Raw genomic sequence first — 72,089 nt, 5'->3', positions numbered from 1 at the left:
CAGACCGCACAAGGTTAGTGGTGGAAACGTTCTTCCTCGTAAAAGATATTAGAATTAATTCTTGTCTCTAAACAATTTATTTTCCTCTAAATTCATTCGTTTTACAATTACTCAAAATGACATTACAGAAAAGAGCTGTCCACATTGCCTTGTTTGAAACACATCAGGGAAGAGGTGAGGAAATTAAGACTCTTCATTTACGTATAAATTACTCTTTCACATATTTTTACTATCAGAAAAACTGCATCGTGTATGTGACATAATAACTCTGTCTAGTGCAAATCTGGGATTGATGATTCGACCTGGTGGCCATTAAGGTCTCTGTCAATTACAATGCCAACAAAAGACAATGTTAATTTTTAGAAAAAGATTGTAATACCAACAAAAATATAAAAAAGTCTTAGTATGGTCTTATCAGATTTTACACATCGTATAACGTCGCGATATTGTAAAGGAATGCGACAGAGATGCTGTTATGTGTCCATTCAAATGTACTCACCATCGCTCGATAAAAAAAAAAACAAGAAAATGGATAGCGAGGTTATAATGTAATGAACCACAAGAAAAAATAAAAACACTCAGCAATATGAAAGTATAGGAAAACGACACAATTTTGATAAACTGCATGATAAGATCTGATTACAGTTTTTATATCAAACTGGTTCGCTACATAGCCCTGCCTTGCTGGTGAGACACATCTGAATATGTTTGATGTTGCAATGTACGTGAATTATAACACTGCCTCTGAAACAGCAAGTTATATAATTATATGGTTGCCCAGCTTTAACATTAATACATAATTATATCGAAGGAGCATGTGTGCTACATGGAATTTAATTCTTTTGACCTCAGAATCAAAATAGGTTATGCCATATCGCCGTGATTTATGCTGTATGTAGTGGGCATAGTGATAAGGTTCATTTGTGGACGTCACCAGTTCGATTCCGACCACAAGAAAATATTTGTTGTTTAGTGTTATCGTTTCTGGAACGTTCTTAAATATCTTATGGTCGTATATTCTGGAATATTCGATGTTTGTATAAACAGATGCACTCTCCGGTCAGGAATTTACTTATTTTCTGGCTGTACGTTGATGTTCGAAATACAATTGTTGTTAAGTGCTGCGTTTCGTATTGATTTCATTCACTTAACACGTGTAAAGTGTGACGTTTAGGATAAGAAGCTTCATATGCATGAGAGTCGACACAGAATAAACAAGGAGATGTTAGTTACATTGATTTCATTTGGCGACAGAGAGGATCAAGGAGGTGTTAGTTGCATTGATTTCATTCACTTAACACGTATAAAGTGTGACATGTAGTATAAGATGTTTCACATGATTGAGACAGGTACAGGATACCATACTTTACGTTCCTAGCATGGAATAAAGCAAAGCCCTAAGGAAACAGGTGCACTTCGTCTACACTAAAATAAGCAAACACTTTGAACATAGCAGGAAACCTGAGGAGAAATGAAAATACCATACTGAAACGATATTCCAACAATTTCCCCTTTTTATACTTCTCCCTATATAATCTCTACAGCTCTTAACAGTGAGGTGACAAAAGTCATGGGATGGCCATATGTGCATATGCAGACGGTGGTAGTATCACATACTGTGTATAAGGTATAAGAGGGCAGTGCATTGGCGGAACTGTCGTTTGTCCGCAGCTCGTGGTCGTGCGGTAGCGTTCTCGCTTCCCACGCCCGGGTTCCCGGGTTCGATTCCCGACGGGGTCAGGGATTTTCTCTGCCTCGTGATGTCTGGGTGCTGTGTGCTGTCCTTAGGTTAGTTAGGTTTAAGTAGTTCTAAATTCTAGGGGACTGATGACCATAGATGTTAAGTCCCATAGTGCTCAGATCCATTTGAACCATTTTGAACTGTCGTTTGTACTCGTGTGATTCATGTGAAAGGGTCTGCGAGGTGATTATTACCGCGTAACGGGAATCAACACACCCTGAACGCGGAATAGTAGTTGGAGCTCTACACATGGGACATTCCGTTTTGCAAATCGTTACGGAATTCAATATTCCGCAAGCCACAGTGTTGAGCGTGTGCCGAGAGTACCAAATTTCAGAAATTACCTCTCACTATGTACTACGCAGTGGCTGACGGCCTTCACTGTACGACCGAGAGCCGGCCGGGGTGGCCGAGCGGTTCTAGGCGCTACAGGCTGGAACCGCGCGACCGCTACGGTCGCAGGTTCGAGTCCTGCCTTGAGCATGGGTGTGTGTGATATCCTTAGGTTAGTTAGGTTTAAGTAGTTCTAAGTTCTAGGGGACTGATGACCTCAGAAGTTAAGTCCCATAGTGCTCAGAGCCATTTGAACCATTTTTTACGACCGAGAGCACCGGCGTTTTCGTAAAGTTGTCAGTGCTAAGAGACAAGCAACGCTGCGTGAGATAACCGCAGAAATCAATGTCGAACATATCCGTTAGGACAGTCCGGCGAAATCTGTCTGTAATGTGCTGTCACAGCACACGACCGACACGAGTGTCTTTGCTAACAGCATGACTTCTACTGCAGTGCCTCTCCTCAGGCATTATTAATCCCTGAAAATCAAGGCTTAGATTGAACCTATATTCGTAAACCTAAACATATATATTCAATGGTACAGCTTCCGTTACACTGCCTTAAGATATAGGGAAATTTAGAACTAAGAGAAGAATCAGGCATTTAGTTTCTATATCACTAAAATAACATCCATCGAAAAGGTCTCTAGACTCCTAAAATTAAACAAAGAAGAGGATGAATGTTAACGGAACATATCCGAAACACATACCTTTTGCTGAATATTTTGTACTATCTGATATTAGTGCTAACTACTCAATTCGAACGTCGCTTAATGCTAACGATGCACGAGTCAATAAGAAACGTTTCAAAAACGATGAATTGTTAAGTGATACCGCTACCGTCGTCTACGAAGTCTGAAGATCTCACAGACGATTCTGGGAGCCGTAAAAATACGTTCGAAACCACAGAAACTCATCGCAACTGGCGTGACGTAATATTACGTCCGCCGCACATTCTCATTTCCCGCAAGCGCCGTAATATTACGTCACACGCACCCTAAGTGTTAATAGGAGTGTCGGGACAACAAACAAATTGTCAGGGAGCCAACCGGAGTGAATATGACACGAAAAACGACTGCTTCAAGGCTATGTAAAAACGAACTAACAGCTCGTGTCACGGTTTCTCTCATACTACTGCGAGGACTTCGGATTCTATTGTGGTCCATTCGATTTGACGAGAACATGTGGAAACCAATATACTGTTCTACTTCCGACATCAGTGCCTCAGTTGGCTGATAGAAACACTATATTCAGTTTTCCAATATTATACTGAAATCCTTAAGATTGATACAACATTACAGGTATGGTTATGTGATATAGTTCTACAAGCCATGCAGCAATAGAAAAGGCGTTATCGCATGTCATCTTCTTAATCACACAGGGCATGGATTAGTAAGTCTTTTTTATGTATTACCGCCTACAAATGGAAAGCATGTTTGTCCTGTACAATTCGAATCTACAAGACACAGTTCAAATCACAATGAAAGATTGACGTACAGGTTTTATAGTCAGAGTTAATTCAAAATCCTTCTGAATTTAGAATAATCAGTTCCGTTTGCGAAATGCCTGCCACATCCGACATAATATTGCTCCAGTCACAACACTTCCCCAAGGGTTAAGGTTTAATATCTTTGGGGTAGATTTCGAGGCAAATCGTGTTCAGAAAATTTCATGTACATCTCGGGTTGAATTTACAAGCCGAAGTAGGCTTTCAGACTTTAACAAAAATCCAATGGTAATTGGTAAGTCACATAGCCGAGAAAATGGATAGTACAACTGAAATGGTTGATATATTAATCTACAGCCTCAATAATCCTGGGGTACTGCTGTCGTACTCTTGAATACCACTGTCACTGTCTAAAACACACGTAATGGTACTACTATAAACAGCCGGCCGCAGTGGCCGAGCGGTTCTAGGCGCTTCAGTCCGGAACCGCGCCGCTGCTACGGTCGCAGTTTCGAATCCTTCCTCGTGCATGTGATGTCCTTGGGTTAGTTAGGTTTAAGTAGTTCTAAGGGACTGATGATCTCAGATGTTAAGTCCCATAGTGCTCAGAGCCATTTGAACCATTTGAACCGTACTACAAACACACGTAATGGTACTACTAGACCAGACCAGTTACAGTTTAGCAAAATAATTCATCGCTAAACAAATGCTTTCCCCAAACTTACATGTTACTAGACTCACGTCCGGTCTTGGCTATATAACAGGTGTCCTTGTTTCAAGCACGAAAACTCACATTTACATGAAATTTGGCTCAAAGGTGCTTACAACCATCCTCTATAATGATACGAAAGCGTGGCGCCATTTTCGGCGATGCTTCAAACCCCAAGGTGTCGGCACATTCGAAAAAAAAGCCACATCCCAGAATTTCAAGTGAGGTGGGTTAATTATGTCACACAGGCACTATATTTCACCACAATTCTACATCTACATCTACATGGACACTCTGCAAATCACATTTAAGTGCCTGGCAGAGGATCAACGAACCACCTTCACAATTCTCTATTATTCCAATCTCGTATAGCGCGCTGAAAGAATGAACACCTATATCTTTCCGTACGAGCTCTGATTTCCGTTATTAGCTCTGATAAACGCCGCCCGAACGTGCCACACGATGGGAAGGACGTAGCATCTGTCATATCCACATCTTACCCCTTCTCTTGACGCCTCGTCGTTCGTGATCATGACCCGCAATGCCCAGCGGTTTTCTTATGGGTGACCAAGGAAAACATTTGAGAAACATCGCCGCTCAGAATCGATAGGAAAACTCCTCAGTATATGGTATAAAAGGCGTCAGTGAAACAACTTCTTCCTTTGAGGCGTTCATTTCGCGGTCGACAGTTTGCAGTGCTATGTGCAACCTTTGACACTGCCTACAACCCACAGACAATTCACCCTTTCTCTGAGGACTTTGTGGAGTGCAACCCTACTGCACGAGATCTTACCCCGTTGGTCCGGTACACAGAGACCCTAAGGACTGTTCAAAACCATTCCACGATATGTGAACGTGTTCTGAAGCAGCAAAGGTTGTTTATCCTTTTGCATCCCACTTGTTTCGCGCTCCTGTGACGTGAGCACCTGGGACGGGAGGTGAGACATTGACACATTCGTGAATAAAGCAGCAAAGGACCCCCTGTCAGAGGACGAGGTCCTCAGTACCATCCACGTACATTTTCTTGGTACTTTAAAATGTACATGTACAGCAACAATCCTTGACCGATTCCTAGGCAGAGGTAACATCTCAGACCACATGCGGGCAAGCAGGCACTACAGCAGCAGTGTGGTACCACTCAGCTGAAATGTGCTGAAGGGTTATCTGCCCACAGGCGTCTACGAATCGGTCCAGGGTTGTCTCTGTAGAGGTACATCTTTAAAATGCTCAACAAAGGTGTGCAGATGGCATCGAGGGTGTCGCCTAGCTGGAGGGGAGGAAGCAGGTACTTATAATTACCATTTGCTATTTTATTCATCTGTCAATTTATGAAACGTCACCTTAGCAAAATTTATGAATGACTGTGCTGGAAAACCTATTACATTATTTGCTTTTCAAACAGCTGAACAGAACTGAACGTAAAAAATGGTTCAAATGGCTCTGAGCACTATGGGACTTTACATCTGTGGTCATCAGTCCCCTAGAACTTAGAACTACTTAAACCTAACTAACCTAAGGACATCACACACATCCATGCCCGAGGCAGGATTCGAACCTACGACCGTATCGGTCACGCGGTTCCAGACTGAAGCTCCTAGAACCGCACGGCCACACCGGCCGGCAACTGAATGTACTCAGACATTTCGCTCTTCACGTATTCTGATCAACACTAAACTGACGCACAATATTTTAGCGCAACGCAATCTGTATTTCAATAATCCCTACAAAAGAACAAAAGAATGGCCCTGACTAACAATAACCTATACTTTTCATGAATCACTTACCTCACAAAAATCTTCGTTAATCGAACTACTACAATACAGCGAGAGCCACTTTCTTTTTTTTTTTTTTTTTTTTTTTTTTTTTTTTTTGTCATCAGTCTACTGACTGGTTTGATGCGGCCCGCCACGAATTCCTTTCTTGTGCTAACCTCTTCATCTCAGAGTAGCACTTCCAGCCTACGTCCTCAATTATTTGCTTGACGTATTCCAATCTCTGTCTTCCTCTACAGTTTTTGCCCTCTACAGATCCCTCTAGCACCATGGAAGTCATTCCCTCATTTCTTAGCAGATGTCCTATCATCCTGTCCCTTCTCCTTATCAGCGTTTTCCACATATTCCTTTCCTCTCCGATTCTGCGTAGAACCTCCTCATTCCTTACCTTATCAGTCCACTTAATTTTCAACATTCACTACCATACAATGCTGTACTCCAGACGTACATCCTCAGAAATTTCTTCCTCAAATTAAGGCCGATATTTGATATTAGTAGACTTTTTTTGGCCAGAAATGCCTTTTTGCCATAGCGAGTCTGCTTTTGATGTCCTCCTTGCTCCGTCCGTCATTGGTTATTTTACTGCCTAGGTAGCAGAACTCCATAACTTCATTGACTTCGTGACCATCAATCCTGATGTTAAGTTTCTCGCTGTTCTCATTTCTACTACTTCTCATTACCTTCGTCTTTCTCCGACTTACTCTCAAACCATACTGTGTACTCAGAGCCACTACTGCCAGCTAAATAAAAGATTCTAACTACTGAAGGCACTAACTACTGATAGGCATAGTCAGCAAATGAAAGATTTTGATAGAGAATAAATATACACTCCTGGAATTTGAAATAAGAACACCGTGAATTCATTGTCCCAGGAAGGGGAAACTTTATTGACACATTCCTGGGGTCAGATACATCACATGATCACACTGACAGAACCACAGGCACATAGACACAGGCAACAGAGCATGCACAATGTCGGCACTAGTACAGTGTATATCCACCTTTCGCAGCAATGCAGGCTGCTATTCTCCCATGGAGACGATCGTAGAGATGCTGGATGTAGTCCTGTGGAACGGCTTGCCATGCCATTTCCACCTGGCGCCTCAGTTGGACCAGCGTTCGTGCTGGACGTGCAGACCGCGTGAGAAGACGCTTCATCCAGTCCCAAACATGCTCAATGGGGGACAGATCCGGAGATCTTGCTGGCCAGGGTAGTTGACTTACACCTTCTAGACCACGTTGGGTGGCACGGGATACATGCGGACGTGTGTTGTCCTGTTGGAACAGCAAGTTCTCTTGCCGGTCTAGGAATGGTAGAACGATGGGTTCGATGACGATTTGGATGTACCGTGCACTATTCAGTGTCCCCTCGACGATCACCAGTGGTGTACGGCCAGTGTAGGAGATCGCTCCCCACACCATGATGCCGGGTGTTGGCCCTGTGTGCCTCGGTCGTATGCAGTCCTGATTGTGGCGCTCACCTGCACGGCGCCAAACACGCATACGACCATCATTGGTACCAAGGCAGAAGCGACTCTCATCGCTGAAGACGACACGTCTCCATTCGTCCCTCCATTCACGCCTGTCGCGACACCACTGGAGGCGGGCTGCACGATGTTGGGGCGTGAGCGGAAGACGGCCTAACGGTGTGCGGGACCGTAGCCCAGCTTCATGGAGACGGTTGCGAATGGTCCTCGCCGATACCCCAGGAGCAACAGTGTCCCTAATTTGCTGGGAAGTGGCGGTGCGGTCCCCTATGGCACTGCGTAGGATCCTACGGTCTTGGCGTGCATCCGTGCGTCGCTGCGGTCCGCTCCCTGGACGACAGGCACGTGCACCTTCCGCCGACCACTGGCGACAACATCGATGTACTGTGGAGACCTCACGCCCCACGTGTTGAGCAATTCGGCGGTACGTCCACCCGGCCTCCCGCATGCCCACTATACGCCCTCGCTCAAAGTCCGTCAACTGCACATACGGTTCACGTCCACGCTGTCGCGGCATGCTACCAGTGTTAAAGACTGCGATGGAGCTCCGTATGCCACGGCAAACTGGCTGACACTGACGGCGGCGGTGCACAAATGCTGCGCAGCTAGCGCCATTCGACGGCCAACACCGCGGTTCCTGGTGTGTCCGCTGTGCCGTGCGTGTGATCATTGCTTGTACAGCCCTCTCGCAGTGTCCGGAGCAAGTATGGTGGGTCTGACACACCGGTGTCAATGTGTTCTGTTTTCCATTTCCAGGAGTGTAGTATTTACTTTAATAGTGTTCAATAGTCATAATATATATATATATATATATATATATATATATATATATATATATATATTATACATAAAAAACTAGACAGCCTACTTACAAATATTGTACTTCAACTCCTCCCCACTTTCTATCATGCCAGAGTAGGGGGCGAAGCAGGAGGGTTGAGAAAGTATAAACATCCTTTGTTGTTTCAGAACACGTTCAAAGATCGTCAAATGGTCCTGAAAGAAAGTATAAACATGGCTTGTTACTTCAGAACACGTTCAAAGATCGTCAAATGGTCCTGAAAAATCCTTCTGGGTTCCACCCTGTATACCAAAGCAAAAATTGCGCTGCAGACCAAAGGGGTAAGATCTCATTCAATGTTCTTAGAGAAAGAGTGCATCGTCAGAGGGATATCCGCAGTGTCAAACGTTGTGAAGATCGTCGTTCTGTTGAACACGGCACTTCACACTGTCGAGCGCGAAATTTGTGTAAATAAACGCCCCGAAGGAAGAAGTTGTTTCATTCACGCCCTTCATACAACCTGCTGAGAAGTTTTCGTGTCGATTGTTAGCGACGCGAGTGAAGTGTATTCATCTGTCACCGCCCATAAGAAGACCCCAAGATTTCAAATTTGGAAGTCGCGATTCTGACCTCCACGGCAAAGGCATCAAGAGAAAGAGTGAGATGTGGTTGAGGAAGGGGTGACGATCTCTCCATCGTGTGACGCGGCCAAGGTGGCGTCAGGCAGAATTTTGGTGAAATATGGAGCCAGTGAGACATCAGTAACCCACCTTGCACCTCACATGAACTTGCTTTTCTTTGTATGTGTGGACACCTTGCTGTTTGCAGTGTCGCCAGGCCGAGGGTGACGTCTTTGAACACCATGCTTTTGCACCATTATAGAGAGGGGTTATACGCACCTTTCAGCCAAAATTCATACTTACTGGATGTTTTAAAGAAGTGGACCTTTAGTTCTGCTTCTCAGCGTATTTCAGTCGATAAATTTCTCCTTATTTTGACTGAATGGTGGAGCATCACTGTAACTTGAGCGAATTTTCTTGTGTATATTTACGGATGTATAAACACTTACGAATTGTTGAATACACTGAACACAAATATGAACTTGGAGTGAAAATGGTAATATGAGGTGTCTGTACTGCAGTATGTGCTGTAGTGTAGGTCACGTACAGTTTTATCAATACACACTGAAGCTCCAAAGAAACTGGTATAGGCATTAGTATTCAAATATATAAAAAGGCAGAATACGGTGCTGCGGTCGGCAATGCCCTTATAGGACAACAAATGGTGCAGTTGTTAGATCGGTTACTGCTCCTACAATGGCAGGTTATCAAACATTAAGTGAGTTTGAACACGTTGTTATAGTCGGCGCACGAGCGATGGGACACAGCATCTCCGAGGTAGCGATGAAGTGGGGATTTTACCGTTCGACCATTTCACGAGTGTACCGTGAATGCCATGAATGCGGTATAGCATCAAATCGTCGACACTGCTGCGGTCGGAAAAAAATCCGGCAAGAAGGGCACGAACGAGGACTGAAGAGAATCGTTCAACATTACAGAAGTGCAACCCTTCCACAAATTACTGTAGCTATCAGTGCTGGGCCATCAATTAGTGTCAGCGTGCGTACCATTCAAAGGAACATCATCGATGTGGGCTTTCGGAACCGAAGGCCCACCCGTGTACCTTTGATGACTGCTCGACACAAAGCTTACGCCTCACCTGGGCCCGTCAACACCGACATTGGACTGTTGATGACTGGAAACGTGTTGCCTGCTCGGACGAGTCTCGCTTGAAATTGTATCGAACGGATGGACGCGTACTGGTACGAAGACAACCTCATGAACCCATGGACCCTGCATGTCAGCAGGGGACTGTTCAAGCTGGTGGAGGCTCTGTAATGGTGTAGGGCGTGTGGAGTTGGAGCGATATGGGACGCCTGATACGTCTAGATACGACTCTGACAGGCGACACGTACGTAAACATCCCGACTGATCACCTGCGTCCATTCACGTCCATTGTGGTTGCAAACCATTGTTCATGAAAATCATGAGACCTTGTGGGCTAAAATTGACTCAGTTGCATCTACCAATTCGGTTACGCAACTTTCAAAAACTCAGGAAAACTTAAAGGACACAGTAGATTCGATTTCAACACAAATGGACACTCTGAAACTTGGTTCAGAAAAACACACTGAGGAAATGTGTTCACTATCAGAGAAAGTAGCCGAACTTTCGGATCAGGTCACTAACTTATCTACAAAGGTAGATGATGATCTGAATGACACAAAACCGGTAGTCTTTAATGACACAGAAGAGTGCGAACAAATTAGGAAACTGAAACAAAATCTGAATCAAATTAATACGCAACACCAAAGAGAAACCCGGGAAGTACAAGGTCAGCTGATTCAGGTAATACAAGAATTACGTATTTCTGAGGACACTCGAGGTCCAATACGGGAAGAGGGACATAGAAATACGGAACAGCCATAAAATAATAACACAAGGCACTTCGGAAATTATGAAAGAAATTGGCAAGGTACGCCGAATTTTGAGATGGAACCGCCGAAACGACGTAACAATGACTGACATGCGACTCGCCGACATGATGATTGTTCATTACTACACGTAAATTCAAAACGTTTAAGAATTCTGCCAACGACATTCATCCACAAGTGTGGCTCCATCAATTCTCTCATTGTTTTCCTCCCAACTGGTCATTAGAACACAGATTAGAATTTATGGGTGGCTACTTAGAGAATGAACCAGCGATCGGCCATTCACGATTGTCACAGTGAAGGAGAATTTTACCATGCCTTCCTCTCAGCATATTGGTCTCAAGCTACACAAGACCTAGTAAAACATGGCATCATAATGATGAAACATTTCGAACAATCTGAATTTTCCAGTCTTGTGAAATATTTTGAAGACATGTTGCACAAGAATCAGTACCTGTCAAACCCATACAGCCCCTCAGAACTCATCCGCATTTGCTTAATCAAATTACCTGAACATTTACGACATATTATTTTAGCAGGTCGTTGCAAAGACGACATTGAAGCTTTTCAGGGACTGTTACAAGAATTAGAAATTGACACTGACAATCGCGTAACGCGAAAACAGGAACACAACAATTACAGGTCACATCCGTCGCAATTCCGCGATGAAAGAAATAATAACTGGACACGACAAGACTATTCTCACAATACAAATCGTGACCAAAACAGACACCACCCGTATGACAACCGTTGGCAGAGCAGTAATAATTACAGGGAAAGATCACCTCTCCGCGGTAGTGAATATGACAGAGATTACCATAGAAACAGACAATATGGGAACAAAAACAATTATTATCAAGGGAGACAGAATAACTTCAGACACAACAGTTCAGCGCGCAGTTACGATTCCGGGAGAAATTCTCCACCACATGACCGACAAACAAGAAACAATGTCAACTACCGACGTAACGACAGACCTGAATTTCATCAGAACTGGCGAGCTTCAAACAGAGCAGCGCCCTCTCGGCAAGGCGAATTTGTAGACGCTAGGTCTCCTAATCCCAGTAACGACGCGCGCCAACAAAGAAACAGACAATGACTCGCACCGTAGGCAGCCACGTGCGCCTGCTGGATCAGGGAAAAATAACATTGACGCTAACCTTGAGAAAAATTCCAGTATTCTTTACCGATGTATACCACATGATAATTGCGTTAAAGTTGAAACTCTGCGTACTAGGAAGAGCAAAGGGCTACACCACATTTCACATGTAAAACCATTTATTGGGAGATAATCTGCTTTTTAACTTAGTCTTTGCTGTAAAATTTTTCACTTCACATTACTAGTACTCTTTTTCAATCTCAGAAACTGTTAACATGCAACTATGTTTTAAAGTTAACTATCCAGTCAAGAACCAAGAGAACTTATTTAAACAGAAATTACGAATGCATTGTTATTGCGAACAGACGACACAGTGTTATTGTGTGTGTACATTCTTGCTTGTTAGTTGCACGATTACATAACGACTATAAGGCTCACATACTTAGAACATTTACCAGTACTGCTAATGAGATTTTAATGCAACATTTTGGTTTACTTGAAAATATATTCTGGATTTAAAGTACTTTCTGTGAAATACCAGATGACACAGTGGTTAGTTTATGTGACAGCTACACGATTTTATCATGACGCTACTAATGAGTGACAATTTACAATGTTGCTTTTGCGGTGTATCTGTTTCGTATCTGCACAGTTTTTTCTGAATTCTTCTGTAAAGTGAGACATGTTTTAGTGGTGACCTTTGTGCTATGGCTACAAGGAGACAGCCTTTCCCATAGGACAACAATACATTACAGCATAGTACTTTCCTCATCACGGCAATAAGCGTAATAACTAAGATATCTATACGCAAAGCATTTCACTTTTGTTTATCATGAGGTAAGTACATTGGCTTCTGAAGAACTTAGCTTTCGGAGGACGATAACAATGACACTTCCACAGAGATTATCTTACAACAAGACGCACAGTTTAGCCCTACAGTACACGTATTTGAGTAATTAATTTTGTACTTAAAACATTTATTTTTAAAGATATTTGAAGTACAAAGATACAAAGGTTTTCCGTGATACATTTCATTCCATTGCTGTAACCTGTAACACCTGAGGGTATAATTACATTAATCCTCAGGGGGGTACACGCTTACTTTGTGTACCATGTGTTTGGCAAGCACAAGGAGCCCTAGCTAATATGGTATTTGCTTATACAACTTTACACATCGGTACCATATTTCTTTAACACATAATTACACAGCTATGTGATCATTTAACTGAGAGAGACAAACTTTTTTACTACGGCAGTGACAGATGTTTACGCAATTACACCATTGGATAACTTCACACTTACGAAATTGTATTTTGTCTGTACTTTGTGAACTGTTCATATTTTTTCAGACCCATTGTGATATTATGAGAGCTTTGAAAGATATATTTGGTATGGGATCACGATTTTTAAAGTACGTTTGAGGCAGATGACACTTTTGACATGAGCAGAAGAATTTTTTTTTCATTATTGGAGGAAGCTACGACGATTTTGAGAATTGACTGAGATGTTATGATATTATTACGATGACGATGTGTATTATGCTGTTGAGGTATGTTTATGATCAATAAGCCGATGTTATATGAGGAATTTGATTATGCTACATATTTATTATGATGAAATATTGAAGAAGTGGCGATGAATATGTATATGTGTAATAAGGTAAGGAATAATGAGTAGTGGTTAGGGACTCTGACTTGTGATAAAGGATGTTGGAAACCAAGAATCGTACTTTAAGAGTTATGAAATGTGTGTTTATATGTGTGAATGTATCACAATGCCGGCGAAAATTTTTTGGACACTGTTATATTCATAAGATTTTGTTTCTACACATTTGCAACGCAAATTCTCGACCCGTGAAATTTTGTATATGAGACTGTCACTGTAGCGGAAACTGCTGTCGTAAATATTTCCGTAAGAAAGTTAAGTGACCACCTGCACCTAATGCGTCGTGGGCATCCAGCTGCGTCAGACGCCTGGAGAAAAAGCCATTAGTGTGTGTGTTTTCAGAGGCACAGGTAGAAAAAAAAAGGGGAGGCCATTATCCTCGCTATTGACATTTCCTTGTTGAAAGCATACTGTGGAACTCGTAATTTATGATATTTACTAAAATGCCTAATGAAATGATGAGAAACATTTTACATCTGTTGTCTTTGTAGTTGAGAGATTGCTCATTTTGTTTAATATCTGGTTTCCAGCTGTGTTGCAGCATTGGTTTTATAAAATAAACTTAAATGCATTTGCTAATGTGAACACTTTCTGTCAACAGATCTATTAAATAATTATTTTATGATCCACATTCTTTAAAAAAAGGAGCACTTGGAAAGGAAAGAACAATAAGAAGGAACTAGTAACAGTAACACATAATTTTCTTTTCAAGTACATGGTAATATTTTTTTACAATAAGTTGTTATGGTGCACCACTTTAATTACATAGACATTAAGATGTGAATATGCATTTCCCTTGTCTGCATTATTGTCTTTAGTGTAATGTTTTTTTCTGCTTGAGCTATGTCATGTTTAGATATAAGTTATTTCTGCTGCTGTTTGCCAGGCATAGTGCTACTAAATTTCACTTTGTATTACTCTCTTAAGCTAGTTTTAGTATTGATTTATTTTTATTGTTGCTGCACATTGGCTCATATTATTTGTAATATTGCATTGCTTGGTAATTTAGATTTACTGTAGCTTGCTTTGCGATTTTCCATTTTTTTGTCATTTCTGTTTGTGTTAATTGTTTTATGTGATGCTGCATTGCCTCGTCCCTTGGTATATATATCTAAGCTCAGTAGATTTAAGTTAGCTTAAGAGGGGTAGACTATATAAGAAACTAACTATGATGACTTGGAAGAAATGTATTGTGAAGCTATATGAAAATGGTTTGGGCAAAAAAAAAGAAAAGGGATACTGTACAGTGGAGAAAAACTATTTTTGACAGAGGATGTGAATAGAATACAGAAGGCAGGCTTAGATAGGACTTTTGGGAATAATGATGAATGAAGGGAGATCCCCAAGAAGCAAAGAAAGTTTTGTTTGCAAAATACTGCAGTAAAACAAACCCTGTCCTTTCCTTTTGTGTCATCCCTCTATATGTTTGTGTACCCTTGTCTATTTGTGTTTTTCCTGTCTTTATGTGTTTATCTGATAAGACTTATGTTGTAGAATTTTTCTAATAATCTGTTATTTACTTTGTAAAGATGCTTAGACATTATTTATTCTGTTTTGTTTTAATGCTCATGTGTGAAGTTGATGTTTTGCAAGTTATTCTGACCTTTTATGTATTTACTTATGTCATAATTCTTGTAACACTGATGTATATGTTTATTTCTATTGTTTTGTAGAGCCTATATTACTACAAATATTATCTGTATTGTTATGTTTTTAATGATGTATTTTGTACCTTTGTAATTGTATTCTTACGTCATAAAATTGTAATTGACACCAGTTCATCAAATTAAGTAACTTGTAAGTTACATTTCACTGCACACTTTTCTGTTGGTCATACTATATGGACAATATGTGAGAAGTAGGGACTGTTAGTGTTTGCACGTGTGTTACTAATTCAGCAAGGGACTGGATAACAGCATTACTGGTTCTAAGGACAATTCCAAAAACTTTGTGAGTGCACAAGTGGTGGTTATGGACTTGCTATATTAACTGCAAGACTCTTCAATGGTGATTGTGCACCCGCACAGTCACAACAGATGGCTGCTGACCATCTATACAAGGACTACAGTGGGTCTGCACCTCTGGTGGCCCACCAATACCACTATCTCTACCAGGACTACAGTGGGCCTGTCCACAATTTCTACAAGGACTGCAATGGGTTTGCACCTCTGGTGGCCCACCAATACCATACTCTCTACAAGGACTACAGTGGGTCTACTCTGTGATGACCTACCTACCAATCTTCTTCAAAACGTCGAATGACTCTGCTGTGGGTTTGCTCTGTTGTGGCCCATTACCTGTCTGCATGTCAAGACTCAGCACTGTCTTTCAGTTGGAAGGACAATACTACTTCTTCAAGACTGCATGGAAATCCACTACTTCCGTGTGCATTGTCTTTTACTGCCCAGATTTTGAAAAAAAAAAAAAAACACTGAAATTTTACTGTGATGAACAATCTGGACTGTCTTTATGGACTGTGAGAAAATTTTAGCTTTTGATCAACATTGTATAAATAAGTATGTGCATTTGATTTCTTTGTTATTGTAATTATGAAAAATTTTATCAAATCATTATTGGCCACTGGCCAAAAAAATTTGTAATATTTTTTGTGGGGAGCATAGGGGCTGTGTAAGTAGGCTGTTTATGTTTTCTTTATGTAAGTTTGCTGTTTATGTTTTCTTATTGGCAACGTTACGTAGCGCTCTGTATGAAAATCACTGGCTGTGCTGTGTGCAGTCTGTGGCTAGTTTGCATTGTTGTCTGCCATTGTTGTCATCAACTGCTATAGCTGGATGTGAACAGCGCGTAGCGTTGCGCAGTTGGAGGTGAGCCGCCAGCAGTGGTGGATGTGGGGAGAGAGATGGCGGAGCTTTGATAATTTGTAATACTGGATGTCAATTATGAATATTAAGGTAAATACATTGTTTGTTCTCTATTAATATCTTTCATTTGCTAACTATCCCTATCAGTAGTTAGCGCCTTCAGTAGTTTGAATCTTTTATTTAGCTGGCAGTAGTGGCGCTCGCTGTATTGCAGTAGTTCGAGTAACCAAGATTTTTGTGAGGTAAGCGATTTGTGAAACGTATAGTTTAATGTTACTCAGGGCCATTCTTTTGCAGGGATCTTTGATAGTCAGATTGCGTTGCGCTAAATAATATTGTGTGTCAGGTTAAGCGTAGTCTTGTATAAATTGTTCTAAGGGGACGTTTCAAAGCCAAAGATTAGACTGTGCGATAATTCTGCATTTGAATGTAAAATCTTATACATTCGTATTTATAGTTCATGTTCCCAATTTAATTATTCAGTTTAAATGTTCTTAACTGTCCTAAATATTTCCGTGAAATCTACCACATAACGTTTTGTTTCGAGTTAAATAGTCACTGATAAGATGAAACAACGGCTGTCACCAGAGAAATATATTTGCTTACTCATCTCAGATATATCTTCTGCGACAGGAGCCGTAGTACTTCAGATGTTTTGCTGTATACACTGAGAGTGGCAGTGAGCTATCTTGTAAATGAACAAAATAATTTAGGAAACTACTGTTTAGTCCATTGTCACTCTGATGTGCCATCTTGCTTTTACAATTCTTCATTTTCGATAGTGTGAAACACATCTCTTCCTCTGAACTCGTGCCTGTGCCTCATAAGATATGCATTTTAGAACTGATGTTTTTTCTTGTTTCGTTCCGTATTACCACCTCTTGAAAATTTCCTGCCCTGCAATGTAAGCAACAACAGTACCGGTACATTTGTTCCACTGTCAGAGGTATCACAACGATTTTCGCTTACCACTTTCTTCTGTGTAGTATCCGGACAAACGTCCCTTACCTCAAAGTGATACGTTTCATTTTCTCTATCATCCCTGAAAGCTTGTTACATCGTCATATAATCACGTTATATCTTCAGAAAATATGGCGCTTCTTTGTCACGTAACGGAAACAATATTGCAAAAACTCATCATCCAGATTATAGAGTACATTGTGTGTTTTTTACGATATAAAAATTTTAATAGGCTTTATGTAGCGTACAGTGCTTGTCTTCAGTTGTTGCTAAGAATTTGTTATACCTGAGACAGGCAGTAGTGAGAAAAAACGATCTGTGCTATTCATCACAAATTTAACGGTCTTCACCGCAATGTAACGTAATTACAACTAGATGATAACCGGTTTCTGTTGACCAGCAATACTGTAATTAGTAGCTAAGCACAGCACATAACAAACATCGTTACTAAGCGTAACTTGTCAATATTAAGAGGCTGGTCAGAGCACGAATCTTGACGTATAAAACCAGAATGAGACAAATAGGAATCGCATCGTCTAATGTCGTTCAAAGTTCCGAGTCTTTCCTTTATGAATGAAGATTTTGTAATAGAATAAAGCTACTCCTGAAGTATAACCATAAATCTCTTTCTTATGACATTGCATATACTCGAATATAGGCTCATTTCCACGCCTCACGATGCACTTTAGCACAAACTCCCACGATCCTGTAAAATAAAATTAACAAATAAACGCTGAAGTATTATTGATTTTGCTTACACCATACTATGGAACAATACACTTTGCGTGCCACGCAGCTCGTAAATCGCGGTTTCGCCTGGTGCCTTCTCTGGAAACACCTGCTGCCATATTCCGCAGTCAGGTTTCCGACATCGAATCAATATCCTGCTGCTGCAGCGTGTGCCCGTAGCTGATGCCACGCTCGTCTCTCGCAAGCAGATTAAGCCTTGTAACGTAACCTGTTGTGTTTCTCAGAAGGAAGCCAAATTAAGACATTACTCGAAGAAACTACTTTTGAAGGCTCTCCTTTTTTTGAACAGAAATATATTCAGAATTTTTATAATTCCACTTAATGAAGCACTAATCATTTCCTTTCTTTGAAACATTTTCACTTTCTTCTTCTTCTTCACTTCGTGGAGTGGACTTACAGCCCTCTCCGTTTGCATTAAAGCCAGCAGGCTGTCTATCGTCCTACATGTCTCTTTCGTACTGGTTTATAACTGATCAAATGTCTGCTTATCTGTACTCCTCCATTACAATCGTATGTTGTTTTCATTTTATACGTCCTTGCTCAATCTTTTCATTTAAGCAACATTTGTTATGTTCCTTCGTTATAATAGGAAAACATTGTTTTCTACTTTATACCTGATTCTTAAATTGCATTTCAGCTGATTATATTATTCTTTTGTCTTCCTTAGTTAATGTCCAAGATTCGCTTCCATGTGCGTACTATTGTATTCTAAAATTTTGGCTTTGTACCCTTCTTTCACATAGTGTTTTGTCCATTAAAAATTCATGTCAGACACAGAGAATATGATACGTTCCACAAATCTGCACTTTTCTATTCATCACCTTCTTCATTTTAAGCATTTAGAAAGGGCCCTTGTTCCATCTTTGTGGGTTAGCCAAATTGATGGAATCTTATCTTTTTCTTTATTTTATCTAAATTGAACGTCCTCCCACAGCTGTTAGGAATCTCATTTCAGACGCCTGAGTCAAATTTTTCTCGTGTTTAATAAGCGACGAGGACCCACAACACTATGATAAAAGACATACTTTAATAAAATTTAAAAATGTCTACCCCTCACTTGCTTTTCAAGTTTCGTTTAAGTTCCACATGTAGAGGAATTTTGCAAGATTTTCATATAAATGATGATTTATGGATAATTTACTTGATTTCCGATATAGTTACGACTATTTATTTCTTCTGTTGTCTTGTTAGAAATGATATAATTTGATTTTAAATATCCGACTCCTCTAAATTCACAACTTTTGTCATATGAGTAAAGATCTTCATATAGCGTAGTTGGCATAGTAAATTTAGCTTGTGGACAGTGAATTGCAATTTATCTTCAACCTCATATGTAATTAACTAGTCGTCATCAAATAAATAAGTGTTTGTTTGTCTTCATGCGATGTTTTTAAGGAAAGGTAAACTAAAAAATTCCACTTTATCAGGAATATATACAGAGTGAGGTAGCTACTTCATAACTCCTCTTGTATCTCCCCAACCGTAATAGATACAAAGATGCCGTTTGGAGAGCATTGCAGGGACAGGGGCTACTTGAATACATCACATTTCATGTTTGTGCCATCTTTGGTTTTTTTAAATGGAACTATATGTTAAATTTTAGCTTAATATGATGGGCCTGAAAAGACGGTTTTAAATATCTGTATATCATAATATTTTGGCGAATAGTTTCTGAAACAAAGATATGTTCTCGTATCGTGTTCGTCCTTCGAAGCGGCGTTGTCCAATGCGACCTCTCCCGTTGCGTAGAGTACATGGTAAACGTCGAGAGTCCGTCCTTACACAAACACGCCCATTTACCCGACAATAGTAATACATACTGCGATATTTTGCGCAAAAATTAACTGATGATATCGCGCAAATATTATTCAGTTATTTGGCAACTGTGATACTAAAATAGTAGACAACATACAGTATTAAAATACTACAAGATGTTAGTACATTTTAAGTAACAGAAATACAAATGTAAATGAGGAGACCCTTATTGAACACAATTATTTCGTACGTATTTGTTTTTTATTTGAAAATATTTACTATTCATCACAATTCGAAGCAAATACACACAAAGATGCAAAATACATACTGTACATGATACAAAACTTTACTGAAACATGTACTCAAAATGCTTCTTCACTGCAGCAATGCACATTTGTAGTCACCGTTCGAATGATTTGTGAACGGCCGCGAGGGTGTCACGTGTGATATCAGCGCACGCTTAGATGATACATTGCTTCATATCGTCTGGCGTAGTTGATATTTGAGCATACACTTTATGTTTGAATGCTTCCCACAGAAAAAAATCAAGAGGGGTCAAACCAGGAGACCGGGCTGGCCACTTGACTTCAGCACGTCGTCCTATCCAACAACCGGGGAACTTTTCATTTAACAGCTCTGTAGCCACACGGGAAGAGTGAGCAGGACAGCCGTCATGTTGGAGCCACATGCACTGACGCGTTGTTCGTGGTACCTCTTCCAGTAAAATGGGCAGAACGTTTCGCAGGAACTGTGCATAGTTATTGCCATTTAGTATACCCGGAATGACGTACGGCCCCACAATGGCATTTGCGACGATGACGCACCACACGTTAACTTGTCGAAGCCAGTGAGGGTTCTCTATTGACCAGCTCGCGTATTATGCAAATTCACACTACCATGGTTTGTGAAAGTCGCTTCATCAATAAAAATCACCCGTTGAAAAAACATTGGGTTATGTTGTAGGCGCTGCAGAGCAAATCGGCAAAATTCCTGGCGCCCTTCGAAATCCACATCGGAGAGTGCTTGATGTAATGAGAGGCAAAACGGGTAAAATCTATGCCGGTGCAATATGCGTAGAACACTTCTCTGACTTGTCGCGACGAAACAGTAGGGTCGTTATGCGCCAACGCTAGAACGCCCTCTTCATGTACCTCGCCGGTTGCAGTTTTCTGCCTTGTCCTCTGTGTGGCGTTCCATGATCCCGACTCAAGTAGTTTCTTGCAAATACGTGCAAGAGGCTGGCGCGTAGGACGCTCACGATCAGGATACAGCTCTCCATATCGCTTTATTGCTCTAACAGCGTTACTTCTGTTTTCACCATTCTTCGTTTGTGTATATTTCTGCTCCAAGAAGCTGTGACGGAAATGCTATGTCTCATTACCCCAGCAGCACATTTATACCCTTCTCTCCAGATACGTCGTGCGTCACCTTATGGCGTCATCGAGAAGCAGGAAAACAACCTGTTAAGTTCCCCAGTGGTCAACAGGAAAGGTCGCATTGGACAACGCCGCTTCGAAGGACGAACACAATACGAGAACATATCTGTATCTCAAAAACTATTCGCCTAAATATCATTATATATATATATATATATATATATATATATATATATATATATACTCCTGGAAATGGAAAAAAAAACATTGACACCGGTGTGTCAGACCCACCATACTTGCTCCGGACACTGCGAGAGGGCTGTACAAGCAATGATCACACGCACGGCACAGCGGACACACCAGGAACCGCGGTGTTGGCCGTCGAATGGCGCTAGCTGCGCAGCATTTGTGCACCGCCGCCGTCAGTGTCAGCCAGAGTTGGGCAACACGATTCTTTTTCCCGATTCGATTCCTACGATTCAATCTCACATTGCGAATCGATTCCTACGATTCGTTCACGATTCATTCTAGTCTGCGGTGGCACGATTCTTACGGAATGCAAAAAGTTCTACATCTTACTCACAGATGGCAGGACATGTCTGAAATTGTCAGTGGGATTAGAATCGAACTGTGTCATGATAATATATGCCATAAATAATTTATTTATGAGTAAACATGCAAATGACGTTACAAATGTGATTCTCGATTTATACGTCACGTTTGATTTGATTGCATGTATTGTTTTATTTCAGTATGCCAGGAAAGAGGAGTCGATTTGTGCGAAAGGTGGTGCAAAATTACGTGGTATGCCAGTTTGGTTGTGTGGCTTGAACGTATCTAACTACGGACGTCTGTTTTATAGTAACAAAATCTAGCAGTGAGGCAGACGTGATTTGGCTCATATCATCCTATGTTTTTCTGTGCTAAGATGTCTTTCCAAGTCCACATCACTCTTGCAATTCATAACGCAGCTGACAGCCCTTCCACAAGGCAAATTTAGCTTAACTTTCATTTCGTCTAAATACGAAGCATAGGTATTTAGCTTTTAATTTGTCTGAGAACTTGCCACTGGCACAACTATTTACATGAGAAGACGACACTGCCAAGTGTCAGCTTGGTTTTCACGTGTAATATTGCGGCCCACGAACTTCGTTTGTTCGTTTCGAGCATCCTTTGTTGACATGCGTCCTCCACTTGACTGCCATCTGGCGGCCGTAATCATTCGGCAAGACTCGGCATGATTCGGAAGTTGCCTTCGAAGCATAGCGCACTAAGAATCGATGAATCGTTGGAACTTGGAATCGTCACGACTCGGAAACACACAATCGTTCTTACGATTCTTTTGAACGACGATTCATCAGTATCACGATTCGATTCTTACGATTCTTTATTTAGAGTCGCTCAAATGAACGACTCATTCACGAAACGCCACAACTCTAGTGTCAGCCAGTTTGCCGTGGCATACAGAGCTCCATCGCAGTCTTTAACACTGGTAGCATGCCGCGACAGCGTGGACGTGAACCGTGTGTGCAGTTGACGGACTTTGAGCGAGGGCGTATAGTGGGCATGCGGGAGGCCGGGTGGACGTACCGCCGAATTGCTCAACACGTGGGGCGTGAGGTCTCCACAGTACATCGATGTTGTCGCCAGTGGTCGGCGGAAGGTGCACGTGCCCATCGACCTGGGACCGTACCGCAGCGACGCACGGATGCACGCCAAGACTGTAGGATCCTACGCAGTGCCGTAGGGGACCGCACCGCCACTTCCCACCAAATTAGGGACACTGTTGCTCCTGCGGTATCGACGAGGACCATTCGCAACCGTCTCCATGAAGCTGGGCTACGGTCCCGCACACCGTTAGGCCGTCTTCCGCTCACGCCCCAACATCGTGCAGCCCGCCTCCAGTGGTGTCGCGACAGGCGTGAATGGAGGGACGAATGGAGACGTGTCGTCTTCAGCGATGAGAGTCGCTTCTGCCTTGGTGCCAATGATGGTCGTATGCGTGTTTGGCGCCGTGCAGGTGAGCGCCACAATCAGGACTGCATACGACCGAGGCACACAGGGCCAACACCCGGCATCATGGTGTGGGGAGCGATCTCCTACACTGGCCGTACACCACTCGTGATCGTCGAGGGGACACTGAATAGTGCACGGTACATCCAAACCGTCATCGAACCCATCGTTCTACCATTCCTAGACCGGCAAGGGAACTTGCTGTTCCAACAGGACAATGCACGTCCGCATGTATCCCGTGCCACCCAACGTGCTCTAGAAGGTGTAAGTCAACTACCCTGGCCAGCAAGATCTCCGGATCTGTCCCCCATTGAGCATGTTTGGGACTGGATGAAGCGTCGTCTCACGCGGTCTGCACTAGAGTGCTGCAACGCTCCATGTTTGACCGGTCACTGCTCGCCTGTTGACAGGGGGACCGAGCCGCTCGTGTCCGGCCCCACACGACTCGGCTCGGTCACGTACTCGCCCCATGTCTGATGTCCGGATTCCGGACACGCGGATAACCGAGCATGACCGGTCACCGCTGACGTCTCACGTCGCCTCGCCACGGCTCGCTGCTCTGTACTGTACTGTGCAAATCCAACGCCTCTCTCTCTTTCTCTCTCTCTCTCTCTCTATCTATCTTTATTACTGTCTCTCTCTCTCTTTCTTTTAATACAAAAGTAACGTTGCCAACAACGGGTACGTTACACAGCTAAATTCATAGAGCACTTTCTTTTATAATATTTACTCCCGTCTTCCTAACGTCCGGGAATTTTGTTGTAAATAAAACATTGATCAGAAGAGACGAATCTGTGTTAATGTAATGAGATGTAAGCGTCAAATAGTGCACCTGATTATGCGAATCAGTCCACATATCAACTATCGCAGCACATGTTTTATTAATAACTTCCGCAATAACAGAAGGCAATATACTGTTTCGTATTGCATCAGCTTGTTCTTTGACATGTCTGCTTATAGTAGAGGGATGTGGCATGACATCTGCCACGTTAACTTTTCCATACTGCGCACCTAGATGTATTAATTCTTGGCCTAGTTCTCTGAAACCTTCACCGCAAACAGCATTAAAAGGTCTCATATCTTTAGCACACATTGCAACACACTTTGCTGTAATACTATTTTTTATTACTGCCGGTATTCCTGAAGGAGCTGTATCTTTGTGAGGTTTCTTGCAACTGTGTTTCTTTAAAAGAGTGGTTCCCGATTGGAAACACAATAATGTGGAGCAGTTTATGCACGATACGTATCCAGTAGACGCACTCTTTTCGTCTACAACCACCAAAAATATGCTCCGTACTTGGCTTTTTAGACCTTCCCGTGTCTTGAATGTGTAAACATTGATTTCAATCTTACGTCTTACTGCACTGGTTTCCTCGCACTGCATGATTGCAGAGAGAGAGAGACACACACCACAAATGAGAATCCCGTACTGGCTGCAGTCTCACACGGATAATGACACGTGCAATGTGTTTGAAGTTGCGTGCTACGTATTCGGTCACGGCTTCTATGCTCGGACACAAGAACTAGTGCGGGCAGCCTATCCAGTTAGGATGTGCTCGCCCCATCTCGTATTTTGTGCTCGCTTACTCGGTCATGCAGGACTCTAGTCTGCACGTCCAGCACGAACGCTGGTCCAACTGAGGCGCCAGGTGGAAATGGCATGGCAAGCCGTTCCACATGACTACATCCAGCATCTCTACGATCGTCTCCATGGGAGAATAGCAGCCTGCATTGCTGCGAAAGGTGAATATACACTGTACTAGTGCCGACATTGTGCATGCTCTGTTGCCTGTGTCTATGTGCCTGTGGTTCTGTCAGTGTGATCATGTGATGTATCTGACCCCAGGAATGTGTCAATAAAGTTTCCCCTTCCTGGGACAATGAATTCACGGTGTTCTTATTTCAATTTCCAGGAGTGTATATATATTGATATATATTGATATATAAATATCATGATATATATTTGAAACCGTCTTTTTAAGCCCATCATGTTACGCTACAATTTAACACAGGGTTCCATTTAAAAAAAAATGGCCTCATATCTCTGTAATAAAAAATAGCACAAACATAAAATGTGACGTATTCAGGTAGCCCCTGTCCCTGCAATTCACTCTCCAAACGGCATCTTTGTATCTATTACGGTTGGGGAGATACAAGGGGTGTTACGACTTAGATGTCTCACCCTGTATATATAGGGTGTCACACCTAAAGCCGGCCGGGGTGCCCGAGCGGTTCTAGGCACTACAGCCTAGTACCGCGCGACCGCTACGGTCGCAGGTTCGAATCCTGCCTCGGGCATCGATATGTGTGATGTCCTTAGGTTAGTTAGGTTTACGTAGTTCTAAGTTCTAGGAGACTTAAGACGTCAGAAGTCCCATAGTGCTCAGAGCCATTTGTATCATTTGCATTTGTCTCATCTAACTCTGCCACCTTAAATATCTCTGGAACAACAACAGATATTCAAAAACTGTTTTCACTAGCATGAATGTACGGCAGGGGCTTAGAGAAACAAATACTATGCGAAATTTTAAAATGTAAATAAGTACTATTTTTAACACAAACTTGTGTATTTTTAAATGGACACCCCCGGTTATTTCGTATGCAATCAATAGCATGAAAAATTACAAAAATAATGGTGTTAATTGAATCACAATACGTCAATTACATCCGGAGAAATTGCGAAGCGCAGTTGACGCTTGAAATAAATGACGTGCACAGCTAGCGCACGTCCTGAGACTCAAGCGTGCACCTCACGCTGCCGGTAATCGTGATGTCGTTGACGTACTACGTCAGTGGAGTGTTAATGTACGGTGTGGTGTTATACAATAACACGTCATTGGCCCACATTTCATTGACGGCACTCCTAAAGGGGAATAGTTTACCCCCTTCTCCAGCTGTACCTTACTTGAACTTGTCCATCTCTCGTAATGTGTCAAATAATGCGGAATCAGAATGATGGATGTCCTGCGCATAATGTTTATCGTTGCCAAATGACAACTAGAGGTACAGTTATCGGTAACACACTTGGTTTCACGTTTGTAAACCTCATAAGTTCTGAAATACGTGGATTGTAAAGGATAGCAACGACATCACAGTTTATGACCTAATGCATCGCATGTAGTAGTGTGCTCAGAGCAGGGGTTGCCTACACTGGCGCCTGCCGTAAAGACACCAATATCACCACGATACGCTCTACCTTCGGAGTACAAGCGTATCCTACTCTGGTCTGCTGAACCTGGCAACGGAATCGAAATTGCTGTTCTGGCTGCTGTAGCGCACAATTCTCAGGTGGGTGTACGAGAAATTGCACGAGGTGTAGGAATAAGCCACAGTAGCGTGTGCAGAATCTTGCATCGGCATCGGTTTCATCCGTTCCATATCTCACTGCACCAAGAACTGTACGGGAATGACTTTGAATCCCGCATTGCATTCTGCCGTTTTCACTTCAGCAGTTGAAAGGTAATCCAGTATTCCTAAGCAATATGTTGTTTGCTGACGAGGTTTTATTTACAAATAATGCTAATGTGAATCTACAGAACATGCACTACTGATCCGTGCAAAATCCCCACTGGATTAGCAAAGTGGCTCATCAACGACAGTGGAGCGTCAATGTTTGGTGCGGTGTCGTTGCTAACTGTATTGTAGGTCCCTATCTTTACCGTGGAACATTGAATGGACAGCGATATGCATCATTTCTTCAACACACACTAGCGCTCCTCATGGAGAATCTAAGACTGGAAACTCGTCTATCAATGTGGTTCCAGCATGATGGATGTCCCGCACACAGTGCAAAAGTTTCCAGAGACGTTTTAGGTGCGACATTTCCAAATAAGTGGATGGGGTGGGGAGGTACTGTGCGATGGCCAGCACGGTCCCCCGACTTGACGCCATTAGACTTCTTTCTCTGGGGCGCAGAGAGAGAGTATATCAAGAACCCCCAACAACAGTAGAAGATATGCAACATCGTTTTATTGCCGTGTGTGCTGCAATATCTGTAGAAACTCTACAATCTTTGCAACACACTGTCGTTACCCGTCTGCAAACGTGTGTTGATGGAAACGGAGGGCACTTCGAACATATGTTGACGTGACACAGTTTCATTTGTCAAGATGTGGGTACATTTTCTATGTTGGATGTAATGCACAACAATACAGTTTCTGTGGTTGACATGGCACTAGTAAATGTGTTTAGCAAAGTGAATTCAAGTATGTTATCTCTAATTGTAGCTCTAGTTGTCATTTCGCTAGAATAAACATTATTTACAATTTGAAAAACGTAACTTTGCGTTGGACGTGTTACTTGTTTAATTTTGTGAATTGTGCATATCTTCCCATTGTGTGAGTCCCTGACACAGGCAGCGTGAGGTGCACGCTTGAGTCTCAGGACGTGAGCTAGCTGTGCGCTTCATTTATTTCAAGCGTCAACTTCGCTTCGCAATTTCTCGGGATGTAACTGACGTATTCCGATGCAACTAACGCCATTATTTCGTGTAAAAAATAGTATTTGTCTACTTTTAAAATTTGGTTTCCTAAGCCCCTGCCGTACGTCCATGCTGGTGAAAACCGTTTTTGCATATCTATTGTTATTCCAGAGATATATGAGGTGGCAGAGTTATACGTGAGTGTGTGTGTGTGTGTGTGTGTGTGTGTGTGTTTGTGTGTGCGTGCGTGCGTGCGGCCGATAGACTGCAGCCTTGTCTAACATCGTGGTATAAGCTAATAAGTTAAAGTACTGTCTTTTTTTTTTCACCAGTTTACTGAACAATCTAGTAAAGGAAGCTCGAAAAATGTATGATTTCAAGTAAGTGTTCATCGAGTTGCGATGCCGCACGGGCCATCATTTCCAATACACTAATATTTAGTGAAACACTATTATATTCAGGGCAACCTTTACTTTGATCCAGTCTTTATTTTGAGGCAATTTCTCTAAACCATCAGGCTTCTGTAGGCACTATCAGTCACTAATGTTAATGAACTACTGGAACTTTATTTATCCGTTGACTAGAACTGTGTTTTACACTGATTTTTTCCAAATTAAGCAGTCCAGATGTCTATTCAGTCTGGATAACATTCAATTTGTGGTCACTATAAGCATTTGGTAATGGTCGGATATCTTCACTTGGGACTATTTACTTCTAAGGAGGAATTCTGTTACACACGTTCACATTATTCTCATTTTCAAATCTGTCGCCTTTTCGCTGTTCACTCTCATTCTATGGGAACAAACTGACGTGAACACAGCTTGTTGTCTGCATGAAGATTAGTGCGTGCTGTTTAATGCGGTGCTCTTATGGTTATATAGCATTCGGAGAGAAGAGAAAGAATACTCAAAAGAGACTGAGCTCTGATGTTTAGAGCTCCCTGCCATGCCACTCGGTACTATCAGTCACCATCTTTTGTTTCATCACTCCTTAGCTGTTATAAAACATAGAGTAGAAATATCTACTGCACATGACACCAACACTACTCCATTCTTGTATTATACTTTTTGTTGACGTTATGAGGTACAACAGAAACTTTAGAGTTACATATAATGTTCCCCTGCTTTACACTATCATTCATTAGTAAGAGCAGTGGGGTATAATTTTTGCTGCATCGAATGCAAACTGAAATACGTCAAATGAGGAAATGTCTGCTTCGAATTTAGGGGGAAATTGGAAGCGAAGTGCTCAGAAGCTGCTGTAGGTGAAACTGAATATGGTAATGAGTTGGGTATGTGAATAGTTGTCAGAAAGGAAGCACAACGGACCGAGAGTGATATGTTTGCTACGTTAAAAGTCTTTTACTTGACTTAGCACAAGTGAGTAGAAAATTGTCAATTGATGCCTTAGTGCAAATATAGTACGTGCTGTGATTCCTGGTAGAATTACAGGAATAATTAGAAAATTATGGCTTGTGGGAACAACAGTTTCATAACCTGCCATATCAAAAGTTAACAGTGCTGTTAATGGATTACGTTAATTCAGCAAGAATGGTGCAGTTTAATCTCAATGAATTCGGGGATTATTTGTGTAATGAACTGAAACCCCCACGGCCACTGCAGGAATTAGTCCAAAAGCGCTATTGGGCGGTACAACAAATCGAAGAGCCATTAGCAGACTATGTATGGAATATCAGGTGCACAGTAAAGGCGTGATGTTTACTGCACAGTGAAGCAGAGGTTATAAACAGTACTGTCGAAGGGATAAGTCCAGAGGGCAGATTTAGACTGCTGTATGTGTCGAGGCCGCAGTCATTCGAAAATTTACAAAGTGTATTACCGTAAATCGGCTACAATTTGACCATATTCAGATTCAAATGTGATTATCATGCCTGTTTTTTAACTTCTGCGATATGAATGTTAGCGAACATTGAGGATGGTATGAAAGAATTACATACTGATTAGTACAATACATTTTATGAAACACAAAGAAAGTAATGGAAAAATGTAGGTAGTCATTCTAGCATGGGTTTGCGGATATATTGATCGGCCGACGCATGCACCACAGTTGTCTGTTACTTCACTTGTGGTCAGTATTTCAAAACCACAGTGAAACACTCACCACCCAGAAATAAATGCATTGATCTAAAGTTTTCTTAAGTGCTTTATTAAGCCTCATGAAAGAAGGAACCAAGTACGGTGCATAAATCAGTGTGATCCATCATCAAAATTATAAATAGAATTAAAGGTACTAAGATGGAGTACCACACTCATAGCTCCGTATTTAGCTGAGCATAATACTTTTAATCTCATCCAGCTTATACCTAAATCCTCTTTTCACAACATCCACTGTTGTTAGAATTAATGTTATCCGACCATTTACCGAGACAGTATCTGGCCCTTAAATGGCCAAACAAACTTCATTCCTTGTTTCCCGAGATATTTGGGATTATACGTTGCACCTTAATCACTGCCTGAACTACAAAAGTTTGCAATGTAAGCAATATATGACTGAAATTTGTTTTTCTTAGCTGTAGACGCATTAACAATTAAAAATGCGTCTTCTTCTATGAACCAATGGTTAATGTTTGTATTCCTTAATTGCACAATGTCTTCGTCGTCAAAATTGTGCATAAATTGTGTATCTGAAATCCGGCAGTAACAATGCCAGGGATCAAAGTAACCTAGAAACCGAGAAACCATGCACAAATCGTAGTATAGTCGCAGATAGAGAAGGAGGCTCTTGCAATCTTTTATATAGTGACTAAATTTCATCAATAACTGTATGGAAGGAAATTCTGCTTACTCGCTGACCACAAACCGTTGCAGTCACTTTTCGACCCGGCCGATCCCATTCTAAACCGCACTGCACAAAAGCTGCAATGATGGCCTCTTATTATCTCGCGTTATCAGTATGAGATAATTTACAGGCCCACATCCAAGCATGCCAATGCGGATACGCTCTCCGGTCTTTCTGTGGGACCTGAAGCAGACTCTGACACATTAGAAGCATCATATTGTCACACCGATTCGCAGGGATAAGATGCTCTGGACCAATACCCCTTATATCACCGGAAGGTCCTCCAGGCAACAGCAGCAGATCTGGACTTGCACATCTTGTTGCACTACATCTGCCTCATACAGTGAAACAAATCATTATCTCGGTGATCCGGCGATACTTTGTACGTTGGCATGACATGTCGGTACTTCAAGGCGTTTTTTTTTATTTTTTTTTTTTTTTACTAGGCACTGAATCAGAGCAATCGCGTGTGATGATCCCAAAGACTCTCCAGGGACTTGTACTCAATTAGCTCCATCAGGGTCACTGTGGCGTGGTCCGCACTAAACAAGTAGCTCGCAGACACTGCAGTTGGTTCGGCGTGGACACACAAATAGAACAGATGACGACACAGCGACACAGTGCCACGCTTGTGCGGAACACCAGGTAGTTCCTCCTGAACGGTTCTTTTATCACTAACCAGAAGGGCCTTGGCAGCGATTGGTCTCATTTTTATTGTGCTATGTTTGGTTCGATTATACTGAGCACTTGTCTCTGAGAGGATGTCCATCCATTTGCATAAGCTGTGAAGATTAAAATGCATCTACAGGGTGTTACAAAAAGGCACGGCCAAACTTTCAGGAAACATTCCTCACACACAAAGAAAGAAAATATGTTATGTGGACATGTGTCCGGAAACGCTTACTGTCCATGTTAGAGCTCATTTTATTACTCCTCTTCAAATCACATTAATCATGGAATGGAAACACACAGCAACAGAATGTACCAGCGTGACTTCAAACACTTTGTTACAGGAAATGTTCAAACTGTCCTCCGTTAGCGAGGATACATGCATCCACCCCCCGTTGCATGGAATCCCTGATGCGCTGATGCAGCCATGGAGAATGGCGTATTGTATCACACCCGTCTACAATACGAGCACGAAGAGTCTCTACATTTGGTACCGAGGTTGCGTAGACAAGAGCTTTCAAATGCCCCCATAAATGAAAGTCAAGAGGGTTGAGGTCAGGAGAGCGTGGAGGCCACGGAATTGGTCCGACTCTACCAATCCATCGGTCACCGTATCTGTTGTTGAGAAGCGTACGAACACTTCGACTGAAATGTGCAGGAGCTCCATCGTGCATGAACCATATGCTGTGTCGTACTTGTAAAGGCACATGTTCTAGCAGCACAGGTAGAGTATCCCGTATGAAACCATGATAACGTGCTCCATTGAGCGTAGGTGGGCGAAACTAAAATGAGCTCTAACATGGAAATTAAGCGTCTCCGGACACATGTCCACATAACATCTTTTCTTTATTTGTGTGTGAGGAATGTTTCCTGAAAGTTTGGCCGTATCTTTTTGTAAGACCCTGTATATTTGAGCTTTTATTGTTCTGTTCAGCACAACACTCGCCTTCAGGTGGGTGAATGTTTGGTAGTGATGCGTTACATACCACTGCAACACGGTCTTGGCAGCACGTTCATTTGGACTTTTATGGACCCCACCGGAACATTCATTGGCTGATTGTCATCGACACATATAGCAAGTTTCCTTTTGTCGTGGCCATGAATTCAACATCGATACGTTGCACATTCCAGTCTTTACATTCCATATTTTGTATTGAAGGTCTTCCAGAGTTGCTAGTTACTACCAGTGGACCTCAGTTTGTGTCGACAAAATTTGAGGACTTTTGTTCAACGAATGGCATTCGTCACATCATCATTGCCCTTTCCACCCTCAATCAAACGGAAAAGCGGAGAGCTCCAAGCTCACTTTCAAGTAATAGAGGGACAACCTACGCACCCACCACACGTTGGAAATACCTTTGCTGCTCTTCCTCTCGTGTTACCGCTCCCAGCCCGCACGGCTATTCACCAGCGGAGTTGCTGCATAGGCAGCGCCGCTGCACACTTTTTGGGCTGCTGCTTTGTGGGACAACGGTGGCCAGCGATTAGTCCACCCCTCAGGCAATGTAGAAAGGTAATCAATATTTTTTTCAGATTCTGTGCATACGAAAGACCTGTAAGCGCGGCAATATGGTTAACTCATCAGATAGATCCATGTTTCTTGTACAGGGTCAAGGAGGCTTGCAGCGAAGGCTCTGGAACCTGCTTTGTCCTTGCTTGATCCTGCCGCCGAGTCTTTGTTTACAGTTTCGTTGCCTGTCCAGATGACACATCCTGCACTCCATCTGTCGACCTGGAGTTCTGCATTCTACCAGGCCCGAAACCCATGGACCTGGTCCAATGCCTCAGATATCCCTCAGTTGACGTCTTCCGGGGATGGTCCATTCCACCCTACAGCCTACCAAGTGGCCGCCGTCGCACATCACGATGCTGTTATGGGTCAACACCATGAAAATTGTGCTCCCTTGTTGGATGCAAGACTGTGCCCACCACCTCGTTTTTCGGCTGGCGTTATGGGGCAGTTTCAAGGCGAATGTCAGGGAATTATTCTCACATCGCTTGCTGCATCCACACACCTCCTCACCGCCATAGTAGCAGTAGATGATGGCGAGGAGGTTCAGGGGGTGAGGAAGAAGAAGTTTTGTGTCGTCACCAGTGGGTGCAACCGGAGTTGGCACATTGAGACAGCATCCGACTGGCACGACGGGAGGCGTTTTGAAGTTTCCCACCAAACACAAGTGTGGCCAAATCAGTAATCTCCATGCTGTTGCCAATGAGATGGGCTTCCACATAGTGATAAATGGCAATCACAGGCAGCAACGGAGCTTCGTGACTGGCGTTGGAATACGACAGTTTGTAACACCATAATTAATACTGCAAACATTTTGTACTGATTAATTCTGTTTAATGTCAAGTATGTATTTTTGGCTATGTAATGTCTTTGACCTATTCTAATGAAGTGGGAAGTTGTGTAAAACGTTTTCTCTTTACTATTTAAATTCTTTGTATTAATTGGAGGAATATGTCATATAAATATGTGGCTTCTGTGTTGACATGTTAATGTATTTAAATATTAAAATTTTTTAAAAGATGTTTGTTTACAACTGTGTACAAGCTGGTTCATACCTAGGGACTTGCATTCTATAAAATGAAAAGCAACACTACTTCCCATTTGTAACGGAAGTGAATTGGCGCGTGCCAAAAAGTGGTTGGCCTGGGCTGAAAGGTGGATGTGGCGCTCAGTCTGGGCGCCAAGTGAGAGAACATAGTCATTCGGCAGCTAGCTACTGGACAGTCTGGTCTGAGCAGCAAGTGAGTGGACAGCGCAAGTGCCGAGGGTAGCATCCAGACCTGGATTAATATGGAAAGGCCTCGGATATGTATACGGCTATAAAGTAGCGCTCTTTTACTGGAAATGGCTCTAAAGTTCGTAATTTCGTCGCTAAGAAGAAAGTAATAGAGAAAATTACATCCAGAGGAGAGAGCAGGTAGCCACCATGTACTCGCCACCAATATTGCGCCATCACCTCAGTAAAATCTAAGAGGTCAGATTTTTGTCAAAGTATGAACCAGTACATTTAAGAATTGTTTAATTTGCAATAATAAGGCAATTTATTTTAAACTGTCATCCTGCAAGATGAGTGAAATTAATGAAAGAGTACTACCTAAATATGCATCTTACAAGTTGTCCCAAAAAAGTGTGTTTAGTTTGCTTTATGGTATTAGACAGTTTACAAGTCCCCAACTTTGAGTTGCCTAAAAAGAACAAACGTGCTTGAATAATGAATATATTAATTACAGTTGCAGTTAATTTTGAATTTGATGTACTTTGTGTGATGAAAATACCTTTTAGGTCCCATCCCACATAATTACTAACATCCGAGTATCCTGTATGTGAAAAACGATTGAAAATAAGTGATTGTTGGTGTTACTTAATTCTGAATGCAACAAGATGTATAGAAATACTGTGGGTTTCATTGAAATCAAGGGAGGTAGTTAGTATCGCATTTATGAAAACTGCCATAATGTTTGATTTGTTTTAATTCAAAGTGTTTACCCTTCACAGATTAACTGCATTTAATTCTGTCAGTGAAAATTACTAGTTGTGCTAATGACAAAAGGAACCACGTTATTTTGAGGTTAGAGAAAAATGCATTTAAAGTCATACTTGAGAACCTGTATCAAAAATCACTGGCATTAACTGTTTTAAAAAGTCCTGCAAGGTGAGTGAAATTAGTGAAAGAGCAATACCTAAATATGCATCTTACAAATTGTCTCAAGAAAGTGTGTTTACTTTGCTTTATGGTATTACACAGTTTAAGGGTCTCCAATTTTGAGAGGCCTAAAAAGAATAAACCTGCTTGAATAATGAATATATTAATTGCAGTTGTAGTTAATTTTGAATTTGATGTACTTTGTGCGATGAAAACTGGAAAGGCAGCTTGAGACTCCTCACCAACAATTTTGTTTATTGAAAATAAAGTTACTGTAATTGCCCTTACCCATAAAAATAGAAACAATATTACTTCTTAATAAGTGTAAAAATCCTATTGCAAGTGACTTTTAATTATCTTTGCACTATATGAAAAGTAACTATTGAAACAGGATTATATCCATGTCCAGTTTTGATTTAGTAGTGGCCCGCATCTCGTGGTCGTGCGGTAGCGTTCTCGCTTCCCACGCCCGGGTTCCCGGGTTCGATTCCCGGCGGGGTCAGGGATTTTCTCTGCCTCGTGATGGCTGGGTGTTGTGTGCTGTCCTTAGGTTAGTTAGGTTTAAGTAGTTCTAAGTTCTAGGGGACTTATGACCACAGCAGTTGAGTCCCATAGTGCTCAGAGCCATTTTAGTAGTGTCTTTCACAACATTTGATGACGAGATAACTTGTATATGACAAGGTATTACTTTGAGAAGAGATAAAGTGTCAATTGTTCCCGTGAGAGCGTGCACATACTATTTATAACTGCTGGTATTCACTGTATCACTTACCTGATTATAGTAGAGTTTCATTGCACTTATTTGGGTAAGAATTAATAGTACCTTTCCTCTATAATAGCTCTATACAGATTACATAAAAGTAATGTTCCTATTAATATGCCTAATTAGGCTGGCGACCGTATTTTATTTCATTTAAGTAAACTTGGTTACTTAAAACACCGCGTGTCTGAAAAATTGACATTTTAGTTACCATGCCAATAGTAATAGTAGAGAACGGGAAAAACTCGATCTCAGAGAACAGCAATGGAATCAAGCGAGAATAATCGAATTGGGATCATTATTGGAGGAATAGGAAGAAAACCTGTCGACGGCTCCAGTCGCAGTATTGTGCAAAAGTTGGAAGCTACGTCACTAATGATGAAGAGAATGTCATCTGAGTTACAAAATTGTCACAAAATCAGGAGATAACGACTCAAAATCAGGATGTCATCACATCCGAAATCGAAAATTCTCAGCAAAGCAAGATGATTTAGCGCACGATTTGCTGAAAGTGGTGGAGTAACCGGTAGAGAAACTGCCGACGTAAATTAAATCAGACAGGCACCGCCTGTTTTATCCGAGACTATCCATAATTTATCCGCATGAGTAGGTAACACAGACGCAGAACGAGAAAATTCGCTGTAAGAGTAACATACAACAAATGCAGCAATTCGTAGAAGAAATTAATACTTGCATATTTGAAAAGAATATGCAAATAGATCTAGATATAGAAATACAGGTTCAAGACATTTGAGAGAGATGCTGCAGCGGAACAGGACCGTGCATGGAGTCAAAGAGAAATTGAGTTATGTGATACGACGGAAAGAACAGATCAAGATTTTTCGCAATGGCAGGATGCGCCTGTGAACAAATCAAAGATGTAAAAAGGGAAGTATCCAGAATGAGAGACATCGTGCAAGAAAATCAGTCGACAGAACGAGGATTGGAGGATGCACGCATTTCTTAATGAAAGTTACATCAGTTGTAGTTGCAGGAATACTAAATAAGTCGCTGTGCAATCCCAGAGCTGTGTTATTATTAAATACATCATGTTAGACGGAAATTTGATATTCCACAAACAATTTCAAATTTACGCATAAGCTACCGTACACATAAGAGAAAAACTTATCACAATGATGGAATCCAACTTAGAGGAATTCCTCTCAGTATGAGAGTCCATTAATCTAATTGACGAGGACGCAAAGGCAACGTCTAGCAACTGCAGATTTAATGGCAAGGAGACAATTCGAATTCAGAACAAAACCATTGAGTGAATGTGCCACAGAGTGGGTTGGAGCATCAACAGAACAGGAACATATTAATTACAACAGCCACATGTAAAAAAGCATAAAAAAGGCATTATGACAAAGGTTTAATCTGGGATAATGTAACGTCAATGGTAATAGTCACTGGCAACCACCCTCTCAAAGTAATCCAATTAGTCAGAATTGGTGTAGCATAGTTCAGATTAGCGATATGACAGATGCTGTTAGCCATCCATTTACAACGACCGCAATAAGCAGTTATGTGGTTGTCACGGGGTGGAATAGGGGCAGTGATCAATGTATCCAATATGACCATTGTAATAACATTAGGGATGAGTTGTATTCTGGTGGCAAAATGTGCAAGGAAAAGTACAAAGATATGGGCTAGGAGAGAAGGTATTGATGAGGAACTATACTAAGTCTTATCTCCAACACAAGAAAAATAAAAAGTACCTGATAATGTACATCGATCGTTTCGTGATAACCAGAATAGCGGCATTTTTAAGTTATATTGGGATAGGCAAGGTGAGAGGATTGTAATCTCACAAGGTCCTAAAAAAATGCTACTTAAACAATGAGAGAACAACGTTATACACTGATCAGGTAGGTACCTTATAGCCAGTTTGTCCACCTTTTGTTCTGAAACCTGTCCATCACCCTCCTGGGCATGTGACATGGCGCATTGTCTTGCTGAAAAATGCCACTGGCGACAGGAAACATTATCGTCATGAAGAGGTGTACGTTGTCTGCAACCAGTAAACGATAATCCTTGGTCGTCATGGTGCCTTGCACGAACTCCATTAGACCCACGTGAATGTTCCACGGAGCATAATGGAGGCGCCGCCAGTTTGTTTCCGTCCCAAAGTGCAAATGTTCCCCTCGAAGACAACGGTTTCATTCCCTCCCATGAGCATGATGGAGAAGGTATCGCGATTCCCCACACCAGCAACGCTGAGCCATTGCGCCAAACGTCCAGTGCCGTTGCTCACGTGCCCATTTCATTAATGTCGTGGTCTAAAACATTGGCAGATGCATAGGTTATCAGCTGCGAAGGTCCATCGTTAGGAGTGTTCAGTGCACCGCGTGTTCAGATGCACTTGTATTCTGCCCAGCATTAAGTCCGATGTTACTTCCGCCACAGTTCGCCACCTGTCCTATTTTACGTGTCTGCTTAGCCTACGACATCCGACATCTGTAATGAGGTGTGACCGCCCAATCCCACGACGTCTGGACGTGGTGTTGACTTGGTATCGCCATGTGTTGAAGACACTGACCACAGCACTCCTCGAACATGCAACAAGTCGTGCAGTTTCCGAAAATCGCATGCTGAACCTCCAGGCCATCACTATCTGCCCTCGTTCAAACTCACATTCATCGCGCGCCTTGCCCATTCTACAGGGTTATTACAAATGATTGAAGCGATTTCACAGCTCTACAATAACTTTATTATTTGAGATATTTTCACAATGCTTTGCACACACATACAAAAACTCAAAAGTTTTTTAGGCATTCACAAATGTTCGATATGTGCCCCTTTAGTGATTCGGCAGACATCAAGCCGATAATCAAGTTCCTCCGACACTCGGCGTAGCATGTCCCCATCAATGAGTTCGAAAGCATCGTTGATGCGAGCTCGCAGTTCTGGCACGTTTCTTGGTAGAGGAGGTTTAAACACTGAATCTTTCACATAACCCCACAGAAAGAAATCGCACGGGGTTAAGTCGGGAGAGCGTGGAGGCCATGACATGACATGATCTCCACCACGACCGATCCATCGGTTTTCCAATCTCCTGTTTAAGAAATGCCGAACATCATGATGGAAGTGCGATGGAGCGCCATCCTGTTGAAAGATGAAGTCGGCGCTGTCGGTCTCCAGTTGTGGCATGAGCCAATTTTCCGCGGGCTACGCGTGAAACTTGCCCGCACGCGTTCAACCGTTTCTTCACTCACTGCAGGCCGACCCGTCGATTTCCCCTTACAGAGGCATCCAGAAGCTTTAAACTGCGCATACCATCGCCGAATGGAGTTAGCAGTTGGTGGATCTTTGTTGAACTTCGTCCCGAAGTGTCGTTGCACTGTTATGACTGACTGATGTGAGTGCATTTCAAGCACGACATACGCTTTCTCGGCTCCTGTCGCCATTTCGTCTCACTGCGGTCTCGAGCGCTCTGACGGCAGAAACCTGAAGTGCGGCTTCAGCCGAACAAAACTTTATGAGTTTTTCTACGTATCTGTAGTGTGTCGTGACCATATGTCAATGAATGGAGCTACAGTGAATTTATGAAATCGCTTCAATCATTTGTAATAGCCCTGTACGTATGGGCAGCATGCTCACTGATACTACACGTACGGTGTGTGTGTCTGACCAGGAGTTATTCCTCACCAGGTGACGCTGCTATCAGCTGTACGGGTTTATATCGATAGTAGGTTGGTGGTCATAATGTTCTGGCTGATCTCTGAATATACAGGGTGTAATTATTATAAGAACAGATATTCTCTTGGTGACAGGACAGCGAACTAAACAACATTACACCAGTATTTACTTCGTTTGCAGACTAATAACTACAGTTATTAGAAGTAGTATGTTTTAGGTTGGTTAGTACATCCAGGTACAAGTTGCAAGAGCAAGCCATTAATGCGTATTTTCCCCTGGTAACAGGTCAGGTGCTGAAGTGGGGAAGCTTGGATACAAAAGGGTTCGTCTACAGGGTGTTACAAAAAGGTACGGCCAAACTTTCAGCAAACATTCCTCACACACAAATAGAGAAAAGATGTTATGTGGACATGTGTCTGGAAACGCTTAATTTCCATGTTAGAGCTCATTTTAGTTTCGTCAGTATGTACTGTACTTCCTCGATTCACCGCCAGTTGGCCAAATTGAAGGAAGGAAATGTTGACTTCGGTGCTTGTGTTGACATGCGACTCATTGCTCTACAGTAGTAGCATCAAGCACATCAGTACGTAGCATCAACAGGTTAGTGTTCTTCACGAACGTGGTTTTGCAGTCAATGCAATGTTTACAAATGCGGAGTTGGCAGATGCCCATTTGATGTATGGATTAGCACGGGGCAATAGCCGTGGCGCGGTACGTTTGTATCGAGACAGATTTCCACAACGAAGGTGTCCCGACAGGAAGACGTTCGAAGCAATTGATCAGCGTCTTAGGAAGTACGGAACATTCCAGCCTATGACTCGCGACTGGGGAAGACCTAGAACGACGAGGACACCTGCAATGGACGAGGCAATTCTTCGTGCAGTTGACGATAACCCTAATGCCAGCGTCAGAGAAGTTGCTGCTGTACAAGGTAACGTTGACCACGTCACTGCATGGAGAGTGCTACGGGAGAACCAGTTGTTTGCGTACCATGTACAGCGTGTGCAGGCACTATCAGCAGCTGATTGGCCTCCACGGGTACACTTCTGCGAATGGTTCATCCAACAATGTGTTGATCTTCATTTCAGTGCAAATGTTCTCTTTACGGATGAGGCTTCATTCCAACGTGATCAAATTGTAAATGTTCACAATCAACATGTGTGGGCTGACGAGAATCCGCACGCAATTGTGCAATCACGTCATCAACACAGATTTTCTTTGAACGTTTGGCCAGGCATTGTTGGTGATATCTTGATTGGCCCCCATGTTCTTCCACCTACGCTCAATGGAGCACGTTATCATGATTTCATACGGGATACTCTACCTGTGCTGCTGGAACATGTGCCTTTACAAGTACGACACAACATGTGGTTCATGCACGATGGAGCTCCTGCACATTTCAGTCGAAGTGTTCGTACGCTTCTCAACAACAGCTTCGGTGACCGATGGATTGGTAGAGGCGGACCAACTCAATGACCTCCACGCTCTCCTGAACTCAACCCTCTTGGCTTTCATTTATGGGGGCATTTGAAAGCTCTTGTCTACGCAACCCCGGTACCAAATGTAGAGACTCTTCGTGCTCGTATTGCGGACGGCTGTGACACAATACGCCATTCTCCAGGACTGCATCAGCGCATCAGGGATTCCATGCGACGGAGGGTGGATGCATGTATCCTCGCTAACGGAGGACATTTTGAACATTTCCTGTAACAAAGTGCTTGAAGTCACCGTAGTACGTTCTGTTGCTGTGTGTTTCCATTCCATGATTAATTTGATTTGAAGAGAAGTAATAAAATGAGCTCTAACATGAAAAGTAAGCGTTTCCGGACACATGTCCACATAACATATTTTCTTTCTTTGTATGTGAGGAATGTTTCCTGAAAGTTTGGCCGTACCTTTTTGTAACACCCTGTATACTGACAGGCATAATCCACTTAGTGAATTTAGTACTGCAATTACGACTGTGCAGAAAACCTCAAGTTTCAAAGTCCGTGGGAAGAGTGTTCGACACAGAAAAAAAACTACCAACACTCTGATGTGTGGTCCTGTTAAGGTATCACGTGCAAAAACACCTGCATTATTCCCGTTTCCCATTACTTGGGGGGAGGGGGGGTAAGAGATATCTACCTTTATAAGTATACTGAAATTCATTTTTATACGTATACTTTGTGGGTGGGGTAAACATATGTGAAGTGAACTGTAATCAGTGATGATAATGCAACAGGAACACTATTTGTTGTACATGTATATTGGAGAAGGAAGCTCTATAACAGACATTAAATCATATATTGACAAGGCCCATGCACAAACTGCAAGCGTATAAAACAAAAGTACCATCTGTTCATTGAGAAAGGAGTGCAATATTTTTATATACATGTACAAAGTAACCTAGGTGTATATTTCTACTACCAAGGAAACTTCCTCTTACACGGTACATATTTTGTGTCTCCTACACATAAAGACTGAAAGTGAAGAGTGTAACCTTCTGTAGGCATCAAAGCAATAGTGCCCACAAGCATAGTGAAAATTTGAAGGAACCAAGACAGCACAAACTGAAGCAATTTTGGCAATTCTGGTAATCATTACTTGTAAAAATACAAGTCTGTATGGCAGTCACAATATAGAAGCGTAAATACTTTAGAAAATAAGTTATTATGCAATTTTTATCCTCAAATGACAATGCTATAATTAGTAATGAATGAGGAAAAGGCTTATGGAATTATTACAACGCTTAAACTGCCTTACGTAGCACAGACTGTACTTCATAGACAAGTGACTTTCAGGCTTAAGCAACCTTGGTTTGGGTAATCCTAAGCAGAGGTAGTTTCAGGCTAAGTTCAGAATTATGTGCACTATTGCGCAGTTTTCCGGAGTTTTCTACCTCACTAGGATTTCCTGTGTCTTGCAGATTTTATAAACATGTGCAAGTTAGTTTTATATGGAACAGGGAATCTACAAAACATCTATTACTCTGACCAGGCACTGCTTTTTAGCCTAACCACTTGAGCTTGAAATAACAGTCAAGGAAGTAACAAGGGAAGCAGTTATCTGACAGAGATGTCATAAATGCTTCATATATTCCGTGCTTCAGATTTATATGGGTTATCTGCTTTGAAATAATTTTAATTTTTCGTAGATATTTCAATCGCGAGGGGTTTGGGATGTCAGTCAGACATCTTACATTGTGAGGATGTGATGCAAGGCAGACAGATTTACATTCGCAGACTGACAGTGCGAATTTTTAAAACATAAAACAGGTAAATCATGACTCTGTGAACTGACACTGGAGTGCGGTTAAGTGAAAGTAAGTTATCTTAGGTGTAGGAAAATGATAAACTGTGTAAAACACCTCCAGGTCTCAAAGTTGGGAACTTCTGTGTGTGTGTGTGTGTGTGTGTGTGTGTGTGTGTGTGTGTGTGCGACGACGGCGTTGCTATGCGTGAGCACGTATTCTGATGTGATTTTTAGAGGAGCCTCTGCATTCCACACGCAAATTGAAGGGTGTACCTGTTAGGACTGGGTAACCGTGAGGTAAGCAGTAATTAAACTAGCACGCCTGTGTTGCTAATGACAAACTGTATGCAAGAAGCATTCTGGGACAGTGTTTCAAATTATTAATAGCTTATCATCGACTGACTTTATCGAAAATGGACAGGAGTAGAGAGAATTGAAGACAGTGAGAAACTGCTACGATGAATGTGTGTTGGAATAATTAAAAACGGCTAAACTACTTATCCTTCAAGAAGAATAGTTATAGATGGTGCTATTACATAAAATTTAATACTGATAGCTTCTTCCTAATCCCACGATTGTTGTTAGGATTTTCGGTTTGTTAAGAGTCATCATTAATTGTTCATTTGTGCATTTTTTCCTCAGGAACGTATTAGCAGTTTACGCATTTCTGAAATTTTTGTTTCGTGTGCGTCAGCCACCCCTTCTGCAAGCTGCACATCCGACCGTACTGAAAGTTCGAGTGCTGATACTAGAGTTCCATCCTTGACTAAGGCGAGACCTGCTCCAGCGTCGAACGATCTGTCATCTGCACAACATATTTGCTGAACAAGATATTTATCAGCGTAATACCTTTGCATCACCGACCTTCGACAACAACTACAAGCAAAAAACTGTGTAAAGACAATAGTACGGTATCTTTCAGACGAAATCAATTTTCAACGAACTACGAGATGCATTCAAGTTCTAAGGCCTCCGATTTTTTTTCTAATTAACTACTCACCCAAAATCGATGAAACTGGCGTTACTTCTCGACGTAATCGCCTTGCAGACGTACACATTTTTCACAACACTGACGCCATGATTCCATGGCAGCGGCGAAGGCTTCTTTAGGAGTCTGTTTTGACCACTGGAAAATCGCTGAGGCAATAGCAACACGGCTGGCGAATGTGCGGCCACGGAGAGTGTCTTTCATTATTGGAAAAAGCCAAAAGTCACTAGGAGCCAGGTCACATGAGTAGGGAGCATGAGGAATCACTTCAAAGTTGTTATCACGAAGAAACTGTTGCGTAACGTTAGCTCGATGTGCGGGTGCGTTGTCTTGGTGAAACAGCACACGCGTAGCCCTTCCGGACGTTTTTGTTGCAGTGCAGGAAGGAATTTGTACTTCAAAACATTTTCGTAGGATGCACCTGTTACCGTAGTGCCCTTTGGAACGCAATGGGTAAGGATTACGCCCTCGCTGTCCCAGAACATGGACACCATCATTTTTTCAGCACTGGCGGTTACCCGAAATTTTTTTGGTGGCGGTGAATCTGTGTGCTTCCATTGAGCTGAATGGCGCTTTGTTTCTGGATTGAAAAATGGCATCCACGTCTCATCCATTGTCACAACCGACGAAAATAAAGTCCCATTCATGCTGTCTTTGCTGTCGTTTGCCGAGTCCATGCTTGAGTAGGGACGAGAAGTAATACATTTGATCCTAGATGGCACTGAACCCAGTCTCACAACAACAGAAAAATGACAGCGATCACGCTCCTGTACGTACTGTGGAAACAAAATGCAGAGACTGTATCGGCATACTCAAAAAAAAGGTATGTGACTGTTGTTACTCGATGTCATGCAACAGTGTAATAACTTTATTGCAAACTATCTTCATCTGTATATACGGCAATCACGTAAATAGTTGTAAACCAAAACTAGTACCCACTTCTAAACAAGGAAAAACAAACATAGCATCCCAGTTTATAATTAAGATGAGAATTCGCAAAGTAATATCAAGGTCATATAGAAATGAAATTAATAAACATGCCGTAAAAAGGAAATGGCCAGTGGTATTTAAAAATGTTTATGTACAAAACAGGAGGCTGAAAAATTTGGACGTGACACGAAATCTTCCACTTGAAAACGACACTCTGATCGACAACTTAGTCGTTTTGACTACAATAATGCCGACAGTTGGCGAGGAAACAATTGCCCTTCAGAAAGCATTATAAAATTAAAAGGATGTTCCTGACTTCTTGCGTTTATTCAATCCTAGGCAGCACTAAAACCTTAGGAAACGCAGCTCTAAAACTTGGACAATACTGTGTGGAGGCTGCAGTGGCAGCCAATCATGACCTCGTGTGGGCGGACGTGAGGTCAGTGACGCAGCGACCTGGCAGGAGTTCCGTGCTGTATGTGGCAGAGGTCGAGATTAGCGCAGCGGGTGGATGTCATTCCTATGTAACAGTCGGTTCTGGAGCGAAATCTCAGCCACGAAGCGAAAGAAAAGCTTTCGCTGTTACCATCTTATTTATCGTATCTGCCCGGCTCTGCTTTTGCGTACTGTGGCGCTGCTGAAGTTTGTAGCACAGATTCTACGGCCGAACCATAAGAGAGACAGACCTAGTCAATGTGCGATCGACTTGGCGTGCGGTACAGAGAAATATTTACTCTTGTCTCGACGCCCACGCCATTTCCATCTTTGCTATTCAGTGTACAATATTGATTGCCTTTCTATTTTTTTTCTGCGTTAAGTTTTTCAGATGCACATTCCAAGCCAGTTTTCAGTCAGGGCCAAGTAACCTGATAGCGTCAGAGCAGGACAGGAGTGTCGAAACGAGAAAAAATTTCAAAGTAATTAGAGTTCAGAATTGCAACATTGTGGAGCTACGGCAGTAAAACGATGGCCAATCAGCTATGAGCGTCGGTAGAATGCGTATTTCAACTAACATGCGCGAACTAAAAGAGTTAAGCGGTTGTGTCTTACACTTCTTGATGTTCCAGGTACGAAGGAATGACACAGCAGCAGATTGTTCCAAAAATTATAATTATCTCGTCTCCAAATGCAAACATTCCTTGTACTTGACGCGGAAGAACAGTAACCCCACGCCTTCCCCCACTCCCACGCCTTCACCACCCTCTCCAACCACTCTCTCCCTCCCTCACACACACACACACACACACACACACACACACACACACACACACCGCATACACACACACGGTGACACTGATTCGTGACAGTATGCTCCGCAGATTTTTAGATGCTGTATGGCAGAAATTTTGATGCGTTTGTAGCGACGTAAAATTATGTCTACTTGATACGTTATACTCATATTTTTGAGTGGCTTATAAAAGTGTTAAAGCAACGTTTTAAAAAGTCTAAATTTCAAAATGGCAAGATGGCGCCCCAATATTTTGCGAGTATTTAAGCTCCAAGAATAAATACGACAAAAATAATACAACATGGGTACTACACTCCTGGAAATTGAAATAAGAACACCCTGAATTCATTGTCCCAGGAAGGGGAAACTTTATTGACACATTCCTGGGGTCAGATACATCACATTATCACACTGACAGAACCACAGGCACATAGACACAGGCAACAGAGCATGCACAATGTCGGCACTAGTACAGTGTATATCCACCTTTCGCAGCAATGCAGGCTGCTATTCTCCCATGGAGACGATCGTAGAGATGCTGGATGTAGTCCTGTCGAACGGCTTGCAATGCCATTTCCACCTGGCGCCTCAGTTGGACCAGCGTTCGTGCTGGACGTGCAGACCGCGTGAGACGACGCTTCATCCAGTCCCAAACATGCTCAATGGGGGACAGATCCGGAGATCTTGCTGGCCAGGGTAGTTGACTTACACCTTCTAGAGCACGTTGGGTGGCACGGGATACATGCGGACGTGCATTGTCCTGTTGGACCAGCAAGTTCCCTTGCCGGTCTAGGAATGGTAGAACGATGGGTTCGATGACGGTTTGGATGTACCGTGCACTATTCAGTGTCCCCTCGACGATCACCAGTGGTGTACGGCCAGTGTAGGAGATCGCTCCCCACACCATGATGCCGCGTGTTGGCCCTGTGTGCCTCGGTCGTATGCAGTCCTGATTGTGGCGCTCACCTGCACGGCGCCAAACACGCATACGACCATCATTGGCACCAAGGCAGAAGCGACTCTCATCGCTGAAGACGACACGTCTCCATTCGTCCCTCCATTCACGCCTGTCGCGACACCACTGGAGGCGGGCTGCACGATGTTGGGGCGTGAGCGGAAGACGGCGTAACGGTGTGCGGGACCGTAGCCCAGCTTCATGGAGACGGTTGCGAATGGTCCTCGCCGATACCCCAGGAGCAACAGTGTCCCTAATTTGCTGGGAAGTGGCGGTGCGGTCCCCTACGGCACTGCGTAGGATCCTACGGTCTTGGCGTGCATCCGTGCGTCGCTGCGGTCCGGTCCCAGGTCGACGGGCACGTGCACCTTCCGCCGACCACTGGCGACAACATCGATGTACTGTGGAGACCTCACGCCCCACGTGTTGAGCAATTCGGCGGTACGTCCACCCGGCCTCCCTCATGCCCACTATACGCCCTCGCTCAAAGTCCGTCAACTGCACATACGGTTCACGTCCACGCTGACGCGGCATGCTACCAGTGTTAAAGACTGCGATGGAGCTCCGTATGCCACGGCAAACTGGCTGACACTGACGGCGGCGGTGCACAAATGCTGCGCAGCTAGCGCCATTCGACGGCCAACACCGCGGTTCCTGGTGTGTCCTCTGTGCCGTGCGTGTGATCATTGCTTGTACAGCCCTCTCGCAGTGTCCGGAGCAAGTATGGTGGGTCTGACACACCGGTGTCAATGTGTTCTTTTTTCCATTTCCAGGAGTGTAGTCATTAGAAGTCTCCTGCAGTAATACTTAGCCATGCTTCCTCTCTGCCTCATAATAGAGAAAGTATTGCGAGTGCAGGGTTTTGTGCAGGAACAGATCTCTTGACTACGTTCCAAAATGTTCTATGAGATTCATCTTGGACGATTTCGGTGGCCGTGTTATTCGCTCGAATCATCAAGAATGTTCTTAAAACCCATTTGGAACCATTGTGGCCCGGTGACATGTTCGTAAACATCCATGAATTACCGAATATGGTCTTGAAGTAGCCGAATATAACCGTTTCCAGTCAATGATCGGTTCAGCTGGATATAGGACCCAGTCCATTCCATATAAACACAACCCACACCATTATGGAGCCACCATCAGCTTGTACAGTGCCTTGTTGACAACCTGGGTCCATCGTATCTTGGGGTCTGCGCCACACTCAAATCCTGTCATCAGCTCTTACCAACTGAAACCGGGACTCACTGACCAGGCAAATGTTTTCCAGTCGTCTAGAGTCCAACTGAAATGGTCACCAGACCAGGAGAGGCATTGCAAGCGATTCGTGCTCTTAGCAAGGGCACTCGCTGCCACAGCCCATTAATGCCAAATTTCCCCACACTGTCCCAAACAGATACGTTCGAATAACTCCCACATTGATTTCTGCGGCTATCTGTGTTTGTGAATCCTGAAACGCTACGCAAACACCGCTGCTCTCGGTGGTTCAGTGAAGACCATCGGTCACTGCTTTGTTTGTGATGAGAGGTAATGCCTGAAATTTGGTATTCTCGTCACACTCTTGACACTGTGGATCTCGGAATATTGAACTCCCTAACGATTTCCGAAAAGCTATGTCCCATGCATGTAACTCCAGTTGCCGTTCCGCGTTTAAAGTCTGTTAATTCCCTTCGTGCGGCTATAATCACGTCGTATGAACCACCTGAGTACAAATGACTGTTCCACCAATGCGCTGGCCTTTTATACCTTCTGTCCGCAATACTACTACCGTTTGTATATGTGCTTACCGCTATCCGATAACTTTTATAACCTCAAAGTATATTATACAAGACTACAAATAATTCATTAGCAAACAGATTTGAAGTGCTTGGTTACAACAGTAACGATGGTGCTTTTGTAGATCTTAACTGAACATACTCAGATATCAAGTGCTGCAGTAACCTTTCTCGGAAACACTACTATCTCTAAACCTCTGCGTGAAGATCTTCGTATTCCGCGTGGTGCTGTTCCTGTTGCTCAGGAAATGCACCAACATGATTCGGATTGCAATCGTCTGAGGAAGCTTATGATCCTCGTCGATGGTCACGGGTGGGAGATCGTTTCTCGGGTAACGAAGAGGCAGGAACTGTGCGACAACATGTTTCATCAAGCCAGGGGCATCCCTTTCTCAAATAAAAAAGCACATTCATTCAGAGGTAATCGGTAAGTCGCCGCCGAAGGATTTTATTGTAGTGTTTGGCGGCTCAATCGATCTTTACCGAAATGAAAGTTCAGTAGACTGCCCAGAACTAAAGGGGCGTTTGGGTTATCTGGGGCACACAAATGTTGTTGACGTAAACATTCCGCAGCGGTATGACTTACCACCCTGATCATGTGCGAACAAAGAGAACATTTTTTTTAATGATGCTACCGCCAATTGATTGTAATACTCGTATTTTTATTTATCGTTATACGATCCAGATTTTCAAGTCCAAAAACTTATTTCTATATCAAAAGACATGAGACGTATGAAATATATGTACTTGTCGAAAAAGCATATTAGGTCATGTGAGTCAGATCTGTCATTGAAAACGACAAGATTTCTAAAACGCCTAAATATATTGCAGAATTTCATTTTGGACCCTATAGCTCTTATAGCACCTATAATTTCCAGAAATGAAAGTCTGCAATTAGCCATTTAGAGATGTTCTCACTTTTAATAATGACAGAACTGACCTATATGACTAGATATGCGTTTTCGACAAGGACTTGTATTTCATACTAGTCTGATGTCTTTTGACGTATAAATAAATTTTTGTAATTGAAAATTGCCTAAGGCAGAAATCTCGTTCGTATAACAATAAAACAAAAATTATTATAGTCAAATGATGGAAAAATCATTCAAAAAATTTACGGTGGCTGTAGCTCTAGCAAAAAAAAGAAACTATTAAAGAGATCAGTGCTGCAAATGAACAGATCTTAAAAACGTGTAAAGATTTTCCAAATGTCAATGTTCTGGATGTCATTGCTTCTCTTCGAATGTTTCATACCACATATGAGCTTCATTAGAATGACATAGGAAAAATGTTCATAACGTAAGAACTAGTCACACGCAGCTCTTTCATGTCAAATGTAAGAGAAGAGACAAAAAGCTGAAATAGTTACTTTTTACCACAGGAACGTGTTCCAGCAATAGAAATAAATCAAAGAAGTCGGTTTTTAGGTTAGAGAACTAAGAAAGTAACAGAGTAAATGTGCTTTGTGATAATTTAGCTTATGACAAATATAATACTAATGACCCTGTCAGAAATATGGTAGATAACCTGTACTGATTACGATATTTCGTCAAAATATAAATAGTCATTTAAATGACGAAGGAGAACTACTGCTTTCTCCATCAACAAATGTCAGTACCACCACATTCACCGTAAGGTGCGTAAATATTAGTAAATACTTTGAAATTCGAGCATCATCCAATAAATAAATGCGCAACGGAACAAATGGACTGTAAACAACCGCAATAACGCTCTGCAGCTACTGAAAACCAATGCGTTGTAATAAAATCAATAAAAATGTACGTGAAGCCGTCAGAACGCCCTTTATAATGAATACATCGTAAACAACACATGGTAAATAACAGTAACAAAGGCTAGAAGAACCAAAAGTCGTAAGTAACGAGATAAATAATGTGGGTTTCGATCTGAAATGGAAGAGAAATAGGAAACAGAAATCGTCTGTTTTGTCTTGCAGATGACAGACAGTAAGAAACTGTACGGGAATTACAAATCTACAAACATAAATTCATTTTATGTTACGTACAAAAATGTATAAATTGTTATTATCCGAACCTGTACTCTATACCTAAATTTCGGCGCAACAAAAATATGCAATATTTAATGCGTAAGTTACGTAAGATGTGCAATTAACTAGATACGTGAACCAATGCAAAACTGTTGCCTAGTTATCACTCCTTCACGAGTATATACATATCTTTAATTTGAAATTCAGGTGTTACTGCATTATAATAATTTTCGGACTTGAAAATAAATATATGCCACTGATGATAGCACAAACAGTGCTGAAAACTGTTTAGGAGAAGTAAAACAGATAAAGGGCATCTTGCATAAGTCGGAATAACTCGCCCATAGTACCCTCCTCTTTTATTCGTTCAAAAATGGCTCTGAGCGCTGTGGGACTTAACATCTGAGGTCATCAGTCCCGTAGAACTTAGAACTACTTAAACCTAACTAACCTAAGGACATCACACACATCCATGCCCGAGGCAGGATTCGAACCTGTGGCCGTAGCAGCAGCGCGGTTCCGGACTGAAGCACCTAGAACCGCTCGGTCACACCGGCCGGCTCTTTTATTCGTCTTAGACCTCTGGCTGTGCCAATAGGTTGTGGCTGTGACTTTCCTCACTCCCTCCTACACCACAACTCACAAATGGATTGTTGTTGGTAAAGAGCTTCTATAGTCTCATTTTATCCGTTCAGACAGTTTCATTGACTCGACAGATTACGAAGTCTATGACTGCCTGTGTGCATAGGACATAGATTTTGTAAATTTAATCATTTCTGATAATACATTAAATCAAAAACAAATAAATAAATCAAATAAAATAAATACGCATTATGCGAATAGGATGGAAATCATGGAAATCGGTAAAAATTATTGTTGTTGTTGTTGTTGTGGTCTTCCGTCCTGAGACTGGTTTGATGCAGCTCTCCATGCTACTCTATCCTGTGCAAGCTTCTTCATCTCCCAGTACCTACTGCAACCTACATCCTTCTGAATTTGCTTAGTGTATTCATCTCTTGGTCTCCCTCTACGATTTTTACCCTCCACACTGCCCTCCAATACGAAATTGGTGATCCCTTGATGCCTCAACACGTCCTACCAACCGATCCCTTCTTCTAGTCAAGTTGTGCCACAAACTTCTCTTCTCCCCAATCCTATTCAATACTTCCTCATTAGTTATGTGATCTACCCATCTAATCTTCAGCATTCTTCTGTAGCACCACATTTCAAAAGCTTCTATTCCCTTCTTGTCCAAACTATTTATCGTATTATTACAGTTTCAGAAAAATTGTTGAAGAGAAAGAGCTTCACAAATTTTGCAGGTCGAAAGGTGTTGGTACACTTCTAGCCCTTTAGTAAGCACTTAATTTGGGCTTGGCATTAAGTGACAGAATTGTTGGATGTCCTCCTGAGCGTTATCGTGTCATATACTGTCCCATTACCCCATTAGATCGTGAAAATCCCCATCTGGTTGGAGGGCACTGCCTTTAGTGATCCTAATGTTCTAAATTTGGGAGAGATCCTGCAAACCTGCTGGCCGAGGTAGTGTTTGGCAGGAACAAAGACAACAGTAGAATCCCCCTCCGAGAGCGGGCTGGCATTATCGTGCTGAATTGTAAACCCAGATGGGTTTACCATGAAGGGCAACAAACCGGGGCGCAGAATATCTTCAACGTACCGCTGTGCTGTAACAGTACCGCGGATTATAACCAAAGGAGTCCTGGTATGGAATGTAATGGCATCCCAAACCATAACTTTTGGTTCTGGGGCCGTATGAGGGGCAGCTATCAGGTTGGTATCCCAACGCTGTCCTGGCTGTCCCCAGACACGCCTTTGGTGGTCATCGGGGCTGAGTTTGAAGCAGGACTCATCACTGAAGACAATTCTACTCCAGCCAATGAGATTCCAGGCCGAATGTGCCCGCCACCACAGCAGACGGGATTGTTGGTGTACAGAGGTCAATAGTAGTGTTGTGAACTCATCCCCCTTTGACTGAGCCTCCAGTTAATGGTCCATGTGGTCACTCAAGCACCAGTCGAGCGCCAGATCGATGATAGTGATAAATCTTGGACTCTGACTGCTTTTCTGTTGATTGCTCGGTTCTCTCGTTTCCTCATCTCTGTTGTTCGACCGCTCCCTTCTTCACGATGTGTTCGCCCATGGATCATCAATTACTGCACCCATCGTCGAATAGTAACATCGTTCCCATTCAAATGTCGAGCAGTTTGCCGATTTTTCCAACCGACTCGTTCGAATCCAACTACACGTCCTTTCTCAGTTGCTGGCATCTGTGTATATTGTTCACGGGCCTGTCTGTGAGGCATAGCTATTGTCCAACTGATTACGCGGAATGAAATTCGCAATGACTTTGTGCGACGGTGTCGACTTCTTCCCTGTTTACTATCATCGCCAGCTGCGCGGCAAAATTGACCTGCAGCGTCACACATTCATCCATCGGACAGCAAAATTTACAGCTTTTCAGTCCTCGTAGATACCTGTACGAACAACATTCTGTGGCCTATTTGCATAACTCCTTGGTGGTGCGTATTTTTTTTTTTTTAATAAGTGTACTTCACTTACAACAGATTCATTTCTAATATTTAGTTTACGATGTTTACGCGATAGTGAGGCCGCTCACAGTCCGTTCAAATGGTTCAAATGGCTCTAAGCACTAAGGGACTTAATATCGGAGGTCATCAGTCCCCTAGACTTAGAACTACTTAAACCTAACTAACCTAAGGACAACACACACATCCATGCCCCAGGCAGGATTCGAACCTATGACCGTAGCAGCAGCGCGGTTCCGGACTTAATCACCTAGAACCGCTCGGCCACAGCAGCCGGCTCACATTCTGTCTGTCTATACATATAACTAAAGTTCCCAACCTTCTGTGAAGGCTAATCTCAGGAACTGCCGTAGAGATTTTCATACGGTTTTTACTATTACAGAGGACGGTTTGTGGGCACAAGAGATAGCTGTAAGACCGCCAACTTCCTAAATGAATTGCGATGCAAACAGATTTTGAGCTGATAAGGACTTTAAGGTAAAGCGTTATTGTTTAAATGATGTGGAGGGAAATACAGAAAAAGCCCACACAGAAAATTTAACACGCAGCGGACTGGCGCTCTAAGCGTACAGCCAGTAAGTGGCCGTTGTTGGTAATGAAGTCCGTTGCTGTCGGACAACCCCGCTCGGTGCTGGCGCTGCCCTCAGACGGCTGGTAAGTGGCCGTTAACTTCCGCCAAACTCTGGCTGCAAGTAGGGCTGACTGGGAAGCATCGTAACTTGCAGTTCCGTTACTTGGCACAAGATGTCGTCTAAACGCGAATTAAATACTGAGCAGATACCATTCGTGTTTCCTGAGAATTTTGTGTTGCATGTAGCTTAATTCATTTAAGTTATACGAAAGCGTGATACTTAACGTTGATGTCTAAATTTTAATCATAACTATACACAGCGTCCCTCAAATAAAATTACCACTACGACAGACATTTCACGTGGCCATTGATACTTATAGTTACCTACATGAAGCTGGAGTCAGTCGCTAGTACACAAAAAACAAGTAAAAAATCACATTCCTGAAAACTAATAAAATTAAATTTTTCAATAGCAATTCTGTGTTATACTATCACATAGTATAACAGTATTTTACTATCGAAAAATTTAATTTGTTAAAATGTAAGAAGACAAACTTAGGCAAACTTTAAATTCCTATGTATGGCTGTTTACGCTAGAGATGTTTAATGGGTCAAGCTTGACTGTTATATCAACTACGCTAAAAATACCGCAATGCCATTAATTTCTTAAGATGATAAACTGTACTGGAGAAAAATGTAATTACTCTCAAGAAATGATTCAGAACCCTAAATGTTGTAAAGTGATAATATCTTCAGAGACCTCAGATTTTACGTCACATTTTTATTAATGCATGGGCTGTTAAAATTCTTCATCTGTAAATCAATATTTCAATTTGCCTCTACATTCAGTGCGCCTGTGATGTTGCTGACTGGCTATCGAAGTTTCGTAAAGAACAGAAATTGTGCAGAAGGGTATTACAGCTCCTCCGACGATCACGTGCAAGGCGCATGTTTCGTAACTTTCTTACTGTCAGCCTTGCGGGCTGTTCACGCGATTAGAGCGTACGTCACAGGTGGATGTACCGAGGGAAGCGACACCAATTCGATGTGGGTCTTGTGGTTGCACTGAAGGTATCGATGACAGTTGACATGGGAATGCGCACGAAAACATTGATATAATTAACGTTTGCAGTATAAAATTGAGTGTACAAGACAAAAATGGCGATCAATAAATTCGTGGGGAAGTGTCGCATGGTGTTGGACCACTGGACGCATTTGTTTTGGGTTCGGTGTTGCGCGACCAAGTATTCCCACAGGCTGCTGTTCAGTTCAAAGGAGGAGTTTAAGCCCAGCAAACGAGACAGTAAGAGGGAGACGCTGGAACACGATGTGCTGTGGAGCTGGGTAGCATATGGAGAGTCGTAACTATCAAACCAGGGTGTGGCCAATCTGTCCTGGCATCGCCTACTTGGAGTGCAGACGGTGTCTTTTCCCAGTGTCCTGAAGAAGTCAGCAGCCCTCAGGCAGAGATGACGAACCGTGAAGAGTTTACTTATTACAGAAATGTGCAGAGCTCTTAGTATAGTTTTTTATGAAATACATTGATATGCCCTGCTTAACTCGCAGGACAGGACAGATAGAATAAATTGTGGAAATGGTCCAGGCTGTCAGCTAAACTCGAACATACAACTTTATTATTTGATCAAACATTACAAGAGCCCAAAAAAATTTCTTAAACATATACCTTTAATCTTTGGGACTTAATTACCGGCTGAAATCCACTTAAATTTAAAAACGGCTGAAGGCCAATAGCTTAAAACAGAAGCATAATCAGAAATTTAAAAGGCAAGCCTTATCTTAAAACAGTTCTTTGGTTAGGCTGAAGTAAACAAGTTAAATTCAAATCGGCTGAAGGCTGAAAACCTAAAAATTCAAATTTTTTTAATGCTAAAGGGCTTACGAGAAACAGTACTTTAAACTAGGCTGAAGGCCTTAAGAGTAAAACAACTCTAATTTAAAACACAAAACCGGTTAGAAGCCATACAAGTACCAACAACAAGAAGAAATTTAAAAAAATAAGGCAGTCCGCACAAAGGCATCCAGATGGTCCACGGTCAGCCTGTAATTCAAACACTAACGCTCGCTTAGGTAAGACAGGTAGTCGGGTCAACCATTCACGATCCGACGACAACCCAACCGCCCGACAGTCAGTGGACCCACCGAAAAGATAACTTCCACTTCAACCGAGCAGGGCCTAACAGGGAGTTCAACGGAACAACGTAGAAGATATTGGCGCCCACAACCAATCAATCATAGACGGAGCTGTCAAACTACACACCGTGCTGGACAGCAACAACACGATGAGGAAACTAAACTGCCTGAAATTTATGTCAACGCCCAGGGCCGATAACTGGAACGTTAACGGCCACAAGGCAGAAGATTCCGCTGGTGCACTTCAATTCAAATAGCCAAATACTCTGAAACTCCACAGGAGGGTGGCTAGAATTTTCTAAACTGAAAACCACGTTGTTGATCGCGGAAATATCCCAACAGCCGACAACAGACTCCAAGCGACACTATGTGCACAGACTTGACTTGCTGGTAGGCTAGGTCAAAACTCAACTTTCGTGTCCAGGGTCGGTAAGCCACGGACCTCGTAGCAATGGCAATAGTGCCACACATCTCCGACACCGCGTAGAGACCGCCAGCGGGCCCCGGCCAAACTACGTCCCCCGAGAATTCCTCGCTGCTCCACGCCAACCGACCGACTCCTCGCACACCGCCCAGCCGGAAACTGTAAGCGCCAGGTCAAAGATAGCCAAGGTGCGAATATCTATACACACCACTGCTGCCACCTGCAGAAGGGGAGGATAACAGTATAATCGCGATAACCGCGAGAGACTAAAGACAGAATCGCAATGAAGGTTAAATCCAGCGCAGCATACGCCAGCCATTGCTCACACATATATTGATAGGAGGCTTATAGGTTTTGTGAGAGTGAAGTTATTTTGAAGTGGGCACCAAACGTAATGAAGCCAGCTTGTGCCAGTTGCGGTGTTTTCAAACAAAGTGTGGCTGTTGTGAATTTGAATATACAAGTTCCTGGCTTGCAGCCGATCGCCGTTCAATTCATGCCACGATATTTCGATAGGACACCTGCCAGCCATCTTCATGTTAGCTATCGAACATCGACGAAGACTTGCTCCTTTCAGCAATACCACTGAAGCGCCAAAGAAACTGGGATAGGTATGTGTATTCAAATACCAAGATATGTGAATAGGCAGAATACGGCACTGCGCTCGGCAAAGCCTACATAAGACAACAAGTGTCTGGCACAGTTGTTAGATCGGTTACTGCTGCTACAAAGCAGGGTATTAAGATTTAAGACAATTGGAAACGTGGTGCTATAGTAGTGAACCGTGAATATCAGGAATCCGGTAAAATATCAAATCTCCGACATCGCTGCAGCCGGAAAAAGATCCTGCAAGAACTAGACCAACGACGACAGATGAGAGTCGTTCAGGGTGACAGAAGTGCAACCCTTCAGGAAATTTTGCAGATTCCAGTTCTGGGCCATCAACAAGCGTCAGCGTGCGAACCATTTAACGAAACATCATCGATATGGGCTTTCGGAGCCGAAGGCTCACTCGTGTACCCTGTATGACTGCACGACACAAAGCTTTAAGCCTCACCAGGGTCCGTCAACACCGACATTGGACTGTTGATGACTGGAAACATGTTGCCTGGTCGGGCGAGTCTCGTTTCAAAGTGTATCGATGGGACTGACGTGTACGGGTGTGGAGACAACCTCATGAATCCATCTACCCTGCATATCAGCAGGGGACTGTTCAAGCTGTTGGAAGCACTGTAATGGTGTGGGCGTGTGCAGCTCGAGTGATGTGGGGTATGTGCAGTTGGAGTGATATGGGAACCCTGATATGTCTAGATACGACTGTGACAGGTGATATGCACATAAGCATCCTGTCTGCTTACCTACATCCATTCATGTCCATTGTGCATTCCGACGGACTTGAGCAATTCCAGCATGGCAATGCGAAACCCCACACGTGCAGAATTGCTACAGAGTGGCTCCAGGAACACTCTTCCGCTGGCCACCAAACTCCCGAGACATGAATACTATTGATCATATCTGGGATACCTTGCAACGTGATGTTCTGAATAAATCTCCACCCCCTCGTACTCTTACAGATTTATACACAGTTCTACAAGATTCATGGTGTCAGTTGCCTCCAGCACTACTTCAGACATTAGTTGAGTACATGTCACGTGGTGTTGCGACACTTCTGCGTTCTCTTGGGGGCCCTACACGCTATTAGACAAATGTACAAGTTTCCTTGGCTCTTCAGTGTATGATTCTGACCTCAGCTACATCTTTTTGGGACTCCATTAATAGAGAATCCATGGGAATACGCCTAGCGAAAAATCCGATGAACCGTGGTAGTGGCTACCAGTTGGATAGTACGTGGAACCCCGTCGTCTCCAAGACTTGTTCTGATCGAAGATGGCAGAGTGTGCCAACATCATTGGCCTGTGGTAATGCAAAGGACGGCTGACTGAGTTTGTCGGTTCCACCAGCAAGAACGCAGCTACCGGGAAGTGTGAGCTGTCTGTCAAATTCATTTTGATGCATGTTCCCTACACATTGCGGAACGGAGCAAGTCTTCGTCAATCGTCGGTGGCTCACATGAAGGTGACTAGCAGGTGCCCAGTCGAAATATCGTAGGATGAACTGAGAGACAACCGAATGCAAGCCAAAAATTTGTTTGAATACAGTGTGGCTGTTACAGGCTGTGAAGTTTGTACTGCGCGACATTGCCGTTGTGCAAAAGAGAGTGTTTTTCCTGCTTTGTGATTTTCGCTATGCACGCAGAAGGCGTCATGCAGTAATTGTGTATAGCCATATTGTTTCTGTGCTATATTGCTTTCCTTTCTCACTAAATTGGGTTAGCTCTTTGTAGTTCTCGTGTCCATACTATTAGATCGGTAGCTGGTGGAAGCTGATGCTAGTAGAATGTATCACTTGTTATGGCATTTGTTTATTTTTAGCGTAGAGCTTCATTCTATGTGCCCACTTATAAAATTACTTGGATTGATATTGTGGTATCTACTCTTAGTTGGTGTCCCAATTGTATGTCACCAGTGCCAAATAAGATTATTGTGTAAGGATGATGTACGTACGTAGAATAAGTTTTTATTATTATTATTATGTGCTGTTACCATTTTCAAGAATCATTCTCGGGCAGAATATTGTTTATTTACTGCCAAGAATTTTTTAGGTGTGATTTAATATTTCATTTTAGAATATATGATTTTCAGTAAAGGTTATTTCAAATGAAGCTCATTCTCGTATTCTCCCCAGCGCAAGCTCCATTCCACTCAAACACTGTCCTACGTTTAGTAGAAGTGCATGTTTGTGTGTTGTCCCGGAGTGGTGCCCATATACACAGCATTAGCATGTTTGGAAACTGCGTCTTGTCAGGCGGTCCGTGGCTGGAGAAGGAGGAGTTAGTTTACGACGTGTCTACTGGAGGCCAGGCCCTCGTGTGCACTGTGGCTGAGTTTCCCTAACAAGCACAATAGGTGATGGCCGAGTTATTCCAGTTGATAGCTGGTGAGTGGAGGGACGTGAATAAAGACACCGACATCATTCAGTTGGCCTCATGGACATTACACAAAGTGAACAAAAGTATCCGGACACCCAGCTGAAAACGACTTACAAGTCCGTGGCGCCCTCCATCGGTAATGCTGGAATTCAGTTTGGCGTTGGTCCACCCTTAACCTTGATGACAGCTTTCACTCTCGCAGGCATAGGTTCAATCATGTGCTGGAAGGTTTCTTGGGGAATAGCAGCCAATTCTTCACGGAATGCTGCACTGAGGAGAGGTAGCGATGTCGGTCCGTGAGGCCTGGCACGAAATTGGCGTTCCAAAACATCCCAAAGGTCTTCTGTAGGATTCAGGTCAGAACTCTGTGCAGGCCTGTCCAGTACAGAGTCGTTATTGTAATGTAACCACTCCGCCACAGGCCGTGCATTATGAACAGGTGCTCGATCGTGTAGAAAGATGCAATCGCCATTCCCGAATTGCTCTTTAACATTGGGAAGCAAGAAGGTGCTTAAAACACCAATTCAGACCTGTGCTGTGATAGTGCCACGCAAAAGAACAAGGGGTGCAATGCCCCTCCATGAAAAACATGACCGCCCCATAACATCACCACCTCCGAATTTTACTGTTGCCACTACACACGCTGGCAGATGACGTTCACCGGGCATTTGCCATACCCACACCATGCCATCGGATCGCCACATTGTTTACCGTGATTCGTCACTCTACACAACGTTTTCCCACTGTTCAATTGTCCAATGTTTACGCTTCTTACACCAAGCGAAGCGTCGTTTGGCATTTACTGGCGTGCTGTGTGGCATATGAGCAGCCGGTCGACCATGAAATCCAAGTTTTCTCACCTCCCACCTAACTGTCATAGTACTTGCAGTGGATCCTGATGCAGTTTGGAATTCCTGTGTGATGGTCTGGATAGATGTCTGCCTATTACACACTACGAGCCTCTTCAACTGTCAGCGGTCTCAGTCAGTCAACAGATGAGGTCGGCCTGTACGCTTTTGTGCTGTATGTGTCCTTTCACGTTTCCACTTCACTATCATATCGGAAACAGTGGGCCTAGGGATGTTTAGGAGTGTGGAAATCTCGGGTACAGATGTATGAAGCAAGTGACACCCAATCACCTGATCACATTTGAAGTCCGTGAGTGTCGCGGAACGCCCCATTCTGCTCTCTCACGGTGTGTAATGACTACTGAGGTCGCTGGTATGGAGTACCTGGCAGTAGGTGGCAGCACAATGCACCGAATATGATAAACGTAAAGTTTTTGGGGGTGACGGGATGCTTTTGATCACATAGTGTATTACCATAAGTTTTTTTAAAGTGAGACACCTTGGTGTGTGCAGGATAATAGATTACAGGCTAGTTCAAGGACCTAATCTGGTGAGGCTAAATAAGCAATAAATAAATATTGTAAGTGATTTGTTGTTTTTAGGCAAGGAGGGAGAAGGTATGAAGCATTAAGTGTATTGCAAGATAGACAGTGATGGTAGACATGTTTATTACAAAATTTTTATCTGTATCATCCTTGCAGGGTAGCAGGATGGAACTGAACGTTGTATCAGGGCAGGAAGTCAATCGAGCAGAGCAAGTAGAGGAGCCGTACCTGCAAGATGGTATGTGGAAAAATTTTCATGATGGTTTGCTACATGCCTGGAACTACTCCATTGTGAACATTTAGTACTTCATTTATCAGATTACTGTGGGGATCGAACTTTGGCAGATGTCATCAGGTCGTCGCTGCTCAGGTCCTGTGTGTTGTGTGTTTTATTTCTGGGTTTCTCCATAGGGGCACGGTGTAAGATGTTTGATCGGTCGCTGCCCTTTCATGATGACAAAGAGAGTGGTAGGCACAAGATTCTAACTCAGGACAAGTATTTATGTCCCATGTTTGGTTTAGTTCCTTGGTGGCAGGCATGAATTTTTTTCTTCGTATTTGTAAGTCTGTCTCTCTCTTTTTTTTTTTTTTAGTTAATGTCCGAGGGTGATCAGTTCCACTATTGAGTGTAGCAATAAGAGACCAAGACGGAAATCTTGTCGATTTTGATGGTGAAAACATAACTGTTCGACTACACTTACGAAAAATACGGTAAAAAAATGGGTATTGTGTACAAACAAGATGTTCGCTTAGCCAAAGACACCAGATGCATTGACACTGTAAAGTATAACAAGAAACGAAAAGTAATGAAAAGGAAAGTGAAAAATCTTTTAACTCCTCATGCGACCAATTTTGCATGGGGGAGGGAAACTGAATTTCGTGACACGCTTCCCCGCCCAGCTGTCACTTGTGCGCGTGGTTTGCTCTTGGGGTTCTCGTAAGAGGGCGCAACTCTGAGCTTCGCTGTGGCAGTGCGAATCTGTGTTGGGATGCTGGTTACACTTGTTTTATGTTCGTTGTTGTTGCAACAATCAGTCACGACTGCCCACCGTTCGGAAAAGAGCGAGTTTGTTGATAGCCAGCAGTCAAGGCAGAAAGAAGACTACAGTGGGATGTGCCATGAAATTGGGCAGTATTTGGAAAGCGGTAAAAGTCAACATGGGGCATTGCCAAGCTGTACGTGGAGAGCAGACTATATCTTTTCGCAGTGTCCAAAAGAAGTCTGCAGCCCAAGGCCACAGATGAGGAAGTGTGGAGAGTTTAGCTATTATGTATGTGTACAGAGCACCAAGAGTTGTGCTTTTGAGGAGGCTCCATTAGTGGTCAGCTGTTACCTGACTGAGATGTGTGTTCTCGGTTGGTGCCATACTACCATGTCACCAGTGCCAATAACGATTGTTGTTTAAGGATACTGTACATGAGTAGAATATGTTCTTTTATTATTGTTGTTATATTGCATTGTGCCCATCTTTAAGAATAATTCCTGGGTGGTACATAGTTCATTCCTTGATATCGACTGCAAAGCGCTTCTATTGATACTGTTTTAGTTTTTATATTATAATATGTCATTGTTAATAAAATTATTTTAAATTGAGCCCACACCCAGAAAGCCCCTAACCCTAACCCCACTCCACCCAGTAGTATGTTAAGTGGACTGATAGTTATTATTCGTACATGTGTTGTCAGTACCCCCATATATATATATATATATATATATATATATATATATATATATATATATATACATAATAATGACTTATATTAATACTGCATGATAAGTGCCACCTAGCTCCTATAGTGGTGGGGATGGGTATGAGTTAGTCATGCAGGTGAAAAAAGGTTGTTAACCCCTGACATCTACACTCCCCTGCATGACTGACTTGCTGTGCAGGTAGTATTTAAATGTGTTCCAGGGTCTGTCTGAGCTGATGGGCATGCCTGGACAGAGAGAGAGACAGAGCAGAGGAGATGAATAGTGAGAGGGAGAGGATGAGATGGACAGAGAGAGTGCACAGTAAGAGATGGACTGATAGAGGAGTCAGGAGATGGACAGATGTGGGGAAGGAGAAGATAGGCAGGAGGTGAGGAGGAGATGGTCAGATGGAGGTAGGAAGATGAGATGGACAGAAAAGGAGGATAGAGTGGGAGATAGAGAGGATCAGGAGGAGGTAGATGGCGAAAGGGGAAGGAACAGATGAACAGAGAGTGTGGGGAGAATGAGATGGATATAGAGAGTGGTGAGGAGGAATTGGATGTAGAGAGAGAGGAGAAGAGGAGATGTGGGCAATATACATGCCATATGGGTATGCAGGCGAAACCTTTGGTAAATGGCTAGTTTTTTAATATTTTCTAATATGTGCTGATGGGCAAGGCTGAACAGAGAGGGGGGTTGGAAGAAATGGATAGTGAGAGGGAGAGGACGAGACGGACAGAGAAAGTGTGCAGGAACAGATTTACAGATAGAGGAGGAGGCAGGAGATGGGCAGAGATGGGAGAGTGAACACTGCCCTGTTATATGCTGTCTTATTATTTAATTCAAACTGTTATAAGGAAGGACATTCAAGTAGTATTGGAATGGCTCTGTGTTATTTTTTACTTTTTTAGTAAGTTTGTATTTTATTGTCAAATTAAGAAATAATGATCTTAGCACATCCACTCCACAACTGTCGGGCTGTCCTATACCCTCAAGCTAAATGCTGCTTCCTGTAATAGCTTCTCGTAGACATTAATGTTGCATTGTTTCAACTTCAAATCGTGCATGTATTAGAGATTAAACCAGCCACATTGATCCTGCAAATAAAGACTTTAGCCGATTCATGGAGCCGAGCTGCTGATGGTCGCAATTATAACAGGTAATTTCTAGTGTCGCGTCTATCTTCTTTCATAGACACTTGCTTGCTCTCTCTCGAGAAGGTCCTTAGAAAATCCGAATATGTGTATTTTTACTGTTCATGTCATTTAACCTTACCAGACGTGGCACATGAGTTTTATGGTTCATGCAACGATTTTTAGTATCATGATTTATGTAGGAAAGAGATTTCAGTGCACAGCTCATTTTTGTGGTCAAATGGCAGTTCTTTTACTCTTCTTTTTGTTCGTAATAGTTTCCTCAATGTCTTTGGATGTAGAAAGGCGTCAAGTGCGTCGACAGAATAACCATGTGTATTTATAAGGAACGAATTATGAGGCCTTATCGAATAGTATACTACGGCAGTTCATCTAGATGCAAGTTCGTCATTCTCACGTAGTTATTTTGATAAAAGTAACTATAAATATGAACCTAACGCAGTCTGAAAACTGTGTGTAGTGTATGCAGGCATAAACAGTTAGACAGCACTGCATGTTGAGAGAAGGAGCACACAGTCAAGTAAACTGGATGGTGACCAGTTAAGGATAGCTTCATTTATGTACATACTTCTGGAGGCGCTAGGGACCAAAAAAAATTATTTATAACATCTCAACACTGTGTTATCGTAATGTAAATAACAAAAAATGTTACAACTGCCAATTGCAAACACTAATGTAGAAAGTAAATAGATAAAAATCAAGAATTCATGTGAAAAACCCAAATAACCTATGATGGAGAACGATGTTAAGATCGAAGATTTCGCGAATAACAATCGTGTTGTCGTGTGAAATCCAGCTCGCTCTGTTCGTACACGAAACCCAGAAGGCAGCAGATGCTGTCACCGAGGTTAATGCTGTATTTCTTGGCTTCTCGAAGGCGATCAATATAATTCCACACTGTCACCAAATGAACAACGTGCACGTGTACAGAAGGACAGACCAGCTTAGCGATAGGACAAGAGCTATGAGATGTAAGTTTATCGCGAAGAGATTCCTGAACAAAATTTTATTGGTTTACTTGTTGTCTCATATCTGGGTAAGCAGCAACTGTTTACCTACTGTTTTTCCCGTCAGATGCGGCCTCCCCTATAATTGAGAAACTAGTAGCTCCTATCACTGCTGCGAGCTGTCACCACAAATTCCACTTATATACGAAACAGATAACAATACATATATTACACACTCATTATTACCATAAGAGGCAGTCAAATGAAAACGAGGCAGTTGGTAAAAAAGGGTCCGTATTTTTTAAACTTTGAGTAAAGGCATCCTTTGATCGACTTGTTTTTCAGTGGGATAAATATATTAACAGTTATGGCCATTACCTTCCAAACGATAAATAGTCTACTTATTTTTCTTCCACCTGCCTCGTTTTCATACAACTGCCCTTATGCACGATGTAACAGATACATCAGCAGATATTTCTGTAGGTGACTGAGGATGATGTACTGAACATTAGATGAATCTCTGCGTCAGTTGCAGACTAATAATTATAGCTATCAAAAGTTATATGCTTTTAGGTTGGGTAGCATATGTAAGTACATGTAGATCAGGCACTCTGCCTCCAGATGAGATGATATATCGTAGAAGCTTTTCTCTGGTGCCGGCAAATTTTTATTTTTTCCAGATTGATAGTAATTTATGATTCTTTAAAAACCTGTAGAAAACTATTGAAGATATGATTATGTTGTGACCAAGATTTTTCAGTTATTAAGACATCATCAACATATGAAGTAATGTGTCATTTCAAGTAATTGGTTAAGATGGAGTTTAAATTGTGAATGAAGGCAGAATAAGAAATGTTAAGACCAAATGGTAGTTTTCAAACTGATAGAATACTCCAAAGCAGAGAAATGCAGTGTATTTTCTGCACTCTGGGTGTAATTCTATTTGCTAGAAACTTTCTCTTAAATCGACTGAAGGTAGACCTTCTAGGACATAAAAATTCTGAAGTAATTCATCTAGGGTTTGAGGTCTATCTGTCTCAGGCAAGATAATCATGTTAATTTATCTTGAATCTAATATGAGTCTGACTGATCCATCCTTTTTCTCTACTATGGGTAGTAGGTGCGGTATGAACTAACTGACAGATCGACGGCACTTTTCTGTAGCATAGACTGAATTTCAGTTTTCAGGAGTATGCAGCAATAATATACAGCTTGACACAAAATCTGTTGTGGTCTTTGATCTGAAATCTGAAGTGAACACCTTTTATAGTACCTGTACAGTGATTAAAAACAATTGAAAGTGAATGTAAAATATCAAAACAATTTCTCCTATCTGTATTAGTGTAATGCTCTGCATTGTTTGTTTTCTGTTGAATAAAACTGCGTATATCTATTTTCTGAACAATGTTGTCACAAGAAGCATGTAAACAACGTCTGCCATCATAAAATAATTCAGGTTGAAAATGTGTTGCATTGCCTGTCAAAAAGAATAAACGAGTTACTTCCCCATGTTGTCTTAAGATCTAGTCTTCAAATTTCAGAATAATTGACTTGCATTCAGCATCTAAGATTAACTGAGCATCATTAAAGTTTAAAATTGCTTCGTATTTATTTAAAAAGTTTACTCCCAATTTTATTTCTGTTGATAAAAGTGATTTAATTAAGAAACTCGTTGCCTTGACATGTGAAATCCATACAATTTGATGTCATACATCAAAACTTTTGCCTGAAATCGCACCTTGTAGTTTGATTTTGCGTAAAGGTAATGTAGGACAGTCTGTCATCTTTGTACACTAGATGAATGCGATTTCGCTGAGCATAGATATGGGGCTACCCGAGTCAAGAACCGCAACAAAGTGATGTTATCTTATGAGACATGTATCACCGGAGGTGTGTGAGCATTCTGTGTACTGATTCTTGCAATAAAATAACTCTTATTCTTCGAGATGCACGAAATTTACTGTTTTGGCAGCTATGTTTTCAGTCTCATTTACAATATCGTCAGCTGCTGGCTTGACGAGTCATAGCTGCATGTTATTTCAACGCTGCTGTTGGCAGGGCTAGAAGGTTTCACTTCAACTATCTCAACATATAGCGGTACGCTTGACCTACTTAGGTTTTGCCATTGTTGTTGGCTTTTATTGTTTTAGTAACGTTGCCCATTTTGATAGCTATCCCTATAATCTCTCTTTTGCCTCGTGTTCTGTGGGCCTGACCTATCAGAAATCTATTCTTTAGAATACCAGTAGTACCTATACACAGTTTTGTTAAGCAAATGTTTATCAGTTCAGACAGACTGTACGGGTTTGTCAGATATTGGTTCCTACGTAACACTCCTCAAAATACCTAACTCAGAGTGATCTAAATTTTTCATCATTATTGTCCTATACTTCACTTGATCCTGAGTGGCTTGCGAGCAATACGCAGACAGGAAAGTGTGCTAACAATCAGCTCCACTTTGACAACATCTGATTAAAGCACACACCATTACAGCTGGCTCGCTTTCAAGATATCCGCATATGAATTCCCGTTTGTCGCCTAAAACCAAATTTGGTGATCAAGAAAACAGCCCTTAGGAAGGATGTTGTCCCAAAAGTTTCGAAGAATTTTGAATTTGGAAACAGTGAGAAACTGCTCGTAATCAAAATAGTCTCTACTGTGCTGACAGGTGGCTCGCTATCATGTATTGGTGAAAAGTATTTTTCCTGAGAAAGTAACCAGGACGCCACAAAATAGTATTTTCATTGCCTGTTTTTGATCGCGAGTGTGAGTGTCAACACTTGAAGTCATTGTTGTCGTCATTAACATTTTGCTTGCATTGGATGAGTATCAACTTTTCTCGCTCCCCTTGTGTCTCTTTTCTGTTGTTGGCTCACGTTTGTCTTCCTTTAAAATTTTCACGTGCCTGATATTCTATTGTATCTGAAAATAGTACAGGATGTTTGACATCAGAAACATTGTCTATGTCTGTGGACAAACTTAAAACCTTTATTGTCATGTCTTCTACATCCTTTGTTAATATACAGAGTTGTTCTTTTTGTTCACCAGTGTTCAGTTTTAGTGTGTCTACCTGTTCACTAACGCAGATATTAATATGATCGTGACGTTCTGTGTGTTGTGAGACTGCTGCTCTGGGTCGTATTTATTTTTGGTACTAGCATTTCTTTATTATCCTGTTGTGTGATTTTTAAATTGTTTAATTCATTTCAAGGCTGCGTAGCCGACCAGTAGTCTTGTAATAATAGGTTGTAAGATATTTCTAAACTATTGTGGGATTCCTACAAAAATGTATTGCTGTCTTTCCTCATGTATCATGATATATTTACTAGTTCCCTCTTGTAATTTTGTGTTCTGTTCTACTGTGTTGTCTATTTTCTGAAATTTTTCTGTGTTTATTAGCAGCTCTAACTAAGTTGGATTATTGCATTCCGCATTCATGTTTACTACCTTTGCAATTAATGAATGCGCATTGTCAGTAAAGGATGTGTCTCGTGTGCTGTTTGACTGAAATAAACGGAAGTAAAACTCGAATCGACTGTCTCATTAAGTGGTTGCTGGGAATTTTTTACTGTCTGGAGCGACTTGTCGTTAGCCTATTCGTCTTCTGCAATTTATTTTCTCTTCATATAACGTGTGTTTAGATATCGTACTCAACTGGCCGTGTGTTCCGCATGTGAACAATGTCGTGAAACAAAACTGTAATCTTAACGAAATACTGAATCTGAAATAATGAAAATAAATCTAATTAAATCCCAAAAGAAATTATTTGGGTACTCAGGAAAAACTGTTTAATTTAAATTCAATACTGCAGTACGGTATGTTAATTACGTAGCATGAAGTACAATTTGTAACATGAAATATCAACAAAAATCACTGTATAGAGTAGCTGTTTAAGATAAACTACGCTGCTGACTGTGAATTAATCTGCTTTATATAGCGCAACACCTGAAAATTCTAACTATGTGCGGTTTACTCACAAGAATGCAAAGTGATATCTATCCTGAAACGATGGTAACTTACTTAAAGTTCAGCATACTGCTTTGTATCTGGTGTACTGACGTTCTCGAAAGCAAAGTGAAATTGGGAAATGCAGCAGCAAAATAAAAATTACTTTAAACATTCTTTGCTTGTCAGAAACAACCTGTGTCTGTGTGTGGCTTAAGGTGCAATAAGCACACGACAAAATATTCAAAACTTTATTAAGAATTATAAAGGAGGATTTTACTTTAAAGAAAATCGCTCTTGAACAATTAAGCTCTGATTATTGTCAAAAAAGACTGTACAACATAAGAAACAATTACGAAATTCACTCATTACAAAAATTACAGACCGTCCATCCAGTTGCGTAATTTTTGACATACTGAAAACACAGAAACTAAAATTAATACAGGTATTCAATTAATAGTTCTGACAAATAAACATTTCATTCTTGCGCGTGCATGTGCTACATTGAAATATTCCTCCAAAAATCTTCTCCGTCAATACAATAGCTTTAAAACAAAGTTGTCTCCGTAATAATCCATTGCAGATAATTTTTCCAAGATTCACAAATATCTGATTTCCTTCTGTGTAAAAGCAAGCGCTCGCTACTATGTCTCTAATAAGAATGTTCTAGCGCTGCACAACTAATTGGCAAGCAAGCGCACCACGGATTACATTAAACACAGGGTCAAGAATCTTATCTTTACTCCTGCAGCCCGCTCTTGCATCCTCGTCTCAGTACAGTAAAGGTGAGTTATTTACAAAGGCAGAAAACATATGAAAACCCCACAGCTTATGGTCTGTATTACTGGGCGAATAGTGCGGGAACCTAATACCAGTTTCAAGTTGCCTATCTAACAGCTTTCCATGGCAGCAAATATTTGACTCACATTATTGACCGAATTTAGAAATATAGAATGCCGTCGTAATCAACTCTTTAAGAGATAAAATCTTACGGTGTTAAAAGTTTAGCACTATACGAAATGAATTACAAGTAGCAAATGTTTGTTTGTCTTCAGGCAGCGTAACTGAGGGCGCGCAAATAGCCAGACTTTATTCATTCAGTATTTCATAATGAGAGCACTTTGCGATATCCAACAAACTTTACGCATAATTTCAAACCTTTACGGAACCCATTTACCTCAACACCCCCTAAAGTAATGAAAGGAGGAAAGTTACCGCTTACTACATTTTTGCTGCTTATGCGGTAAAACTTCAGCACCATCCATGAATTTTTAATTTATTACTTCTTTCCTACAGATTCTACCCGCAAGACAGTTTGCAGACGGAATACACAACCTCCAAATATACAGTACCTGAATTTATATCATTGTACGACGCTTTGATCAGGAGATATGAAGTCATACACATTTAGATGCGTAAAAAACTAGCTTCCGCTTAAAATAATACACAGTAAAAGATCTATATCAGACATGGCGTTTTAATTTATTACTTCTTTACTAGTACCTCTCTTCGCAGCTTACTTTGCAGACAGTATCTAGGTGCATCATTGAACGTACCTGCGTATTACATCACTATAGGACGCGAGATTCAGGACATGGGACGTGATAAACATTGATATGCATGGAAAAACCTGCTTTTGCTTAAAATGGGGCGCAAATTACGCAGACTACAAGGGTTGCCCAGAAAATAACACACCACATTGTTTTTCTTCCACAATTTTTTGTTGAACATAATGAAAATTACACACATAAGAGAATGGTGTTTTATCTACCCGCCCTATTTTCATCAAAATGTCCCCCACGAATGGCGCCGACCGGAGTGGCCGAGCGGTTCTAGCTCTTCAGTCTGGAACCGTGTGACCTCTACGGTCGCAGGTTCGAATCCTGCCTCGGGCGTGGTTGTGTGTGATGTCCTTAGGTTAGTTAGGTTTAAGTAGTTCTAAGTTCTAGGGGACTGATGACCTCAGATGTTAAGTCCCATAGTGCTCAGAGCCATTTGAAACACGAATGGCATTCTTTAATGGACCAAATAAGTGAAAGTCCGAGGGGGCCAGGTCAGCACTGTAGGGTGGATGAGGTATCACTGCCCAACCATGTTTTGCGATGTGTTCAACAGTCATCAGACATGTGTGGGGCCGGACATTATCGTGTTGCAGCAAAACATTTCCTGGCTGAAGTCGACGGATGCGCGTCTTGTTAATGTGTTGACAGTTGCTTCTGAATAATGGTAACGCCTCTTGGCATCACATCAATGAGAATCACACCTTCGCAGTCCCAGAACACGGTGATTCTGACCTTGCCAGCGGAAGCTGTTGCTTTGATTTTTTTCTTCTGCGGGGAGTGGGACAGGCATTTCCATTGACTGTCGTTTTGTTACGGCTCAAAATGGTGAACCCAGGTTCGTCACTTGTCACAATCCGGGACAAGAAGGCCTCCCACTCAGCTGCAAAAGCGTTGCAACAAATCAAGACAAATATATTTTTCCGTGCGATTTGTGATCTACCGTTAGACACCCCGGGACCCATTTTGCACACACTTTTGAAAATCCATGAGTGTTGATAATTGCATCCACACTTCCTTTGATGATTGACAGATGCAGCGCCAAATGCCGAGTCGTAATGCGTCTCTCCTCGCGAATAAACTGACAACATCAGCTTGCTGCAACATGCGAGATGTGACAGCCGTGGGAGGTCTTCCCGACCGCTGCAGATCGTGGACCTCCGTCGAACTGCCTTCTAATGTCCTCACCCTTCGTCTCCAGCGACTAACTGTACTTCTGTTGACAGCTGATGCTCAAGCGTTTGTAAAGATTCCTCACAATTCCTTTCCCTGCAGTGAGAAATTAATGACGGCACGTTGCTTGTAATGTGCACCCTTCGACCATAGATACTGGTAGACTGGCCTTGCTGTGCAGACGCTATAGGGCTGGTGTGGCTCCAACATAAACCAAGTGACTGTTGGGAAAACGTGGCGGGATTTCAAATCAGCGGTCTGCCATCCTATGTTTGTATCGTATTTTCCCCACATTTCTCAATTGACTGCCGAACGCTTCCAACAAAAATTACTGTATTTGCGAAAAATTATGCCAGAACTACATTTGACCTGGATTTGTTCACAGTACCATTTATAAAATCTAACAAATACATCGAACGCCACTCTGGTGGGCCGCGGACTAAATTACCATATACTATCAATTAAAGTAAAATGCCTTTAAAATTCTTTTAAACAGTAAGAGTGGGCTCGTGTCAAAACTTTAAACATTGGATTCGCCGCGTTTTGAGCTCTAGTCACTTATAAAAGAAAATAGGATACGGGAATTATGTCAACACATTCTAACAACCTTCAGACTTACAGGCATTGGAAGCACAGATTTCAGAAGACGAGGCATCATCTAACGAACGCCTTCTAGTGTGTGATTTACGGAGCTTAGGCCTCTTCGATTTCACGTGCTCCGGAAAATCAAAAAGTGTCGGGAGCATCACTACTTACCCAATTCCCTCCAGTCTTAGCCCTATAAAAACATCAGGTTTAAAAATGACAGTGTAAATATAAATTATAAATATACATTGTAAATAACAACTAACCTATCAAAACACTTCTCCTCGAACTGCTTCGAGCAAAGGCGGGTATGCGCCGATGGCTTAAAGTTTTTCCGCTTCAGGGCCTGTATCCAAAGCTGCCTTCGTGCCTTCGGTTTTCATCCTTAGGGAACCTATGAGTAGGAACGAGAAACAGTTATGCTTACTTCTGTAACCGAATTATCACAGATACTTTCCAAAATGAGTCTGACTTTACAGGCATCACTTTCAACACTTTAATTTACGTGATATTCTATTTCAAGTGCAAAAAACATATAAAAGTCACTTCAGCAGATTTCAATAAACGCATCTGCGCTATCATAGAAACACTTACAGGTGAAATGTAATGCTATTTCCCCCGACAAAACGCTGAGTACAGCCATAAGCGTAATACGAAACAACCATTTTTGCCAACATCCA

Source organism: Schistocerca cancellata, chromosome 8, assembly GCF_023864275.1.
Source record: "Schistocerca cancellata isolate TAMUIC-IGC-003103 chromosome 8, iqSchCanc2.1, whole genome shotgun sequence".
Classification (NCBI taxonomy): Eukaryota; Metazoa; Arthropoda; class Insecta; order Orthoptera; family Acrididae; genus Schistocerca; species Schistocerca cancellata.
This window is presented reverse-complemented; position numbering follows the sequence as displayed.